The sequence below is a fragment of the Zosterops lateralis genome (assembly GCF_965231275.1).
Source record: "Zosterops lateralis genome assembly, chromosome: 6".
Taxonomy (NCBI): domain Eukaryota; kingdom Metazoa; phylum Chordata; class Aves; order Passeriformes; family Zosteropidae; genus Zosterops; species Zosterops lateralis.
Genome location: NC_139761.1, coordinates 47,340,295 through 47,411,589, shown reverse-complemented (window position 1 = coordinate 47,411,589; position 71,295 = coordinate 47,340,295). Strand labels below are relative to the sequence as shown.

General features: G+C 47.6%; 1 protein-coding gene across 1 annotated transcript; it reads left to right on the top strand.

Moving 5' to 3' along the window:
* The first annotated feature begins 15,146 nt into the window (after positions 1–15,146).
* IGF2 (insulin like growth factor 2) lies at positions 15,147–33,722 on the top strand. The gene is made up of 4 exons (XM_083863945.1): positions 15,147–15,727; positions 23,340–23,502; positions 30,292–30,458; positions 30,912–33,722. The coding sequence occupies exons 1-4, from the start codon at positions 15,626–15,628 to the stop codon at positions 31,152–31,154; spliced, it is 675 nt and encodes a 224-aa protein (XP_083720071.1). The 5' UTR covers positions 15,147–15,625; the 3' UTR covers positions 31,155–33,722.
* The last annotated feature ends 37,573 nt before the right edge of the window (positions 33,723–71,295 follow it).

Below are 71,295 nucleotides of genomic sequence, written 5' to 3'. Positions count from 1 at the left end.
GGTGGACAAACCTCCTGAACTTCTCCAACCTCCTTTCTGTTGCTGAAAAAGACAGCCAAAATACCACCTTATTTATTTGTTTTTTCATGCCTGGTACATGCCAGGATTGCCAGGATCTCCAGAATGCATGTGGTTGCTGACCCTAAAATTTCTCACAAATGTTTTCAGATTTTGGAGGAAAATGGATAACAAAAATAAAATTGGCTTTTGATTTCCAGGTTGTTGTCATTTGGGCCTTGTTATGCTGGATTTTGGCAGTGGAGGGGTTTTACATAACTGCCAACTTCTGAAATGTAACTTTTTGTCAGAAAATAATGCAGCTTCCTCTTTTCTAATCAGAAAACGGAAAATCAAATATAAATGACACCACCCACCCTACACTGACGATAAACCATTCTGTGGAAGTTTCAACGGAAAAAAATCCTACCCTTTTTTCCCCTTATCAGAAACCTCCTCCAGTTTGGAGACTGAGACCCAGCAGGGTCCCAGCTCTGAAGACTTGCCTGCCAGCAGGTCTTGCACACCCAAGTTTCAAAGCTTCTCCTATGTGTTTTGGAAGATTTTTAAAACTTATCCCAAATAAATGCTGTCTTGACCCCTGGGCTTTTACTGATTTCAGTGGCAAGAAAAAGAAATTGCCAAGTAAAAAAGACCAAGACTTAGTCAAAGCATGGCCAGGGTGCCCACCACAGCCTGCTCCTCTTCTGCTTCTGAAATTGTTTTTTCAGTGTGTCTGCAGCCTAAATGTGGCCACATTTTTCCAAAAGCTGGCACCTTGTCCCAAAATAATGAATTTCAACCCCAAATAAGGAAAAAAAACTGCCCTCATAAAATTCTGATGAAACGTGGACAGGTTATTTTTCAGTCCTAGTCCTGCTGCAGATGTTCTGAGGCAGGTGTTCAATGTGCAAACCTGTGCTCCCATGGCATTTTGGCTCACCAAACCACGGGTGCTTCTCTCAGGTGTGACATGGAGGGGACCAGGTCACCCTTCAGCCCCTGCATCCAGGGTGCAGAGGGGTCATCTGGCTCAGCCTGGCTTATGTCTTAAGCCTGTGAAGACCACCAAAGGCTGAAGTCCCTCTTGTCAAGCACTCCTCCAGCAGCAGCTCCTTTGCTCTGCAAGATCCCTGACCTCACCCCAGGAACAGTGAGCAGCACTGAGCACTGACATCATACCCATTTTTCCTTTATGGTTTTGACTACAGAGCCCGGATATCATTCTCAAGATGCTTGCCCTTCCTCACCCTGTGGAGCTGTTGCTTTGACTGCCCCGTTTCTCTGTGCATCCCATTTAAGAACACAGGACTGAGAGCAACTTTCAAGCCAGTTGCCTTGTACCATGCTAACCTCACATCACTGCCTTCTTCATCTCCAAAAAGACTTTAACCTCCCAATTCCTCCCTTTAGCCTGTGTGCAGTTTTAGTTTCTGGAACCTTTCCTGAGGAATTCATCCTCTCCTGTTGGGCTTCACAGTCCTCACAACCTGGAAAAGATCCCGAGGTTTCACATACCTGTTCAGAGCAAAGTAATTATCCATGTCTCTGTCACTGAAATAGGGCAACACAAAAATGTTGGGAATCTGTTAAAGCCAGATTCCTGCGACGGCTTTCCCTTCTCCTGCAGTCCCAGCTGCTGCCAGGGGATGGAGCGCAGGTCAGCCCATAACTGGATCCCACACCCCTGCCTGCAGCTGCCTGGCACCACCGCCTAGGGCAGGGCACGGTGGCACGACCACCGGGGACCCGCAAAAATAGGCGAGAAAAACTGAATAAATACAGACCGTGTTGGAGAAAAAACTCACTGGAGATGTAATGCTGGAGTAAGGCTTTGCACCAAGGCCATGGGGCCAGCAGAGCTGGGGCAGCAAGGAGGTGGCTGCAGCAATGAAAAAAAAAAAAAAAAACTGCCCCTCAACCCATGCACCGCTCCTGGCATGGCCAGAGAGCTGCAGGGATGATGGGTTGGGCTGCCCTTGCTCTTCTCTGTGTTTAAAGGTGGTATTCCTTCAAGGAAGATTTTGGTTGCCTTTCTGAACCTCCTTGGAGCTGGGACTGCCAGCCTGGCTCTCACAGTCCAGGGCACCCTCAGCACCAGCTCATTGTCACCCTGCAGTCCACCTCCTTTCTGTGCACTCTGCCCAATATTTCCCCTGATGCAGCAGGGACCTATGACCCGTTTTGAGTTGCATGGGCCTGTGTTTTCAAGTCACAAATCACCTTTTTGAGCAGAACAAGGCTGAGGTCTGCAATAACCTCCAACTGCAAAGAACACTCTGTGCAACAACACCCTGGGCTCTTGTGGCTCGCCCTGGCACTGAAGGGCTGCCAGAGTATAGATATATATCCTGGATGGAAACATTAAAGTTTCAAACTGGGACATCTCCCCACTCAGCTTTGCCACAGGGCTGGTGCTCAAATCCTCACTCCCACACATCATGTTTTATGGGATCAGGGTCCTCATCCTTGGCCATGACACAACTTTGCCCAGCTATTCTGCTGTTGGGGACAGTCATTACCCCAGCCAGCACCTCCTCACGGGGGATGAGGCACTCATGAGGGTTATGAAATGATGCTACAGCCAGCAGAGGGAGTTCTCAGAGCTCCGGGATGCGCCGGGACAGCTTGGGAAGTGCCGAGAAAATGTACTAAACCCAAGGCGGGAGTGATGGGGTGATGAAACAAAGGTTCTCTCTGGCTCAGCTGCCAGCCTGGTGATACTCAGCTGCGAGAGGATGGGGATATGGATCTGCCATGAACCCTCCTGGAAACCTCGGGTACTGGATGAGCCAGAGATGAGGATCCACAGTGAGAGACATGCCTGAGTCTCTTAGACTTGAGGAATTTTGCAGAGCCTGTTCTAAACTGCCAAGCAAAATTCCCCCATTCTTTCAGTTCTGGCTTTGGGCTCTTAATTTTGGGCTTCGGGTTTTCCAAATGAAGTTATTGCTGCATCTCAATTAGCAAGGAATCACTCCTATAGCATTTTATTTCCAAAGCAATTGTCCTTGTGCCTCACATAGGTGCTGGAATCAGGAGGCAGTCTGTGGGCTGGGAGTGATGGGAAGCTTAGGCCTGGCTCTGCCCACCAAACAAACATTTTAAGCAGATCTTCAATTGATTTTAGGCAAAACAGAGCAACTTGTATCAATTTAGTGAAGACAACATCTGGTATTTAAAGACAACATCTGGCAATATCTGTAACAGTCTCTTATGTTAGGGAAAGGGTCTAAATTATTCTCCATTAAATGCCTCACTGGCGATGGGGGCTCTCCACTCACACACAATATTAGAAATATAATTAGTTTCCCAAATGCACACCATCAAAGACTCATGCCTCGTCCCTTCCTAGCCCTGTGGACTCTCCAGATTTTTAAATGAAGGCAATGGGCAATTTTGAACTCATATCAATAACTAAAAGCAGTGTAAGGAAGTCAGGTGTCTCTGGATTGTGTTAGGACAAGCCCATGAGCAGATTCTGATGTGGATGAGATAACTTCCATTAAATCATTTGCAGGGTGAGGTTTAAGTGGAGAAAGCCTAGCACTGAGTGTTAGGAAGGTGTGCATGGTGAGCACCACCGCGGGCTGATTAACACTGCATGGGAACCCTATTGCAAGCCTGATAAAAGACAATGGGACGCATTTTCACCACTAAATACATCAGGGATGAAAGGGAGCTGCGGGAAGAAGCAGAAAAGAGCAGCAGGAATGACCTGATCTGCCTGAAATCTGCTTTTCTACTGGAGAGCAAGGAAGCTTGCTCCACATATCTGAAAAAAAAAAAATTGAAAAAGACTTGGTGGCAACCAAGATGGTGGTTCTGAAAAGAGTCCTAATGGTGCACAGTGGCCAAATACCTTCTGAGATTTAATGTCTAGAAGGTGAAGTTAAGCCCATCTGGACTGGTGTTTGGTGAGCAAGAGGCAACTACTCAGAGGAATAGTCCAACTGTCAACAGAGAAGATCTGTAGGGTTTGAATCAATAGAAGATGACATGTTCTGTGGAACAGAGCCAAGGCCAGAGAAGGTCTCTGCTTGAGAGAGAAACCCCTCCCTTTTGCAGCCATACCCCATTACAGCTGAGATGTGGCAGTGAACCCTGCCACCAGCCCAGGCAGCCTGTTGATCTTACCCTTCTCAATGCCAGGATCAAATGAGGAGAATAAATCCATAGGAATGAAATATTCCCTTCTACCTGCAGTTGCTTTCCAATTCAATCTTCCTCCCTGGTCAGGAGAAATCTCATGCAGCTCTGCAGCAGAAGACACTATCTGTCCCACCAACTCTGTCATGTGCTGTGAGTTGGTCCCAGATTGTAGGTGGAGGTGCCTTGACCCAAGACAGCCTGGTATTTCCAGCTTACAGTTACTCAAAATAATTCTGAGAGGAAAGGCAGCACTTGCTTGTGATGTGGATGACTCCTTCAAAAGCTGACCCTGTCTCATTCACAGCAAACGAGGACTAGGAAGCCTTCATGAAGATGGAAGGGCCAATCCTGTGATAGGTTCAGTGAAGGAATAGGGAAAAAAGGCAATGCAAAATGGCTCAAGCAGTGATTAATTTGGACTTTTATTATTATTAACTCGAAATCAGAAGAACAACCAAGCTGTCAGTAAATCCATTTTAGGTATGAGCAGCCTGCTAAAACCAGTTGGTAATATCTTCCACATGTGCTACTGCAAATCCCCTTTTTGACAACACCTGATGGCTGGTGCAGAAACAGGAGAAAACTCCATCCTGGAGGGTGGGGGGAGCTCTGGTGTGGTGTCTTTCCCCTTGACTGCCACATCCTGCCCCTCAACCTGTGCTGCAAACCATTTTATTCAACTAAACCTGAATGCCAAAGAGTGCATCCTCTGGGCAGCCCAACAGAAATGTGGGCTCCAACTTGGGCACTCACTGGGGCACAGTGAAGTTCAACACACTAGGGGTTTCCTGACAGAAACTTCTTGTCAGGGCTGCAGGTCTCCCAGCTTCACAGCAGAGCTGTTCTTCTCCACTCCATCTGCGATCCTGGCTTGCATGCTTTTCTTTACCTTCCTGACAAAGTCACAAATGGCAGCAGGGTGGCAGAGTTCAGGAACAGCCCGTGGGGGAGAGGGCTGTCTGTCAGAGAGCCCTGGAGCAGCTTGTATCATGAAAAAAGGCTGTATCTGGTAGGCTGGCTCCCCACAGCCTCTGCTGTGGCCATGCCAGAGAAGAGGCAGGTGGGAAAGCTGATGCTGTTTGGGTAAATGTGTGTCAGCCGTGTCTTCTCAGGCAGGTGTTGAACATTGGAGCCAGGTAGAGCACAGCTAAGTGGAACCAAGTGAAGTGCCCACACTACATGGCCCACTGTGCTTGGTCTGAGTGGCTCTTGCAGCCTCCTGTGCCTCCACCTCCCACGCCACAGCTAGCTCTGTGCCTAGAGCAGCTGGATTTGGGATGCAGAGATGCTGCCGCCTGCAAGGGAGCTCCATCCACCATCTAGGCTTAAGACCTCAGGAGGTTCTTGCCCCATCAGATGGTCTTGCAAGAGCACCACAGGATCAATCCTGATGCTGGAAACCAGTGGGCAGATAGAGGTAGGACGTAGAAGCTGGCATATTGGTAACCTATGGCCAGGTGCTAGTGGCAGGGATAAGAGCAGCCCAGAAGATGGGGACCACCACCAAAACCCTCCAAGCATGGTGGAAGTGGCTTCTTCAGCCCCAGCTTTCTCAGTGCAGGTCATGTAGCCCACTTGCAAACTATCACCATTCCCTAGATCTTACCCCCCATGAGTTACCCATCAGCCAGTACAGACCCTTCAAAGCGGTTACTGAAGCCCAAGGGCTGTTTTCCATTTTATTGCAGGGATCTGGGGCTGTTTCCACTCTGACGACCAGAACCTGACTCCAGCCATTGCTATCCTGGCAGAATCATGCCCAGAAAAGCATGCTTAATTTAAAAGCCAAGTGCCAACATCCCAAGCTGGTTGTTTAGGCTAAATGAAAGGTTTTCAGGAAAAAAAAATCAGTCTGACTTAAATTCCACCCCCCTTCCCCAGGAGATTACTCCCTATCTGGTTGCCTCCCGAAGGTGGGAGCAAAGGCTTAGCAGTGAGTCATCTTTTACTTTGTATACCCCGACAGTGCTATTACTGCTCTCATGTGGGTCTCTGGGAACAGCGGGGGTGGCAGTGGGTGGGAGAGAGCGGCCACGAAGCATCAGCCACCCGAGTGGGTTTGCACCCCAACTACACTGCTGCATGTGGGGGGATCAGGGAGGCATCCCCAGAGATGTTGCCCTCCCCAAGACAGTTCTGGCTTAGGGCAGGCAGGACCTGCTGCCCTACACGAGTGGGGTCTCAAGGGATTGGCATGGGAGCTGTTGAGACACCCCAGTGATTCAGGCAAATATGAGATGATGCTCATGTAAGTCAATTAGTGAGCGAGGGTAGTACTCAGCCTGCCCAAATGAGCCCAAGCCCCATGGCTGACTCACTGGAAATAGTGAGGTTCCCCCAGAAAGGGATACTGAAACAGCTCACAGGAATCAGCAGTTGCAGGCACTCATCATCTCCGATGACAGGAGCCCTGAGTGGGACCCAAAAGGTCTGGCCTGAAATAATTCTCCACCTTGGACACTGAGGTTTCTTGGAGGGAGAGCAACTTTCCTCTAAAAGGAAAGGGGATGCCTGCTATCCATTGCAGGATTTTTTAGAGACAAAGGAATTCATTCTATCTCTGGAAAGCATCTTTTTATTTTTTTTCCGCTTTGGATTAGGTTCGTGGAGAAGAGATTGTTCCAGTCTGGCACCTCTTGTGGTTACTGTGCTTGTTTTGACTAAAAAACACCCGTGTGATCTCTACATATTTGAGATGGTTGCCTTTAATGCAAAAAAAAAAAAAAAAAAAAATCTAAACAAAAATCTCTACAACTTACTTTCAGGCAAAACAAAAATTTCTTTGGCAGGAAGATCTACCTGGTGGACTGAGATGGCTCAACAAAGCACCCACCTGGAGAAATGAAGGGAGGAGAGGTGGGGAGATTTGGAACAGGGACATGATTTCCATCACTGTCATTACACTTGCTGATCATTAGACATGTCCAGGTATTTGCATGGCTACAATGGCTCACTACAGCCACCTCTCATAATTAGGGATGCCCTAAACTGCGACCAGCTGAAGTCAAAAGTCTTATTTCCAATAAGTTTTGTGTTGTCTCATTCAACATTTGCTCATGCAGATGTTTTAATTACTTTCTGCTACCACTGTCTCAGCAGCACATCCTTGCAACCGGCTCAGATAAAGGTAGAGGGGCCGTCACAGGGTTAGAGAGGGCCTTGCACAGGAGCAGTGTTACAGGCAGGCAGGGAGTCACCTCCAGCTCAAGACACTGAGGGTGTGCATCCCATGAACTCTGCCAGGAACACACTACCGAGGTTAGAATCCCAGTGCCACAGGAGGTGGCTGATGGAGCCTACATCCACACATGGATTATGCAGGGAAACGATCGTGGGGGGTCTCTCTCGGCTGTGGTGATATCTTTCACTGCAGTTTTCTTTAAACTGTGGGGAAGTTGGATTAGGTGAGGAATTCCACAATTTCTTAGCTTTTCAAATAACATGTCTGCGATATCACCCAGTCTGACTCGAGCTCCCACCTGCCTTGGGAATTCAGTTAACCCTTTGCACATTGGCTTCACAGAGGGCGTCTCTGGAGCCCGTTATCTCTGGCTGATGAAGAGACAGGGGGACTCGAGTGACAACACTGGAGTGGTGCCGGAAATAGGAGGTAGCATCTGATTCACCTGCCATTTGGCTCTACCTACTCAGACAGGCACTCTCTTCCCCCTCAGCCCAAAAATACATTTGGACACACACACACACGCCTGCACGTGCTACGCAAGCATACCACCTGCTGTTTTGAAAAGCTTACATGCACGGGTTTTTGGGGAGGGTTACCTTCCAAGCAATTAGTAATTAGTTTAGCAGCCTCAAGGGTCCTACCCTGTGTGAGGTCTCCTGCTCCAAAAGGGCTGGGATCTTAGGGAAAATCCTTGCTTCTCTCACCAGAACCTTTCTGAAACACAGCTGGCACTATGAAAAGCCTTCCTCTCCATTACACAGGATTGTGTTATACCTACTTGCCCTGTGACACTACTCAGAGATGCCAACCCCAGCTATACACTTGTCCCTAAAGGTGAAATAGCTATGAGCTGGTGACATGCCCAAGCCCACCCTGGCTGGGACCTGGCTCAGGGCACAAAATCCAGCTTGTCTCTGCCAGCACCACGCCACACTATTGCCATGCTCAGTGAATTTTTCAGCAGCAGAATATAAACATTTCTAGTGAAGTGCACTTAGTGTGAGTTGCCTTGCCAAGAGCTGTTGCCTCCCCTCCTTCACTATGATTATGAGAGTGAGTTCTGTTTAAGCAAGAAAACAAATTTTTCACACCTCCTCCCTCCCCACTGGGCATCCATCACCCAGGGCAAGGGCAGTGTGGTCCGGAGGGGACGCTGGCAGCGTGGGTGGGCACAAGGTGTCCCTGTGTCACCTGCATCAGGAATGGGAATGAGGTGAAAGTGTGAGTTATTGCAAACTCCTCTACAGCCCTTGCCAGCTGTATGTGCTGGAAGTCCCAGCTGAAAAGGCAACCAGGCAACAGGGGACAGACTTATCCCTGTCATGAAGTGGTGCATGGAGATGAAAACTAGAAAGAAATTAAGTGTCTTGCCCAAGGTGATGTGTGGATGCAGTGGCAGAGGAAGGCTCTGTATGACCCCCATGCTGGCCCTTGTCCCCATGGCCACAGCCACCTGCCCCTGGGACTCCAGCCCCATATCCTGCTCCGGGGTCTTCACTGCTCAGCTCAGACATGAGGGCATCATTTTCTAGGCCTGACAGTACCTTTATCTTGCCCAAAAAGCCCTGGCCTGGAGAAGTGACCCCTGATAAGGTGTGCAGCCTTGGCCTGGAGGAGATGCTGCCTCCCAACCCTCCAGCTGAAGACAATGAGAGCTGCAAACAAAGACCAGCACTGAAGCACAGCAGCAATGCAAAAAGAAAAGAAAAAAAAAGAGAAAAAAAAAATAGGAAGAAACGCCTGAAAGATACATAGCTGGGATTCCTCAGAGGTATTTGGGCTTAGCCAACAGGCTCGGGGATTTTTTTCAAAGCCATTAATTACACAACAGAGACATATCTGCACCACTCCACCTCTCTGCAGCAAATAAGGGCCCCACATTTATTGTCTGAAATGCATCACCCTCTGTCCCCATGCCATCAGCTCCCTTGGGCACTTGGAAAAATAACCCATCCCAGGGTGGTGTTTGCAGCTGACTCTTGCGTCTGATTTTCTGCAGACAGAGTATTGAAAGGGTGGTCAAACCACGCACCTCCCAAGGGTGCATCTGAAATGCATGAGATACATCCACAGGGGCAAAGGGCTGGAAATCCCACCCTGATCACCTGGGCAGCTTTTCTGAGCTGATTGCACGACAAGGCCAATGGAAACGTCTTCAAGAAGCTGCACCAAGGGAATACTGGTGCATATAAGGACTGCAATCACCTCTAGCATAGCCCATCACTGGCATTGCCACTGGCAAGTGATGGCTGTTCTGTTGGAGCTGCTGGAGAGGACCTCAGAAAAATGAGCTGCTATCTCATTTTTTGGGAAAGACCTTACCAAAAGCTCACTTGTTTTCTCTCATGAATCCAGTAATAAGCAGCCAGACTGATCAGTTTATACTGATATTTCTGTGAGCGGGATAAAACATTTTTAAGGATGATCCCTAAGTTTTCCAAATGCAGAGGAAAGAGGTGTGGATGATGGTGCCTTGCTGGAAGATGAGACACAGACACCCTGAGAGGACATGGTGTGCTCCTGCTCAGAGGCAAGTGGCATCCCTGCACACCACCTTCCCACTGCTCAGCTCCTCCCTAGGAAATACAGGGATGCTTCCTACTAGTGCTGCCTTCCCAGAACATTCTCATTGGGCCATCCCTGCAGGGACACAGCAATGCGTCACAGTATTCACCCCCAAAAAACTCCTAGTCCAAAGGGTTTCCTGCCATCTTCTGTAACATGTTTCATCTGCTGGATGTTTTGACTCTGAGCTTGCTCTGTAGACAGACCCATATTTGTACAATGCTGTAAAGAGCCAGCTTCATCCCCTGGTGCTTGGAAGAACTAATTGTACCTGCTGGAACTTTTATTGGCCATTAAACATTCTCAGACCACTTCTTCCCCATGGCATTCCAATGGATATTTTGATGGCAATGCTTAAAAAAAAAAGGAAAACAGGAAATGGTGATGTGCTTAGCTGTTAATGTAGGCACAGACACATCTTACTTCTCTGCTACTCTGTTTGTTGCACATTTTTGACACAAATAATCAGACAAAACTTGGAGCCTTCTTCACTCCCTCTGCAATGAAAAAAAGCTGGGGAGAGGGCAGGAATTTCTCCTTTCTTACCCTATTCTACCCTTCTTGGAAATTCCTTTTGGGAAGCTGTTAACTGACCAGGAGATGTTTGCTGTTCTAAAGATGATGGGGAGAAAAGAGACACTTTTCTCCCTTTCTGGGATCATCTGACCTGGGGTCCCTTGTCCTCCTTTTGGGCCTTGCTGCAGATAGCGTCCCTACAAACTGACCCACTGAGCCTCACTTGCTGAACATCATTTGTGCTTTTTCAATTCCTCCCTCACACTTGGCCACAAGGACACCTCTCTACCCCACATGCCCCTTCCTGCTGCCTCTTGAGCCATGTGAGGCTGCTCACACTGGAGCTTTTCTCTAGTTACTGGGGACACTGAATTTTAAAAGACATTACAGGAATATCAAGTCTGTCCAGCCCATAAAAAAATGCATAGTTTGTCCTCCATATAAACAGGGGTGAAAACACTACCCTGTTTTCACTGACAGTGCCTTTTACCACTGTCACAAATTCCTCTGGCACAGTGCAATAACTTACGGTGGAATAACTTCATTTTTGCTTTGCTCAGCAACCTCCAGGTCCTTAGGAAGCAAATGCCAACACCTCTCCTGAACACCTTAGTCCAGTAAGTGCTCCAAGACATCAGTAGATCTGGGCAGGAGTTGATATAAGAGTCCCTCTTTCTCTCTGAACATGCCAAAAAAGGTGCCCTGCTGATGCCTAAGGGCAACTGGCTTTTTCACTACCCATAAAACAATCCTACAGCAGAAACCCTCTGGGCTGGGAGCATGGCCTCAGAATGTTTTTGCTGCCCAGGGGTGCCAGGAATCCTAAAACAGATGTGCCCAGCTTCGGTTTTTGTTTGTTCCTTGTTGACCAGGGGCCCGAGGTGAATTATTTCTCTCACTCTTAGTTCTTTGACTTCAATTTTTTTGCAGGGACCTTCCATATATCACATCCCCCTTTGCCAGTGAATCTTTCCTGTTCCAACAGTTTAGTGTGCCCCAGGATCAATATATCTCAGCATGCAAGGACACGGTGTTATTGTCAGGTTCCTGGGTTGTACAAAGCAAAAGGTATCACTTTCTTAAAGCCACTGAAAGATGCTCTGGGCCAAGCACTCCTCAGCCAGTAAACAGCTGCATACAAGACTCTGGCTAATTCCCCTCCTGCCTCACTAGGGATGACTTCTTCTAGTCCTCAGTGATCCACAGCCCACCCTCACCTTCCTTTCAGCTCATCTTGGACACCTCAACCCAGACCTGTGGGGCATGTCAGTAAAGCAGTCTGGTTCCTCCTGGTTGTCTTCACTGTTGACATAGGAGAATTTAGGGGGACAAATGAGAATAAAACTGGGGTACCTTTGTAGCGCTGCAGGCACAGCACCTGAACCACGCACCCCAAATCCCTGCTCTGCTCACCCTGTCATTTGGGCTGTAATTGTAATAAACAAAACGAGCATCACAGGATGTCTTGGCTGGGCTGGGATTAGGTGACCTCTTCTCTCTTTGGATTCTAGGTTAGAGAGGAAGAGAAAAGTCATGCAAATGTTCCCTTCCCTGAAGGTATCTGCTTGGCTCACCTCCCTAGCAGCATCTCTAACATCCATCTTGGCCCAGGACCACTGCATTTCTGCAGTTATTTACATTCCTCTGCCTTTGCTGAAGTTCACATCCCTGTCTGCAAGGTCCAGGCTGGCCCAAGCTTTCCGCTTCTTCCCCCTTTCCCTGGAAAGCTTTCCGGCCCAACGCCACATGTTGGTGGCCACCCACGAGACGCTTTGATCAGCTCAGACGGGCACTGCCGCCAGGAGGCTTTGCAGTCTGCCCCAGTGCTTCCGAGCTGCTGCAGCAGCAGAGGCTTTCCTTCTGAGCCCCTGACATCCCCTGCTCGTTCCAGTGCACCTTTCAGATATTGCTTTCATTTCAGCTCCCACTTTAGCTTCACTTAGCTTGCTTAGGTTGACTTTGCTCTGTGAACACTGTCCTCACTCCTTGAAAATTTAATGGGAACCCACAGCTGTAATTTCTCTCCTGAACTGCACCTACGACCACGGAGGTCAGACAAATGCAGGAGGCAGTGGTTTATTTTCACTGTATTTTCAACGTTTTCAGGTGATGCTTTGCTGCAGCCCCATCCACTTTCAAACCAAAATTCTTCTGGGATTTTGCAAGACCCTTGGTGGTCAGTGCTGTGCTCTAAAGGCCTTCCTATCCCTCTCTTTCTGCCTCCCTGTCTACAGGTTTGCTGCGTCCTTGGCTTTATTGGTCCTTCTCCTGCTCCCCCTTGCCGGCCCTCCTCACAGGCAAAGCCAAGGGCTGGAGTTTGGGGTGGAGGCAGCTATTGTTCCAGCTATCTGCAGTGTAATGTTCCTTATGACTGTATTAAATGAAGGGCGGAGGTCACACATCCCTAGTTTAAATTAGGTTTCGGCTGACCTTTAACAATATTACACTCGTGGATCCTCTCATAACTCACCGAATAAACTCCCGAAGGGTTTTACCACCTCACTCTTTTCTTCCTACTGTAAGGATGCCCGAGGCTTAATGTGCTTCTCTCCAATTTCGCTTTGATTTCTAATCCTATCCCCTTCCTCCCCCCCCCCCCCCCCCCCTAATACAGATATATTCACTCCTTTAAAGGTGGGGGGAAAGAACCTGTTCCTTTTCTCTTCTGGGCGACAGCTCTTTCTTTTGTGTCTCTTTCTTCCCTTCCCCGCCCCCCTCCTCTTTCTTGACACAATGCACTATTTATTTGCACTGAAGGATAACTAAGAAGCAATTAAAAGATCAAAAGGCACAAACACAAGTAGATCCAGTGGCAACTTGTGGGGTTTATTTTGCTGCGGCTGCTGCTTCTGCTGCTTCTGAATCTTCATCAAACTGCTGCCGTGTTTTTCCCCCAGCCAAAGGACACCTCTCTTACTGGGTAGCTTCTTCCTCCAAATCGACTTTTTTATGATCGCTATTTTTCACCCCCATTGTTTGCTATTGCAGTTGTTTACTGGAAAATCACTTGTTTTTCTCAGAGAGATTAACCCTCCAAGCTTTCTTTTGTCTACTCTCAGGAGGTCCTTGTGGCGAGCTGGGGGAAGGGAGCTGGGCTCCTTCATCTATTAACAGTAGCTTACAGCCCTGCTGACCCCCCTGCCAAGGTTGGGTCCTTTCCTTTGATGGGGTTCCGCTTTTGCAGGGAGGAAAGGTGGCTTGCTCTTTGTTAAGACCACCTCTGCTGAGCAGCTTGTGAGGACCCACAACTCGGATTTACTAAGTCCTGAGCATCTAAGAGAAACTCCAAAAGCCGAAGGTAAGGAGCAATCTGGAGCTCTGGGACATGCCGGCAGATGCTCAGTCTCGTTGACGGCCAGGTCACTTCTTTACATGTTTAAATATCAGTGTAGGAGCTGAGGATTGATGCCTGTGGCTGAGTCTGTGATGTGCACGGAACTGCTCCCTCAGCATCCCCCAGATGTGCCGATGTTTCTGTTGCAGCCCACAGCCCTGACACCAGGATTGCTGGGTGTGATGTGCCGCGACACATCCCAGAGGACAGCACAGCAAACAGAAGGATGCTAGGGAGGGAAGGACAGGATGCCCAAAGCCTAGTGAGAACGGATAATCCTGCCCCACGTTTACTTGGGGACGTTTAGGGCAATTCCGACTGCTGAGAGATGCACCAAACCTCCTTTGGGAGAAAAATAAAGTACAAACTTTAAAGGTTTTTTTTATTATTATTATTGCGTGGTGGGGTGAGGACTGCTGCATCCTTGCCCTTTCACACCACTAGCTATGGCGAGCGGTACCTGAGGTGGGCCAACCTGCCGCTCAGGTCTCAGGCAGCCCTGCTCCCCTCTGCCCCAACAAGGGCGCCCTCCGGGGCAGGGCTGAGGCTGCGGGCACCGGAGCCTGCCTGGGGACTGCCTTTGGAACCCGGCGGTGTTCCTTCCCCGGGCCAGACTCGGGAGGCAGATCCCGGGGAGCGGTGCAGCCCGGAGTGCCTGCCCTGCAGCAGCGGCGGGAGCGCGGTCTGCCCGCGCCGCTGCACACGCACGGCAAAGCCTGGGAAAAGTCCCTTTGCCTTACAGGCGGCAGGGCTCGCCCGCAGGAGCCGGCGGGAAGCAGAGGAGACCCCGGCAGCAGGAAGGGCGGCGGGAAGGTGCTGTGCGAGGGGCAGGAGCCGGGTGCGGAGGGGCAGCGCCCATGTTGTCCGCACGGACACCGGGGGTGGCGGCGGGGGCTCGCTGCCCGAGCGGGGCAGGCACGGAGCCGGGACGGGAATGAATGCCCGTGCCTTTGCCGGGAGCTCCCCCGAGCTGTCGGGCGGCCGGCGGGACACCTGTGCCCGTGTGCGCCTAGAGGGGGACCCGGGAGAGGACGGACAGGGCGATCTCCCCTCTCCCACCCCGCCGGGATAATCGGGGCTCGGCACCGCGCAGCGAGAGGCGCTCAAGGGGTGCTCGGCGGTGTTTTGGGCAGGGGCTCGGGGCGCGGATCCGCAGCTCTTCCCCTCACCTGCGGGGCGGCCGCGGATGCGCGTAGCCCCCCTCTTACCCCGGGCCGGCCGAAGGGGGTAAAGCCCCCACCTCGGGCAGCAGCACGCAAAGAAACCGTGCGGCACAAACTTTCTGTCCCCTCTTCCCTCCCGAACTGGACTCCGGAGGGTTACGAGGGAGAAGGAGGGAAGAAAGGGAGGGAGGGAGGGAAGAGAGGGGGTTAGACCGCTCTGCAACATTATTGGCTGCGTGGCCGGGCTGGTGCTCGCCGGGAGAGCATGCCCATTGGGGGGGTATAAAAGGTATAAAAGCCGGAGCGCCCTGCCTGTCTCCTCGCTCGTGGGGCAGCAGCCAGGAGCAGCGGGCACTGAGGCAGCCGGCCCCTTCGCCCCCACCAAAGGGACGCACTCAGTAAACACAAAAGTGAGAGCCACCCAAGGGGCAGCCAAAGCAGGAGAGAAAGAGAAGGGAAGAAAAACAAAAAAAGGCGAAAAACAACCCTGAAAAAAAAAAAAAAAGAAAGAAAGAAAAAGGAAAAGGAGAGGAAAGGAAAGCGTTCGCTCGCTCTTTTTCTAGAATAACAAAATACCTGATCGTAACAAAATAACATCCTTCAGACAAAATCCAGCAGGGACTTGACATACCAAAAAGGCAAGGCGAGGAGAAGGTGCCAGGGCTCGGGGAAGGCAAGCCAAAGCCGCGATCGCTGCCAGGGCAGGAGAGCAGCATGTCAAGCGCCGGGGCACACACGGATGAGCGCTGCCGGCAGCCCGCCTTTCTCCCCGGCCCGCCGCCGCCGCCGCAAGAAGTTGAGAGTAGCAGCGCCAAGGTAAGCGCCGCTCCGCGCTGCTCCTCGGCGGGCAGAGCACGGTGGGATTCCTGAGCCGAGCCCAGCCGAGCCGAGCCGAGCCGTGCCGCCCCGGGCACCGCCGAGCCATCCCGGGCAGAGCCGCGCTGCCCGCCGTCCCCACGCGTGTCACTAGAGGGACCCCGAGCGCCGGGCCAGCCGCGGGCGGCGGGGCGGCCCCGCTGCGGTGGGGGGTGCGGGGTATCCCCGCCGGGCCGGGCCGGGCCGGGCCGTGCCGCCCGCCGGGGATGCTGCCGGGCCGGGGACGGGGATGCTGCAGGCGGGACGGGGACGGGGATGCTGCCGGCGGGGCGGAGGCGCGGTCCCGCGTGGGCAGCACCGTGCGGGGGCCGGGCCGGGGCTATGCGAGGTCACGCAGGGCTGAGCGGCCCCCGGGTGCCCCCCGCGCTCCCTCCGCGCCCCGGCGGCTGCGGGAGAGCAGAGAGACGCGCGGGGAGGGGAGCGGAGCGGAGCGGCGGTTCTCCGGCTCCGGAGAGCGGGGAGATTATTAAACTCTCTTCTGCAAAACACTGCGGTGTGTTTGGTCTCGGGAGGGATAAAAATACAGGGAGGAAAAACAAGAAAGCGGAGCCAAAATGGAGTGAGAGTTAATGGTTGGCGTGCAGCCTTCGACTTTCTGTGATTTTTTTGTAAATTTGTTTTTTTCTTCTTCTTCTTCCTTCCCAATTGCTTTTCCCTATAGTAATTGTTTTAAGAGCGCAACTTGGAAAGGTTTTAGCACTCAGTTGAGCAGTAGGGAATTGGGGCACATGAGGGAACTCGGATTTAGCGTAACTGTACCAGCAGATGTGGCTGCCTCGCCTCCAGCCAGGGGGACTTCAGCAGGGTTGCTGATACGCCAGGTCTCGCTAGGGTGGTGTGGAGCAATCAAGTGTAAAAACAAGGTTTGTGTGGGTGGTTTTAAACAGACACCTCGGGAGAGCCTCTGCTTTCAACCCAGGCTTCCTATACAAAATCTGTAGTTTTCTTCCAAATGCTGGGAATGTGCTTGGGAGACTGAGGCCTGTTTTTCTTTGGGTTTGTTTATTGTCAGGTTGTGTGTGTATGTGGGTGGCTTTTTTTTTTTTTTTTTCCCCTTTTACTTTGCAGGGTTCAACGTGTTGGGATTTTTTATTCCTCCTCTTGCCTTGATTTAGAGTGGAGTTGAGGAGCCTGGGTCGTGGGGTTTTGTTAAGGATGACTTTGTGCTAAGGACATCTGGAGGTATAAAACTGACTGACACTTCTGATTTGAGTTCCACTGTGCTGTTTTGGACCCAACTTGACAGTTTTGGTGGGGGTGAATGGGTCAGGGCTGTAAATCTTGCTCCGTGTTGTTGACACCCACACAAGTTCACTCAGCCTTTCAAAGGGGCTATCCCAGCTCCTGTGAAAATTCATTAAGGGATAAAAGATTTGACACCGCGGGTCCCCTCCCACCGCTGCATGAAATTCGAGAGCCAAAATGTGTCTGCGTGTGTGTCCCAGCGCTCTTTCTGACAGGTGATCTTTTTTTCAGCCTGGCTGCAGGGCTGCTGCTTTGACCAGTCAACCCAGAGTTGTCAGTGCGTGTCTTCCCCTTGATTCCTATAGGCTTCAGCACGAGTCCAGCTTGCCTCACAGAGCACCAGAGAAAAGCGTTTCTGTACTTTTCTTTTTTTAAATAAAGCAAACACAGCAGGTGAGGTCTTATTTTTAGAGGGACCCGAGGAGTTGGTGTGTTTCCAGCAGTGCATACGAGCACTGTAAGTGGCCCACCCTCTCCCAGCTTGTGTCCTGGGGCTGACCTCTCCGATCCTTCTTTGGATTGTCTTTGCTTTTAAAAGCTGATGAGTGTCTTAGAGGGGAAAGCGATATCAGCCTCCCTCGGCGTGGTTGTGTGAGGGGTCAGGAGAGGTGGGGGGCACCAAGAGAGGAAGTCTGCCTTGGTGTTACAGCCTGGCTCTGAAAGGGTTAAAGTTGCTCTGCCAAGACATAAAGCAAGTTCAACGTGTTGTGGGAATATCACTTGCCAGTAGACTCCAGTCACTACAGTTCCTGATTTAACAGCTTAACTTGCTGTTAACTTTCCCTGATATACTCCAGGTTTTGGAAGGGAATGCAGAAAGGAGAGAGGAACAATAAAGAAAGGAGTTAACTGAGGCTACTAAAACGGACTTAAATCCCTTCTCTGGGTCCTGCCAGCTGTCTTTAGAAGGGTTAAGCAAGATTGCATTTCCTTTTTTTTTTAATACAATAAATCAAATATTTCTGGGCTGCATACCAAAATTTATGCAATACACTCTTACTCCCCAGTGGGGTGAGTAAATGGTACTGAATACCCCATTCACCTCTTTCAGCTTGATTTTTCCACAGGCACAGTAGTTCTCCTGCAGCACGTATAGACATGGGGTGCCCGCAGTGCTTCCCTGCCTGCCCTGGCTCCTGTCCCACAGGCAGAGGAGGCAGGTACCTCTCTGGGCTCATGGGATGGAAGGCAGAAAGGTGACCCCCACACTGGGGCAGAGTGGGCTGCTGATGGGGACGAGCAGTGAAGACAAAAAAAGTGAGGTCTAAAAATAGCAGCAGTATTGCCAGCCTCAGCCATATGAATGTCATGCGAGCCAGGTGCCAAGAAGCAGAAAGTATTTTATTTTTTTCAAGCCTGAGCTAAACAGCAAAACCCCTGGTCCTCCTGAGTTGTTTTTATTTGCCTGACAACTCAGTGGTCAAAAGTTTAGTGTTATGAAGCTTGCGTCTTCCAAGCTGTGGGTGGTTGGAAATCTCCTTTCTCTTTCAGATGAAAAGAGAGTCTTTTCTGTGGCATAGTATGAGGTGATTCCTCTGCCTTCAGGTACTGCTGGGCACCTCATCCCCGTGCCTCTGCCCAAGATGTGGCTCCTGGGTGGTTTTCAGCTGCCAAGGCACCTGCCTCTCACACTGGCTTCCATTATCCCTTTGCTCCTTGGCACCTTGGGGCATCGTGGCCCAGTGCCCTGGGTGAGGTTGGGTTGTCCTGTGGGCAGGGGTGGCGTTCACTTGGCACTTGTGAGGTTGGCACACACCCACATCCTGCTCCTTTGGGACAGCCACGCTCAGAATCGGGTCAACTCCCCACTCTCCTGGGGCTGTCCATGGGGAGGAGTAATGCAGAGAGGCAGATGTTCAGCATCTCTCACAGGCAATCATCAGAGTAGCAAAACATCAGTCTGCCTTTTTTTTTTTTTTTTTTTTTTTTTTTTTTTTTTTTTTTTTTGAAGAGGTGGAGTGTGAGGGCTGCTGGGATGTATAAACTGGGGGTTTCCCCCTCTGGCATGTGCCACTGGGTTTGGGCTGATGACTTTTCTTTTGCCATGGTCCCTTTTAAATGTTGCACTGCTCCACAAAGAAGCAAGATTTTTTTTTTTCTTTTTGCTTTCCAAATCCAAATTTTACAGACTGGGCCATCTGTCAATTCCCTCCTACGTTGTTCTGTTCATATTAAATTGCAATGAAGGCCAGACAGAAGAAGGAATTAGGTCAGACAGGAGGTTTTGTCTCTGTTTTTGGGGAGATATTTGTTGCCCAAGAGGCATCGTGGTTTGGTTTGCTCAGCACAAGCCTGGATGCAAGGGATGCCTGAGCTGTACTCTGAGACTTGGCAACTGGGCCTTTTAGCACATTGTGGCCTCTTGGCCCCCAACTCTCCAGCAGCTGGACAGAAACTGTCAATCCAGCTGATTCAGCAGCAGATCCTGAAAAAATCCTTTAACAGTCTCGGGTGGGAGGGTGACTCCACTGCAGACCTGCCCTCAGGCTCACTCCCAGCACACCACAGCTACTCCAAGGAACCCTCTCTGTTGGACCTTTCTGCTGGCTGGGGCCTGCCTAGAGGTGTTTGGGGGTCCCTGGCCATGGGTGCAGTGATGTGTGCTGCAAGGCAGGACCATCCTGCACATGGCAGCTTGTGGTTGAGCTGGTTCCAGTGGCAGCCTGGCTTTGTGTGGGGTGCTGGGGATGCTGGGAAAGGCATGAGAAGGCCATAAAGAATAGAGAGCAAAGAAGACCCTCTCCAGGGAGGGAGAGGCCAGCAGTGTGTGCTGGCACCTTGTCTGAGACTGTTCTGCTCTGATAATGCTGCTTCAGATGTGCGTTTTTCAGAGGAGCTTCAGATATGATTCCCAGGATGGTACAGGTCACCTGTGCAACCAAGAAATTTCTCCTGCATCACCCTCTTGCACACCATGTGGGATCCAAGCCCTCCTTAGGAGGAATTTGGTGCTCAGGTTGTTGGGCATATGGCATGTCTTGCTCTGCCATTCCCACTGCATCCTAAAGCCTTTGAGCCCTACCTGGACGCATGAGGAAAAACAGCAGTCAGCATGGTTGGTTGAACCTGCTTTGGCAAGAATGGGACAGTGATAGCTGTAGCCTCTCTTCTAGTAGAGAGAGGACCCTGTCCTTTAGGGAAGTGGCCCACTTCCCTTGTGCTGCCTTATTCCTGTTTCATTTGATGTAAGAGAGGCTTTCCAATAAAATATGAATGTTCTTCCAACCATTGGTATGAACTTGCTCCTTCCTGTTCAACAGCTGAGGAGACCATGCCTGTCGTAATGCTTGGGACTAGAAACTGAAAGCTGCGCTATCCCAGGTTTCCAGTGGAAGATGAAGTCTTGGAGGTATTCACAGGGCTTAGATTCATCATGGTGAGCAGCCATTCAGTTCTGCAACCTGTGCAGCTGGCATGGTGCTTGCACCAACCAGGTCATGGGCTGCAGGTACCCAGCTGTGCCATGACACCCTGTTTTGGGGAGCAGCACCTGCTCCGGCAGCCATGGCAATGCGGGTGCAAGCTGTCCTGCATGGCTCTGCTCATCCCTGCTTGTGAGGGAGGGAAGGACCAATTGAAATGTTATTGAGATGGCACCCTGGGAGCCCTTGTAGCCTTTGTGGAAAGTCTGGGAGCTTTTCATTAGCAGAGTCAGTAGGGCCATAGGGAGAGCGAAGGGCTTACGGGGATGGGTAGGGTTGCAGCTCCATCAAGCTGGAGAGAAACTGCAGCACTGGGTAGTAAATAAAGATGCTCTTTGCTTTGCTGCCTGGTTTCTCATTACACAGCTACTGGAAGGAGCATGGAGAAGACAAGGTGACAGCAGAGGGAAGGGCTGGTGGCTGGTGTGTGGGCTAAGGTGGACTTAGTTGCATTTCACACCTCCACGTTAGCCATGCTCTGGATGGCTCTGGGGCTCTCCCTGTTACTGCCGCTTCAGGGGTGTTTCCTGGCCGGAGTTACAGGGTGTGTGGGCACCTGGAAGGAGCTTGCAGTGGAGACAGGGAAGGCTGCCAGGGGCTTGCAGTATGGCTTGTGCAAGAGCAGGTATTTTCTGAGGAGCACAAGTGTTTTTCCACAGAAGGTATCAGATCTCCCCAGCATCAAATATCACCTGCTGACAAAATCTTGCTCTCCCCTTGCTTCAGAGCATCTCACCCTTTTCTTTAGATTGAATGTGGAAGAAAAATGGTGTTTGTCACCTGTGCCACCAATCAACCCCTTTGTGTCAGAGCTGGCTCTGAGCTGGGGAGGCCAGCATGCAGCCTGCTTATTAGCCACAGTGCCCACAGCCAGCATGAACCTAGCTGGGGACATGGGATCATGTAGGTGTCCTGAAGTCTCATATGAGTGCCTTCAATGGCAACACTGGCTGGTGGCAGATCCGTCACCCTGGCAGTGAGTGCTGGCACTACCTGAGACCTGGGGACACCAGAAATTGGGATTTGCTTGTAAAAACAAAAGGCTGGAAAAGAGACAGGAGCAAGGGGGTTGGTCTGTTGTCAGCTGGAGATCTGGCTCCTGATGCTGTAGCACCAGGGGCATGAATCCAGTGGTGAAAGTGATGCTGCATTCATGTTGGAGAGGCCCACTAAACACCTGTGGGCCACTTGATTAAACAAACAGAGGTGAGAAGGTGGTAAAACACTGCAACTTGGCAGCATGGAGTCAGAGCCTGGTGCCATCCCTCTGCTCCTACTGTGATACAGAACAAAGCCCCTGCAGTGTGCTGAAGGGATCATTGCTACTGGAAAAGCTGGTCCTGGTCCCATCACTTGCTGAGACCAGTTTATTCCCAAGGCTGCTGCCTCTCTTGTCCAGAGCTTTGAAGTGCTCCTGCCAGTCTTGCTGATCTCTGTTAGGACAGGCACAATGCTAAGGCCATCAAAACTTGAGCAGGGGGAATGTCCCCCAGAGCCCACCCAGATCTTGAAACCTCTGTTTTGGCTTTTCGTGCTGCTGATCCCTGTCCTCCTGCTGCTCGGTAGAGCTCATGGCTTGTAAGCATGATGCATTTCTAGCGGTGACAATTTGAGCTACGTGCTACTAAAAATTCGGGAGCAAGGGTGTCTTTATTGCTGGCAGGACCGTATCGGGGCCTCGGGGGACCTGGGCTAATTTCCTGGCTGCGCTGCAGACTTCCCCTGTGACCTTGGGCGAGTCATTTAATCTATCCTGGGCTTCGGCTCCATCTCCGAGCATCCCGGGGGGGTGAGGTAATATTCATTAACTGATATTATTCTCGAGTTGCTCAGACACTATGATGATGAAAGCTGGATGTGAAACCCGGCGTCTTGGTTGAATATTAGGAAGGAGAGGGGATGCTCTGCTTGAGATTAGGGTTGCCACCCACTATCTGCTGTTTTGATATGCTTTTCTTCATTTTGAGCTTACCTGTCTGGTGAAAACCCAGCGTTATTTGGCTGTATGTATATCATGGGGCTCATCCCTGAGGGACTATAATGCCTTGAGCTATTTATGGGTTTTGCCCCATCAGTGGGGCAATAGCATCCTTGCTTTACCACCTGCAGAAGCTGACACAGAGGTAGAGCTGTTTGCTGGAGCCGAGTCTTTGGGCTAGTTAGCAAATGTCCAGGGAGTTTCTTTTTTAATGTTCTGCACTGTCTGACACTGCCTTGCTCCTCCCTAGTGATGCCTCAGGTGTGTTTCCCATGGGACCACATAATTCCTGAGGGATGTCTTCTCAGTCCCAACTCTTGTCAGCAAACACAGCTTGTGCAATCAGCTTCTTGATTGCCTGAGCCTCATCTCTCTCACATGCCCAGGACAAAAGCTGCTCTTCCCAGCTTTCCTCAAAAGCAGCTCTAGAACAGGTTGAAGCTTCATTTGATCTTGCTTCGCATGGACATGTTTTCAGACAGGGCATGAAAACCTGTCATCAGAAGAGGGAAAAAAACCCAAACAAACACCTACTGATAATAATTTGAACAAATTCCCTTTTAAAAAGAGGGAAAATTAAAAAAAAAATCACACGTTGAAAGAGCAGGAGAAATAAAAACCTTTTAGAGGTAGGCTGAAGTGGGATTTTCCAATGGAAAAACAGCTTCAATGCAAACCTTGTCTGCCCAGCGGGCTGAGTGCAGGGAGCAGGGAGCTGGCCTCACCCCAGTGGCTGTTTGTCGCAGCGCTGCCCGTCCTTCCTGCAGCAGCAGCAGCATCCAGACATGTCTGGGCATCAGCAACCCCCCGGCGTGCTGTGGGCAGGGGGGCAGGGGCTGGGGAGGAGGTGGCAGAGAGGGGTCTGTCCCGTGGTCGATGCTAACGCTGTGCCTCTGTCTGTCCCCAGGTGCCGAGGATGTGCGCGGCCAGGCGGATGCTGCTGCTGCTCCTGGCTTTCCTGGCCTACGCGCTGGACTCGGCCGCCGCCTACGGCACAGCGGAGACCCTCTGCGGCGGGGAGCTGGTGGACACGCTGCAGTTCGTCTGCGGGGACAGAGGCTTCTACTTCAGTAAGTGCTGGGCAGCCGCCAGCAGCGGGCAGGGTGCTGCCCCCCACCCCACACCTTGCCTCAGCAGAGCTGGGCTGGGAGGGAAAGGAGAGATTTCCCAACCTGGAGCTTTTCATGATTTCCTTGTATGTGGCAGTAGGCCAGGAGAAGAGCAAGAAAATGGACATGGTCAGGGTGACATGCATCAACTTGGCATTGGTTTTGGGGACTGTCTGGTACCATGGGAAATCTGGGTCCTGCACATGGTTCTCGGGAAAGTTGAATGTCGCTGGGGAACCTTATGTGGCTGGTTCACCAGTGATAAGGGCAAGTCATTACAATAATGAGGATGTCTGCAGCCAGTGCTCTGCTGAGCTTGGGTCCTGGTTTATTTTGAAACTTTGCTGCCTAAGCGTTGCATCCTGACAGCAGGCAGGAAGCTGAGCACTCTCCCCTCCCGGGTAGGCTTTGCTTGGGTATAGCAGCACCTTCTAAGCTGTTCCCTAAACTTTGTGACGTAGCTTTGTGACCTCCCAGCTACTGCTGGTGAGCTTGTTGCTGAAGAGTGATGTCTTACCCCTTTGCAGTGCAGCTAATGCGAAAAAATGCAGGACTGCTGTGTGCAGCATGCAGATGGCTTCAGACCAGCTGGCTGCAGCGGGCTTTCCACCAGGATGCTTTGGGTCTTTGGGCCATTGGCAGTACAATGGATTAGCTGGTATAAACAGGGAGGATGAGGAGTAAAGCAGTGACAATGGATGATCAGTAATCTATGGGCAAAGGTGCCTCAAGTGTGATACCTTTTTTTGGTGTTTCAGTCCCCTGCTCTGCTTGGGAGTGGGAAGACACTGTGTCTTGCTCCCCACTGAGGACTGAGCCCCAGGATGACTGACTACAGGAAAGATGCAAAGCCAAATGGGGAAGAGGATGGAGATACCAGCTGCACATGGTGCATTTGGCAGTCTTGCCTCTGCCTTGGGAAAAGGAATTAAAAAGTCATTTTCAAGTAAACAGGGTGTATTTTTGAGGAGTGGGGTTGAGAACCAGCCTCCCTCTTCTTCCAGTCTGCCTGTGCAGGGAACAACAGGGTCCTGCAAAGTTAGGAAGTGACTTTGGATGTCCCTTCCCAACCTGGATGTCCCTTCCCAACCTGAATGCTTTACCAGACTTGTATCCTGCTGCCTGGTGATGTTGGGGAGAGAGATGCACGGGGTCCCTACACCCAGCCACAGTAGGGCTCAAGTTGGGAAGGGCTTCAGGTTCAGTTTTGGGCAGGTGGTTGGACTGCAGGTGGCTTTGCAGCTCTCTGGGGGCAATCCCCCTGCCCCATCCCAGCTGAGCAGTGGGATCTTCTCATGGCTCCCTGGGCACTGTGGGAAGGTGGCGCTTTTGGGGTGCTCTGGGTGCACTTCCTTGCTGTGATGGAGCCAAGCAGTGAGGGTTTGCGTGTCAGCTGCCCTTCCTCTTTTCATCTCCCCCTTCCCTTACCAGCATGGCAAGGAGGCAAGTGCCTCTCCTGCTCTCACAGCTCTTCCTCTCCCTCTATATGTAGAGGAGCATCTGTCTCTCTCCCTGCTTTCTCTTCCCTCCTCCCTCTCTCTGGGGATGGAAGGGAATGGGGCTTTTGTTTTAAGGTCAAACTGACCTCCTTTCACCTCAAATAACCCAGCTGCCCAGGCCAAAATAAAAACACTTTTGAAGGCAGACAAGTCCCTCGGTGCCAAGTGGCCAGTCGGGTACTCACAAGAGGGTTCTTACTTTATTTCTTTTTGTCCTCTCCTGTCCCCCTTCCCCGCTTCACCTTTTTGAATGTTTCTGGTGAGCCCAAGTACTGGGGATGAAGTACAGTCCAATAATTTAATCCTTTCAGGGTCTGATCTGCCTCTGCCGTGCAGGGCTGAAGACATTTGGGCAATGCCTCCACTTGATGAAGGTTTTGGACATCCCCATTTCACTTAATTTTTCCCTCTCTACCTCCATCAGTTGGCCTCATAGGTGATTATTTCTGACCATGTTCATCTTCACTCCTAAACCCACATGGCTACACTGTTGTCAGCATGTAGATGCAATAGGGCACAATTTTGTTGCACCATTGTGGTTTTACATCTTAAAACCAGGCCTGGATTTGTATTGAGCACCTCACAGCGCAGGATGTGTGACCTGATGAGCAGCCTGTGCTAAAGCAGCTGTTCACATGGGAAATAAATGACTTGGGGAGCCTTGTCCTGTGCATACTTGAAGGCCCACTTGCTAGACAATGGTTTTTGAAGCATCTGACTGATAATATTGGAAAAAAAACCAAAAATGGTATGAAAATCCTTTTTTTTTTTTTTCTGAAGCAATTACTTAAGAACCTGTGATGCTCTGCATTCTCACAACATTCTCACAAGAGAGCACTTTGCTAGTAAAGCTGGCTGTGAGATAGAGCAATCTTTGCATCAGTGCAAGGGGGATGCATGTAGTGATGGTGTCCTGGGAGGCACCATGGCTGGCAGGTGTTTGGGGCTGAGACTGTTGAAGCTGCCTCCAAGAGCTGGGGTTGTAGAAGATCTGCACTAACAGGGGCAGGGCTGGCAGTGCTGAGGTTACCTAGCCACAGAACATGGTAGACATGGTTATGCCAGCTCTGTATCTATCCCAGGCAAGCATGGGCAAGATACAGCTGAATCTGAGCTCGCTTTGCTCTGCACTGGTGATGCCTCCTCTCTGTGACTTTTAAGTCTTTTGGGTTGGCCAGCAGCTGCTGTCAAGGTGGTGGTTTCCTGCCATGGCACTGTGGCAGGATTGGTACCTCTGCTCCCCAGCACCCACCCAGGGACAGTGTCACAGCCCACGGAGGGATGCTGAGTCCAGCCTGGAGTGAAAAGCAGGGCAGGTCGAGAGGAAGCCTCAGCCCTGAAGTTGCTGTCATGCAGCGCTGGCAGGGAGGGAGAAGGGGCTGCAGGGGGAGAGGCGGCCGACTTCTCTGTAAACAACAGCTCCTGTTTCCTCCTTTCCAACAGCTGATAAGAATTTAGCTCTTTGCAGCCGCTTGTGCTGACGGGGCACATTCTTGCGCACCCGCCGCTCCCGAATAATACTAGGAAAAAGCAGGGGGGAAAGTGCGGTGCCGGGGTGGGGGAGGGCCAGGCCGGGGGCACTGGGACGGGGCCCGGTGCTGCACAAAGGCCCCCTTGTTGCTCCCAACATTCCTGCGACAGGGGCACGGGGACTGTTTACACCCAAAGTCCCCTTCCACTCGGCTGACCGCCTGATTGACCGGAGGAGAGGGGACCCAGCCAGGGTGGCACCAGCACCGTGAACCCCTCCCCGCAGCATCTATTTGGCCCCAGTGAGAGTGGGGAGCCAGGAGCAGTGGGGTGCTTATGATAGGGAAGGGACCCTCCTGTTCCCCATGGCGGTGGCACTGCCACTGCCTTTGGCACAGTGGCATAGCTGAGCTGCGGGTACCTGGCCTCTGGGTTCTCCCAGGAACAGGTTTGCCTTTGTGTTGCTTCTGGGATGCGCTGTCAGGATAGCCCATACCTAGGTAGGAATAACCCCAGCCACCTGGAGGGCTTCACACTGCTGGGCTTTGCATCACTGCACTTTGCATCTCAGGGCTTGTCCCCTCAGCAACGCCGTAGAAGGTTTTGGTGAAGCACAGTTTTGGGAAGAAGGGAGCCTAGCCATTCATTGAAGGCTGAGAGGAAGCGTGTTTCCTCAGGAGGAAGCGGTGGCTGCTGTGATGGGAAGTGGCTCGCGTGCCCCGGCGATGCCGCAGCCTGCTGCCCACGCAGTTCTCCCCTGCGGGCAAGGGACAGAGCAGCAAAACCCTCTCTGGGCTTGGCAGTGGTGGTACAGTGAGATGCCACCCATGGGCAAAAGCTAGGAAATTCAGCCTTTAGTCGCTGCGTAAATTGTGTTACAGAACAAACGCTCTTCCCAATCCAGGTCAGCAGCAGTATTGCTGTTAGCCAGCAATGTCCTGTTGTATCCAGGTACTTTCTGAGACTAAATCCCTGTTCGTTATGTTTGCTTATTTTTTTCCTAAAGTAACTCCCCCCCAGAGGATTGTAGTGGCATTTGGCAAGGTCTGTACGGACAATTATGTAATGGGAAACGTGCCCTATTGGAGAGTCACGGTGGAGCTGGCAGTGGTGCTGGCAAGGGGGATGGCTTGCAGCAGCCTTATGCAGGAGACAAAGGGCAGTACATTGGGGCTGGGGGCCATACATGTGCCTGATTGCCAGTCAGGGGCAGCAATCAGGGAGGAAGAGGCTGTGTCACTGTGGTGGTCCCTGCTGGGAGCTCACCCTGGTGGTGCAGCACCTGGGCATTTGCAAACACGTGCTGACGTGATTTTCCTGTGCGTACCCACACAGAAATTGCCCTTGAAGGCACAGCAGTGAATATAGTCCTGTTTTCCTCATTGTTTTTCTCCTCCCCTCTTCTTTCCAAACAAACACATAACTGCAAGTGGGAAACTTCTGTTTTTGAGAGGAGATATGTAACCTTTGAAAACCTCAACTTCTCCTCAAACCATGTGTGTCATCACTTGTGCAACCTTCTGTTCAGCGGGAGTGTGAATGTAGCCCTTAGGGGATGTGCTAGCAAGAGGGGGAGACTCGAATTTTTTCTCTTTCCTTTCTAAACACTCCTTCTGTCCATATCAGGATGCCTTTGTGGAGCAGCTTAATGCTTCAGCAGCCATGGATTGAATTGGGCGCTGGGATTGATAGGAGCTAAGCAGAGGCCATGTGCAATGCAAGGGTGTTGGTGGAGTGCACCTCTCCCACAGATCTCACTGGGCATTGCATGCACAGAGAAGAATACATGCAGCTGGCCCTGAGCTGGCTGCTGGCCCTGTCTCCTTTGGTTATCACCACCCAGGCTGCCTACTCTGGCAGATGTGGGCACCCAACACATCTGCCCTTCCTTTCAGCAGGGAGGGCCCAATCCACTGTGTTTATTGACCACAAGACAGAAAATTAAACTCCTAACAGAGTTCTCTTTGATGAACCTTTGCCAAGGAGGAAGCATCCTTCTCATCTCCCTGTGGGGCTGGTTAAAGGTCATGCCTGAAATTTTTCTAGAGGAAAAGAGAAGGAAGGTGGTGGCACAAGGGGGATGAATGCGGAAAACAAAGCATTTGGAATGACTCCCAAAGGCAGGTCTCATGGTATGGGTCAGCTGCCCCATCAACCAGCACACTGATGCTGTGTTTGTGTGACCTCTGAGCATGGTGGAAGTGCACCAGCATGGACCAGAGGGCTCCTGGCCTATGTGAACATGACTGATTTTAACAGAGAGCAGGTGCCCTCCTGCAGCGCTCTTAGAGAGGCAGCAGTGAGGCATTTTCGTGGTGTTTTACATGTCAGCATTGTGCATGTGGTGCTCCATTGTGCATGGATGTCTGCATTGAATATGGATGTCTGCATTGCACAGGACTGCATCCCACATGCACACCTGTATTACACATCTGGGGCTGCTTCTCAAATGTGGGGTTGCCCTGTATGGATAGAGAATTGTGCTTTGCACTTTGTCCCAAGGCACTTTGGGTGGGCATCCCGGATGGGATACCCTCCAGGGAAAGTGGTCATGTATGCTCCATGTAAACCAACCTTAGGTCTTCACCAAGGCCTATGACTTGAGTGCCTGCTTCATCAGGAGTGCAAGGGGTGAGGATCATGGGTCATGAAAAGGGCTAATGTGGACAGTCATGTGTGGTCCTGCAGGCCAGCTGGGAGGCGAGGGCTCAGCATGCCACAGTGAGCAGTATTAGGCATTGTGCTTACACCGCTTGCTCTCAGTCTTCTCTATGCCAAAAATCTCCTGGCTGGGATGTGGTACCGGCACCTGTTTGCAAGCTCCACTGTTGCCGGCCTCTGTTTCCCTCCTTCAGAGCACTTTGCTCATGGAAGAGGTGCTCATGGCAGTGTGCAGAAGTCTGGCTGCAAACCCCACAACAGCAAAAGAGCATAACATGCTACGTGCAAAAGCATGGAGAAAATCCTTTTGTTTTGGGTCAGTTTACATCCTGGAAGGTACAATTCCCGAGCAAATTTGCTTTGCATCAGAAATTCAACTTTACCCATCTCTTTTATTTCGAGATGGGGAGGAAACGCAGTAACTGGTGTAAGCTTTTCCTCTGCAGCACTTTGGCCATCATTAAGCCCTGTCATATCATGCACTTGGTCATTGCTGCACCAGACATGGGCTTTTGCATCTTTCTGCAGTCAGAAATGGGAGAGGAACCCTCATTAAAAGATTAAGTTTAATAGCTATTCTTGGCGGGCATGGGAGTCTGTATTCTTTCTGCAGCTGTCTCAGAGCTGTCCCATCTGGTAAAATTTAGCCGCCTTGGTTCACTTCACCTGCCTGAGTGTTGATCCGGCGGAGGGAGGTTGGCAGCCACAACGCTGTGCTGCTTCTTTCTAATAAAATTCACTTGCCAGGATCAACATCAGAGACGGTCGCAGCAATCGGTGCAGTGCTGGCGGTCAGGCTGGGCTTGAGCTTCCTCGCCTCAGCTATGCCCGAGAAGGCTACCCGTGCCAGAGATACAGGAGGGAGATAAACCCCCATCATTTAATAGTGCCTTTAAACTGCTGCTGGAGGCACGTGTTGGCATCAGTAGCATTTGTCTGGGAAGGTCTTAACGTGAGACTTGGCTGGTTTGCGGGTGTGTGTCAGCTGGTCTGGGAGAAGCGCTGCTGTGTTTGGAGGATGTAGAGCCCACCAGTCTCTGGTGGCGGGGATGCCTACAAGGAGCTTGGAAGAGGGTCCATTCCAGGTTGGTGGCTAATGCCAGGGTCTCTGCTGTTGCAGGTAGACCGGTGGGACGAAATAACCGGCGGATCAACCGGGGCATCGTGGAGGAGTGCTGCTTCCGGAGCTGCGACCTGGCTCTGCTGGAAACATACTGCGCCAAATCCGTCAAGTCAGAGCGTGACCTCTCTGCCACTTCCCTGTCAGGCCTGCCAGCACTCAGCAAGGTGAGGAGGCTGCACAGGGATGGTGGTGGCCCTCCTCTGAAATAAACAGGGAGAGAAAAGACAGGAAGGCCGTGGGTGGAGAGAACAAACCCCAGCTGCAAGGTCTGATATTTCTGCAGAACTTTTGAGAGACAGCCACCATTGGCAAGTTGTGCCCAATAGCTTGCCAAAAAGTCAGCTCTTAGTAAGGTGGAGAACCAAAGGTGGGCTGGGTCACAGAGTCATAGCATGGTTTGGATTGGAAGTGACCTTTAAAGGTCATCTAGTGCAACCGCCCTGCAATAAGCATCAACTGGATCAGGTTGCTCAGAGCTCTGTCCAACCTTTCTGTGACTGTTCCCAGGGATGAGGCAATATTTCCATGGGAGGGATGGAGGTCCAAGAAGGGAATCCCCATCTGGAGAGCGAGCAGGCTTGAGCAGAGGCTAGTATTACTATCCCCTCTCCTTGCAGGAGAGCTTCCAGAAGCCCTCGCATGGCAAATACTCCAAGTACGACGTGTGGCAGAAGAAGAGCTCCCAGCGGCGGCAGCGGGACGCACCCAACATCCTGCGGGCCCGCCAGTACCGGTGGCAGGCGGAGGGGCTGCAGGCGGCCGAGGAAGCCAAGGCACTGCACCGTCCCCTCATCTCCCTGCCCAGCCAGAGGCCCTCAGCAGCACAAGCCTCCCCGGAAACAGCTGGCCCCCAGAAATGAACCCTGACCAGCTGTCTCGATTTTTGATCTCCTGGGGGAGGGCGGGAGGACTGGTGATTCCCGCCCCCCCAAGCCCCTCCATCCCCGGGGCCGCTAAGCCGAGGAGCGGGGCGATGGGGCACCCTCACGCTGCTCCGGCCCCAACCAAACAACTGACACAGCAAGGAGGGGATGGCGGCGGCGGCGGTGGCGAGTGGCACCGCTCCCACGGCATCTTCCTTTTGGGGTGGGGGGGAGGGTTGTTTTGTTTCCCACACCTGTTTCGTTCCCCCGCGCCCCCAGTATTTCCAAACCTGTACTTGCAAAGGGACAGTTTGGCACTTGAACTTTTCTGCTGCCGGGTGCTGCGTGACATCCCCGGTGCCAACGCCAGAAGACAAAAGATAGAGCAAGAGGAAAAAAGGATATGAGGTTAAATTCTTTTTTTAATCTTTTTTTTCTCGAGAAGCGTCCATTCCGTGTCTTTCTTGACAGTAAAGTGAAAAATACCCAATAGAACGGGGAGAAACATTGAGGGATAAAATTTTTTTGCCTCATTCCCACCCCACTTTTTTTCTTCTTTTTTTTTGTTTTCTTTTGGTTTTTCTTATTTTTATAACTTTCTTTTGCACCTTTAAAAGAAAAACGTACCTGAGAAGAAGTTCTGAGGAGCCCCCATCTGCGTTTTTGTGTGTGTGCTTCATTACAAGATTCCAAATCGACTTGCACCTTTTTTGAAATCACCGATGACGGGAGAAAGAGAGGAAGAGGAGAAAGAAAGCAAGAAAGAGAGAAGGAAAAGGAAAGGGGAAAGAAGAAAATAGAAAAAAGTGAGCTGATGCTCACTTTAAATGGAGGAGGCGTCTGCATTGCACATTTGCCACGGATTTAGTTGATTTATATATATAATATATTATATAACTTTTTTGGCAAAAAAGCACTATTTTTATGGGACATTTTGTGTAGTATCTGAAGAGGGATTGTAATGTTTAAAATGTGTTATGGTGCTAAAGTAAGTTGGAAGGGAAAAAACCCAGAAATAGCAAGGGAGGGTGGGGAGGGAAGGACAAGATAGCGAATACTGAACTTGAAATTTTAGCTTTTCGTTTTAGGAAAAGTGTGATAAATGTGTTTCTTTTCTCTTCTGAAATATAGCTTGGTCATGACCATATGAGCTAGTTGGCTGTTACTCATGTACACAGATGCACGCACACACAGAATACATCGACACGCATCCTTTTTTTTTTTTGTATAAAAAAAAACCAACAAAAACAACACAACCACCGCAACTTAGACTGAAAGGGAACTGTTCTGGAGACAAACTATTTTGAATGGTGAAGGTGTTGCCGGTTAGAACTCAAGGCCCTGCTTCCACACGGACCCCACTGGACCCCCTGGAGCTTGGCTTCCTGAGCCACAGGGAATCTCGCTCTTCCCTGTCCTCGCTCGAGTGCCGACGGTCCAGCACGCAGGTGGGCAGGCAGCCCTCACACCGAGCCCCTGCAGAATCAGCAGTTCCATGCCCTGCCATCTCCTTTTCCTTCTCTTGCCCTTTGTGTCCTTCTCGCTGGCCCCTGGTGTCCCTGCTCTCCTTCCCTGGCTGCCCTCCCGGGAGCCTGCGGGAGAAGGGGCTGCACCTGCCTGGGGGCTGCCGCAGGGCTGGGAATGCTGCATGGGATGGGGGGAGAGGCAAGTCTCTGGCCTGAGGCTCGGGACTCGGTGAGCAGATGGGTTTGAGAGGTGGGCAGAGGGCTGTAAAATAGGTTGGGTTTAAAATAATATATATTATCTGTCTAGGAACCGTAAAAGGGGGGGAATCAATTACATCTCCCTAATATACTCTCACTTGCTAATAAAATGGGGACACTCTGTTAACCAGTTCTGTACTTGCTTTGTCTTATATATCCATACATTTAAAACATAAAAAAAAAAAAGACTACTTGAATTGTATTCTATTTCGTGGTTTGGAGGGGAGGGTTAGGGGGAGTCTTGAGAGGGGGAGGATTTTAATGTATAATCCTTTTGTTTGTTATTACCTTGCAATGTTGAGCCATGAAGCCTTTGTTTAAAAAAATGGCACTGCAATACACGACAAAGAAAATCCTTTATTTATTTTATTAAATATATATGGAAAAGAATGAAAATCAGTCCAAATTAGGGAGGGGGGATGGGAAGTGGGTGGGGTGGGAAGGCAGAATATAAACAGAGAAATTGCAAATAATTGACTTTTTTTTTTCCTTTTCATGTGTCTTTTTTTAAAAAAACTTAGTTTTTATTTTTTAAAAAGAGAAGTAAAAGCTTTCCTGGATGCTTTGTACCAAAAAAGAAAAAATTAAAAAAAAAAAAAAAAAAAAAAAGAAGAAAACCTGTTAAGCAAATAAATATCCATCCAGAATATGAAGCCTGACTTTTTCTTTTACTTTATTTTTGCCTCTGGGGTGAGAGTTGGGTGGGAAGAAGGCCACACCAAGAGCCACTCCCTATGGAGCAACAGAGTGCACTGCAGCTCCTCTTTTGGAGCTCAAAACTGCAAGAGAGCGTGTGGTACCCTTAAACACAACCATGAAACCTCAGTCCTGTGGCAGATGCCCCCCTGAAACCCCCAATCATCTGCCCAGTGATTCTTGGTGAGAACTGGGGTTGTTTCCCAGCAGCTGTTGGGATTTACCTAACTTTACCAGTTTGGGCTGTTCCCAGGGACCTGAAAGCTGGATGAGACCTGAAGATGGCTGGCAAAAAGAACAAAAAAAGGTTGTGTCTAGGTTAGGTTTCCTGATAGATGGAGTTTCTCTGGTTTCTTGGGGTACATACAGCTTCTCTTTTCATTTTTAGGAATCCCAAAGATCTGCTTTTCATCACATACAAACAACTATCATGCACCACTGCAAATAGGAGGTAAAACACTGCAGTTCCAGTTTAGTAGTAGAGCGGCTGTGGGTAAAACAGTGTCCAAGCATCCCTAATCTGGTAAATGAGTCTGACACCACACTGACTATGCAGCCCCACTGGCATGGCCAAGGCCTCTCTCATGGTGTGGGGCAAGGACCTTGCCAAGCCCAACCTCCTTCCCTAGATGGCTTGGACTGGAAAAGATTTTCCATCTCAAAATTGGAGTTGCTCATTTTGACCCTTGGAAATACATGTTTTAAACCAGTTTCTTTTAAAAATTTGCAATAAACAAAACCAACAAATTTTCACACAGTTTTTCCTTTTGGGATTTTTGTGGTTGGTCAGGGAGGGTTTTGTACAGATGCAGGGCTGACTGCTTCCTCTGGACATGTACTTTATTGCAGATGGAGAAAGGATGTGTCTGCCTTTCTGACCATGTTCCAAGACCTGGCACAGGTTTCCCTTACATTAAAATGTGCCCCTATGAAGAGTGAGGACTGATTTTATTGTGGCTTCTCTTCTGCTCTTTGTTGTGTAAGCCACTGTTATGGATGGTGTTTAGAGCTGATTAAAAAGCAAGAAAATCTTCAGATATCTTGCTGCCTTCCCCAGGAAGAAAAGCAGCAAAGCTGGAAGCACCATAAGGGTGATGACGATGTTTCTAAACAGCTCTTCAAAACCCCTCTCTTTTGCCTTACCCTGTCAGGAGTCACCCTGTCAGGGGCCAGACCAGAGCAGCTCATTTCTTTGGATATCAAGAGACTTCAAAATGTGCCATCTTGCCTTTTGGCTTGTCAAGGGCTGCCTTTACTGGCAAGCATCATCCTGGACAGAGGGTGGGAGTCTGGATGAAACTGGACCTTTGCTTTGTCTCGAGTATCTTCTGCTGCCTACAAAAGCTCTTTGCAAGGTGGCAGGTAAGTCATGGGCTTAGCCTGGGAATCTCAGACAGCAGGCTTGAGAACAAACCTAAGCCTGCCGTGTTGTCTCAGATGGATGGGCAGAACTGGCTCTGATTTTTGTGATGATGCCTCTATGTGCAGGCACAGCTCTGGGTGCTCAGCTGCTGGATTGCAGGAGCATGGGAGGGAGGCTGCAGCAGTGACAGGCAGGGATCTCTGGGGAGGCACAGCTGGCATGTCTGAGCTTTAATGCACCTCCATGTCCAGCCCAGCTGGTCCAGAGACCTCCACCCACTGCTCTGATGACACGCAAGAGGGTGGGGAGGCAAAGGATAGTTTCAGCAGAGAAGTCCTAAATGCTGCTTAGAGACTCAGGAACAACTGGGAAAGCTAACACTACATCCTAGCCCAGCCCTAGCTCTGGCCCCTGGGTCTCAGCATTATCATGTAGCTCTGCAGGCAGCAAAGGGCAATTTTTTTTTGCATAAAACATCTCTTTGGAGGGAATTTTCCCAGTTGATACACAGAGGGATGCTGGGAAAGAGAGAAAGTCCAATTTGCTGCGTGGAAGCGGCCACAGTATTTTCAAGGTATAAAAATCAGTGTCTGGATTTGTCTGGATACAAGGAGACACAGAAGAAAAAAACATCACTAACCAACTTTTCCCTTTTCTTCCACATTTTACATTATTTCTTAGCCTTTTTTTATTATTATTATTTTTTTAATCCAGAATGCAGTTGAGCTGTTACCTAGCTTTCAATGAGTTGTACTAGTGCCATCACAATAGACTGAGCCTCCAAACTGGTTCCTCTGTATCTTAGAGCAGCTTCATCCCTTCAATCCTGCCTGTTCTCAGAAGTCTTTCAGTGATGTACCTCGCTGCACTAAATGAAGGGCTTAACTTCAGCAGGTGAAGGGGAAAACCCACGTTTGTTGTTTTTTAAAATCGCCTGATTTCTTTGTTGCATCTATAATTGTCCACTGATTGTTTATGTGGCTGTGACCTGAAAAAGGGACTGTTATACCATGGATTATTTCACTCATGTGCTCAGCAGTAGGCAAGACTCAGGTGCTTTCCATTGATAAAATAATGAAAATAAATCATCAATAAAGCAAAGGACTTCTAACAATCTCCTTGCAGCTGATAGCTTTCCCCCTTCCACTTTATTTTCTAAAGAGCAGGTGAGTCATAAACTACCCCAAGGCTGGGGTAGCACAGCAATTCCACCGCTCCCAGTGCAGACAAAGGTGGAAGTCTGGTTTTCAAATATAAATAGACCCCATGTCCTAGGAGGGGTCTGTCATTGCCACCAAGGTGCCAGAATTGGCTCTCCCTCCCTCAGATTGCTGAAGGATGCTCTGACTGTCAGCAAGCAGTGTGCAGTGGCAGACATAACTTCGACCTGCTGGAAAAGCACAAGTCCTCACAGGAATCTTGGCCTGCATTGCTGCTGAGCTCCCAGCTGTGCACGACCCAAGGAATGCACTTGCTCATTAAAATCATGTCAGGGTTTGCAGAGAGCCCTGTGAGAGCCTCTTTCCCTGCCTTCATCTTGTACCTGCCAACAGCAGACTGAAAGCTGAGGTTTTCAACCTGCCAGGGTCTGGCTCAGGGACCAGCAATAGTCTGAAGGTAGGGAATTTCTGAACTAGAGTGTTTTTTGACTTGGGCAGCATGGGGAGTGAAACTTGACATGCAAAATGGGCTGTTCTGGTCTTCATCTGGCTGCTTGCAGCTCTGGGTTGGGGTTTCCAGGACAGGCACAGCATGCAACAGTGATCAGAGGAGAGCCCCACGGCAAAACATTCCGTCTTCGTGTGTTCTGCAAAGGGTGACATGACACACAGCCTTCATCAGAAAGTATTTAGCATATCACAGTTCTAGAAGGAAAAAGACACTATTCAAATACCTGAGTAACTCACAGGTAGAGCAACTGAGGTAAGTGCAGAACCTGCACCCTGTCACCAGCAGTAAAATGCCTGTTTCATTTTTCAAAATTACTAGGAATTAATTCAGCTTATGCTAACTTTTCAATGCTATCACATCTTGTTTTTAAACATGCTTTTGCTTCTTTGTTGGCCAGCTTTAGCAAGATCATAGTTCACAATTTTAAGCTCGTGAAGTGAAATGATATCTATGATTACAATGTAAAACAGTGTATTTGTATGCCTTTCCATGGGAGAAGTACTGGCACAGTCTCTGTGTCTCCCTGTCCCCCCAGCAGCTTGTTTAAATGAAGGTCGTGCTCCTTCTGTACAAGACCATATCCTTCAGCTGTGTTAAACTTGAAAGGAACTGATTTAGAAAGACGGTCATGAGCCAGGGAGATTATTTCAAAGCTTGTCACTGCAAATAAATATTATTTAAAAAGTAATTTATTAATAGACATCTTGCCCCAAAACATCCAAGTTTCTTGTCTCTTTGCCTCTACTGGCAGGCCCATGGTGACTTATTACTTCTGGTTGGTAGAAACCACTTCCTAAATACCAGATGAAGCCACTTATGATCACATCTATTCCAATGGCAACCCTGTCTTTGTCTTCTGTCCCTGGATGGAGGAACCAACTCCTTCATTTCACCAAGGTGACAGCATTTTGGGCACACTTTTCTTAAGCTCCATGTGAGGAGCACAGAAACCTATGGTGTTTACCCCTCCAGTCTCTAGGACAGATTTCTCCCCGTTTTTCCCCTCACTAAAACAACAACAAAAAAAAGTAACCAGGAACAGGAATTTTGAATACTTGATCGTCTTGTCTTGAGCCAGAAGGGCACACTGATAATGGTAATCTTTGTTTACTTCGCAGCTGGGGCATGGCTGAGGAGGGAGGAAGGCAATTAAGAGAATATTAAGACTTCATCTTCCAAGACGTTGTTGCCTCTGTTCCTCCTCCCTGTCCCCTCTGTTCCCTGTGCATGGCAGAGAAAGCGGCAGGAGTATTATTTCTCAAGGCCTAGACTGACGTCAATACGCAGGGTATTTATTTATGAAATGGAATCAAACAGTGGGGGAGAGAGGAGTGGAGGAAGATGGACGTGCAGAGCGAGTAGCTGCCAAGTTATAATAGAGCAGCAGTCTCCCAGTTTTTTTCTATCCTCTTTCTGGGGGAGGGATGTGATGATCAGAGCCTTGGAGGCCCCAGGAAAGTGAGGCACAAGAGAGAAACAGTAGAGACATCCTGAGCATCGAGAGCAGAGGAAAGGTGTGACAAGGAGGAATCACTACAAGGCATATAGCCCATTTCTGGTGCTGGGGTACTCAGGTGCAGTCCTCATGCAGACACCTGCTTTCAGGCAGGCTCTGACCAGGCTCTAGCAGTCCTTTCCTCTCAGCCTTTTTAGTCTTTACACAGAAAATTCAGAGTTTCCGGCCTAATAAATAATGACGCCCCATCCTTGTTCCCTGTTTCAGGCTCAGTCAGCAAAATGGCTGTTTGGGGAGCCCAGCACTGAAGTTAACTTGAAGATTAATTTGCTTCCTGCAGTCAGTTATTCAGGGTATAAATTTTGTCCACTAATATTACCATGTGCAGAATTACAGAAATATGAAACTCAGAAAGGGAGAGCTGTTTCTTTTCTTTCCCAAAGAGTATACAGGCACAGAGCAACCAGAATGGGGAGGGAAAAACGAGCCTAAGGAGCACAAGTGATCATGACAACACGATGCCCTTCAGCTTCAACTCTGGCAATCACTGGGAAAAGATGCCTTTGGGCATCTCTCACCATCCTGGAAGTCATATATGGAAATACAAATGAAAGTAGGTGAGGATGGCTTTTGTCTTTCTCTCACCTGCTTATGGCAGGTTAGCATAGGATAGAGCTGTGCAGGGGGAGGAGGGAAAGTGAGCGTGGAAATCAAATTCCTCCTCTTTAGCTCTCTGGGCTCCTCCGGGTTTATTATTATGGAAAGCCTTCCTGCACAGCTCCTCTCCCAGCCGGAGGACAGCCTGCTGCATTGCATGAGGTGCAGTTGGAGGAGCCCTGCAGATCCCCAGGTTTATTTTTAAAGCTCCTGCCTTTCCTGGGATTCCCCTGCTGACTTCCCTCGGATAAGAGGAGGTGATACTCTGGACGAATTTCTTCCTTTAAGGGAGAGACCTTGCAAGCAGCATCAAGGTGTCAGCCAGCCCCGAGTTTATTGTTTTTCCAAAATAAGGGAAGAGAGACATGTTCTGGAGATCCGTTTACAAGTCGGACTATCTCCCGTTATATAATGACACAAGTCTGGCTGCCAGCAAATTGTTGCTCCGAGCAGGGAAAGACAATTAGCTCGCCTCTCTCAGGGCGGCGAGCGTGCACAATGCCGGCTTTGTGCCACCCTGCCACCGGCCCCGGCATGTGCGGGAGAGCCTGGCTGCTCACCCGTCATCCTCAGAGGTGGCAGAGGGAAGAGGGACAGGAAAAACCCCCGAGCTCCGAGAGGCTGCCCCCGCGCCAGGGCGGGGATCCTGCCAGGGCTGGGGGCGCCGGGGATGGAGCGCGTCTGCGGGCGCTTTCCTGTCCCGGCACTGCAGGGATGACGGTAAATCGGCCGTCGCGCCACAGGGCAGACACAGCTCTGACCCCTCTGCTGAAAATGGGATGAGAAGCTTCAGTGTTTGGCTTCCTGCACTTCCTGGTGCGCTGATGGATTTTAGGCTTTCGCTGAAACTCCTGGCTCTGCCTGCGGAGTCAGTGGAAAAAATGTGACATCTAGAGATGGGAAATACCTAACCGGCTCAAAAATGTGCTCACTTAAAAGGGAGAGGAGGTTTCCAGGTGAACTTGCATTCCCGTCCTCAGTGGTGTGGAGGGAAGCAAGGCTTTGGAAAATTCAAACTCTGGTCTGTTTCAAGGCAGCCGGCAATTAGCTATAGCTGGGTCCTGCTCAGACACGCACCTGGGCCAAAACAGGCTTCCAGAACTGCATACCTGGCCAGGGAGGAAGGACCTGGCCCTGCTGTCCCCTTGGCGTAGTGGGGCAGGGACATGCCATGGAGCTGCACATGAAGAACATCTCTCAGCTCTCCTACATGCAACAGCAACCCTGGTTTCAGCAGGCAGTGACGCATGGGGAGGAAAGATGGTCTGAAATAAAATACCCAATGTCGTCAACAGCCACAGATTAATTCAGTGAAATCGCTCGTTGCTGCAAGGAGTTAGTGAAAGAAAAACACTGGGAAGAGAATGCTGCCTGTGTGACAAATAAGGGTACACAGAGCTGTGTTTCGCAGGGGAAGTGTTGATAAACAACACTAAACCCTCATGCTTCGGAGGAGCTAAGTGATGATAACTTGAGGGGCAGAGGAGACTTTTGCTAGCAGCTTGTTAGTCTCTGAACACGTTTACCTCATTCTCTACAGTGTTTAATTAAATACAGCACTGCTCTGAACCATTCAGGCGGTTTCTGCTTGCCTAGAAAAAGGTGCTTCACAGAATTTTTTCTGTCAAGAGCATGACAAGAATCCTTATGTTAGTATACCACTGGTCGGAAATATTATGTGTAAATCTGCACTGCAGATAAACAAGTGCATCCTCTGCTTGCAGAGCTCCCTCACGTTCATGTTGATGAAGCACACCTGATCTGCACACCCATCACAGAGTTTCCTGGATGTCCAATCCATCCCTGTGGATGTCAGTAAAGACCCAACAGCAGCCATGTACATGCCTAAGACACAATGCTACTCTCAGTCCAGCCCAGCAAAAACAGTTCCTTCTGGAAGTGAGTCATATTTCTTCATCTTTCGAACCACTTCAAGCAATTTGTCTTGCAGACTTTCTGACTACATTTACATAAAATGCATCCGTCCTTTCTTTCTATTCTTGTTCCATGCATGGGGTTATTTTAGATGGTGTGTTCAGAGGTCACTGTGACACACACAGAGGGGAGAGAACGCTATGCTTTTGGTAGGTGCTCTGTAATGTTTATGCAGGTGGCAGGCTCTTGGTTTCCCTGGGCACTCACCATGGATTTACGTGCCAGCACAGTGACAGAAAAGGGTAAGTTGCTGGTCACTGCCAGAAATGCCACAATTTTGTCTACAAAGTGCAGCTTGTAGACATGAATAACCTCACAAGACCCCTGGAAGAGAAGCTGGGAGTATGGGTTGCTGGCAAGACTGGGGAGGTGTAAGGGAGGATGGGATCATGGAAAGCTTCCAGGAATGGCTTGTGCATGGTTAGGAACTGTTCCTGCCTGGAATTTGAGTGCAGGCTATTATTTATATTCTCAAAGCTCTGCCAATGCATGGTGCTTGAAGCATTAGAGCTAGAACTCAAACCCTGAGCAAGTTGAAGGCTTTCATTCACATCTGCAAGATGCAACAAGACTCTTTGGAGTCTGAAGGCAAACGAGGCTGGACAATAAAATAGCCCAAGCCCTTCACAAGTTCTATCTTACGGTTTAGCATCCTTCCCAACTCAGGCAGGTATATTTAGGTTGGAACAGGAATGACTGGGAGGTATATGAGAGAGGTTTTTGTGAGTGGCCTGGGAGCCGGGATGGGTCAAGCTTTGCTGTCTCTTCCTGTACAAGAGCAGGCAGAATTACATGAAGTTAGTAGGAGACAGTCTGAAAAGCAAACAGAAGGAGATGGCTCTTCATGCAACAGGGAGTAGGTCTGTCAATCTTCTTACCAAAGGGTGTTGTGGATATGAGAAGCTTGCATGGATTCAAGGAGAGTTCATGGAAGAGAAATCCTCTGAGAATTACTGAATACACACAAACTCTCTCTGGCTGAGGAAGGTTCTGAGCTGAAAATAGTTGGAGTCTGGGAGAGCACCGAGGGGAAGTATTGTATTGCTCACCTTTGTTCTTACTCTCCCTAAGCTTCTACTCACGGGCTCTGTTGGGGTCTGGATGTTAGGTTAGACAGTCCTTAGTCTGACCCAGTGGAGCTGGTTTTATCCTTATATAACTTCATATACAGAAAAGATGGGTTCTTGCATGGTTCCTTCCCAAAGCTCACCACCCTTGAGCACCCTCACCCACTGTTCACCACAGCTCAAGGTGCACACCTTTTTTCAGGCTGCACTTGACTGAGCAGCTGAAGATCCTGACTGTTGGCAGAGAGACTTTTTTAACAGCTTAAGGCTTATATGCCTGAAATACGCTCGCTCTTGGGGTTTGATGCTATCAAGTGTTTGGCAATAATATTAATGTCAGTCACCACTACCTCTCTCACCTCCTTGATGCCCTATTTGTTCCCATCTTAGCAAAGAGTGTCAAAACTATTCTGAACCCAACTGTTTGTTTGCAGTGAATTATAATTCTGCTCTGGTCAACACTTGGTACCAGGCTTGGCTATGGAAATTGAGTCCTTATTGACATCTGTGTTAAAAATTGCTGAAGCTGCCAAGACGTGTAAATCTGCACATATCTCAGATGAACTGCTTTGGGACTTTATTCATCCTACTTGGGATATGTTGTAAAGGCTTTATTTGTAGCGATAACATTCAGAGCCTTTCTCACCCCTCTCTTCCCTGAAAAACAGTATTTGAAAGATGAGTCTTTGAATAACAACCAAGTGGCCTTGTTAGTCTTCCCTTCACCTCTTCTCAGCTGCTCTCCTGTCCAGGGTCTCTCACTATGGCTTTGAGAAACTGCTGTTTTTAAAAGCAAGAAGAACGGCAGTGACCTCTGAAGGGGAATTAGGAAAAAATGGTCTGGAGAAAAAGAAAGAACATGAGAAAATACATATACCTGTAGCTTACTGGCCCTCTTCTCTCTCCCAGACAGTTAGAGGGAGAAGCATGCATGGCTACAGCAAGAACTATCTTCTGAGATGAATATATGAAGATTTTTGGGATTTCATAGCAAGCCATCTGTTGTGGAAACAAAAACCCTAGCTCTCTTGCAGTTCAAAACTTGCTGGAGCTGATGATGTCCAAGTATCAGTGTGTTTGCAGCACTGCAGGGATTACTTGATGCAGAATTGTGGTCCTAACTTTACCATCATTTTTGTCATACCAGCTGTGGACCCCCACTGAGGAAGTTTCAAAATTAGCTAAGCACCACTGGGAGATCTCCAGAAGTAGACTACTGTCACAATGGGTGCAGTGGGATTCTTGACTCAGGTGACATTCACATTATTGATACTCCTATTACTTTTTTTGAGCTGCTGCTCAAATTATAGCAGAAGCTATTCTTAGCAGCTTGGACCCTAATGCTTAAGGAAAAAAAAAAAAAAAAAAAAAAAAAAAAAAAAAAGACAAAAAACCTACCCATTTGTGTGCCATTTCCACAACAATAACTTGTAGCAGGGAGGAAAGAGAGTAGGCCAAAATATGTAGCCCTCTTCACCAAAAAAGGACCCTTGTAAGGGCAGGCGCCAAGAACTGCAAGGCTTAGGAAGGACAGGGAGGGCTTTAGAGTGGAAGAGTGAATCAGCATGGCCATCAGGTCACACCCACATGAATAATACCTCTCACTTCCCTTGAATTGTACATTGTAATAAAGACCTAGCTGCCTTTTTTGGTATTCCAGCGTCTGCCTGAGAAGAGTCAGATGTGAAATTAGGTTTCCTGTACCTTAATAGATTAATTTAGTTTAAACTGAAAATGAGGGCACATGTACTGTCAGGAGTCAAGAGGCCTCAAATGACATATGTCTCCCTTTTATTACTATTCTTTTTTGTGTTTGCTTCGTAAATCTAAATATTGATTAAAATGCCTTTCCTTGAAAATTTCTCCCAAGTTTTAGAAGTTTACCACTGCTAGGAACCTCACCTGTGCAAGTGCCATCTGCAAGCATCTGCAAAACCAAAGGTGATCATGTTGCCAGCTGTTCAGTTTCTTGGGACCCTGTGGAGGCACTTCCACACCAATACAGAAATGTTAAGTCCTTCTTTTGTTGTCCTTGAAGTTTTCTGTCTTAACAGCTGTGCCTGCCCATAACACATGAGCTCACCTGCCCTCCTACTGAGCATCTGAAGGACAGTCCCTGGCTTGTGTTATTCTTCCAGTGTGCCTCATGGCAGGAAAGATGCAGAGTCTGTATCTTAACTACTATGGGTTATTACAGCAGGGACAGGACTGTACTTCCATTAGAGAATGCAAAAACCTCATGCTGAAATGTGATGTTTTCCTTCAGAGGCCCATAACAGGTTTCCCTTCTCACAGAGGGAACATCGATGGGAATTTCCCTGGTCACTGTGAGTACACCATCTTTATCTGAAAGTAACTCAAGATAAATTTTTCCATGGAAAAGTTTTTCCTGTGACCTAGTGAAGGCTGTTAAGTGTCTCGGACAGTCCTGGCTAAACTTTCTTACACTTTAAATTCTGTGCTACTAAAAGAAGCATTTGCAGTTTTGCCCCAAGATTAGCCCTTAGTGTTAAAGACATGTGAATGGCAGGAGACTGCTGTGCCCAGTTAAAAATGAACATATATTACTGCTCACTTCACTCAGGGAATACCAGCTTTTCGGACAAAACACGATGAGAAAAAGATGGAAGAAAAGTTGTATAGATATTAGGGTTGCTGAGTGCAGAGTAAACAGACCACATCAAAATCCTATTCAGGTCCAGATGCCTTATTGCCCTCCCATTTACAAGCAAACAGTTTTTAAAAAATTTAAGTCAAAATTAATGCCAACTCTGATTCATGGACAAAAGCCTCTGGCATGAGGCCTTTCTGGAGTTTCCATGCCTCTAAAGATCTAAGATAATCTGATGATAACCTCAAATATCAGAAGGAGTCATAAGGCATGTCACTCTTTTTTCTGCCATTCTCTTTTTCACCTGTAAATCCATGCCACATCCAGCAACCCCCTGATATGTTTGCGAGTGGACAGAAAGCTCTTTTTGTGAAATCTTATAAATAAATCTTAAGCCTTGTTTATTCCACCCACTCTGTATTTTGGGAGGTGGCACTGGCTAACTCACTGGGTTTATGGCACAGATTTTTCTGCATTGGTTCTCTGATTGCAGTCATAAAAGCTGACATTAAGCCACTCCTTTTACAGCCAGTGCCACTTGTCAACCAGCCCCACATACTCAAGCAAATGGCAGAACACCAACTGCAGGTGCACCCCAAGTCATTTCTTGGGGCCATGTCATATGGTTACACACTGAACATTATTTCCTGAGATGGAGCAAACTCAAACCTAATTTTAAGTAAATTGTGATTTCACCTTGTTAGGAAATGCACCTTCCCCAACACTGCCATGATGTATCAATGTACTGCTTCACCCAGTGGTGATGACAGATAAAAAGTGGCAGCTCGTGTGCTGCTTGTGGCTTTTGCTGGCCGTAGTTTTCTCCCATGGTTTCCTTGCCCCTGGCCAATATGTTTCTGCGGTCACCCACAGGCTCAGCTGCAAAGCCCGCAGGGGCAAGAGCCCTCCACATCTGGAAGCCCTGACCAGACCAAGTTCTGGGGCCACAGCAGGAGCCACCACACTCTTTGCCACCACCTCCTCCTCCCAGCCAGCTGGAAGGAGATGAGAATTTCCATCTCTCTTGTCCTTCTTCCTTCTTAAAATGGAATTTCAAGGAACTGTGTCAAGTCAATAGTCTGGGACAAAGACAAGAAAAACAACAAAAAAACCAAAACAACAAAAAAAGCACATCCAGGAACACCCTGGAATTTCCTAGTGATTGCTGATAGCAGATGAAAGCCGCTGAAGAACAGCATCGATGATTACGATGATTAATGTTTCTTTCCATGTGAATACTACCGAAAGAGGACAAACTGTGTGCCTTGGGAGAGCAACATTCCTTTGTCTTGCTCATCTGCCCCTTGTGAAGACCTTTATCTGTTTTTCAAATCCAAAAATGGCTCATAAGAAAATAGGTCCTCCCAGCCTCATAGGTTGTGTCATTATTCTAAGCCTGTCCTCTGAAGGTTGGTCAAAATTAAACCAACAATACTTCACGTCTTTCCCCTCCCATTTATTCCTCTCACTGCTAAGGGGACCCCATTTTAATTATTATTTAGGAAAAGACAGCTGCTTCCTGTTTGTATCATTAATTTATTTTGTTTCCTGAAGGGAAGCTTCGGTGAAAAGAATCTTTGGATAGCTGGAACGTCTTACAAAATATCACTGGCTGCATGGGCCAAGGTTAAATACAATAGCTAGGTTTATTTTTAAATGATTATTATTTTTCTAAATCCATGCCAAAGCAGAGACTAAAATTCTAGCACACATAACTAAGCTTTTACAGTAAATTCTGCCTTTCCTACAAAACTCCCCAGAAGGGAGACAGACATTCTTAGTTACAACAAAAGCTAAAACACCAATTTCCCTCCAACTATTATGAAAACCAAGGCCGGAGGGAGATGAGGTGCGGTTCCCTTTCTCCAGTTTCTCAAAACCTCATGCTCTGGTGAATTTGATATGCTGAAATCATTCCTGGCCATCATGACAGCCTTCCACAATGAGATGAGTGGCTCAGTGTGCAGTGAATGTTATTTATGCCAATTTTAACAAGGTTTTCAACGCTGTCTCCTATAACATCCTTACAGACAAACTGATGGAATATGGATGACATGAATGGATAGTGAGGTGGCTTGAAATCTGGCTGAAATGCTGGGATCCAAGAGCTTTGGTCAGTGGCATGTAGCCCATCTCTAGGCCAGTCACTGGTGGTGCACCCCAGGGGCTGATGCTGAGGCTGGTTTAACTTCCTCATTAATAACCTGCAAGATGGGTCTGAGGACACCCTTGGAAAGTTACGGAAACAGCACATGGTTGTGGTGCCATTCAGAGGGACTTCAGGAGGCTGGAGGTATGGGTCAACAGAAATCTCACAATGTTTAAGGGGGAGTGTGATGTCCTGAACATGGAGAAGGATAACCTCAGACAGAAGTATGGACTGGGAGACGATCAGCCAGATGGAAAACAACTCTGCAGAAAAAGACCTTAATGTCCTGGTGCACAACAAACTGACCATCAACCAGCAACCTAGCCTCATGGCAAAGATGCCAAAACCATCCTGGGCTTCATTATGGAGAGCATTGCCAGCAGGTCCAGGGAGGTGATCCAACCCTGTAGAGTTGTGTACCATTCTGGGTGTCCCAGTACAAAACATGGATGTGCTGGAAGAAGTCCAGAAAAGAGCCCTAAAGATGATTAAGGGATTGCAACATCTATCATGTGGGGAGGGACTGGGAGAGCTGTGACTGCTGAGCCCAGAGGAGAGAAAGCTCAGGAGGATCTTATCACTACATATAAATATCTGATGAGGGAGAAAAGATGGAAACAGACTCTTCCCAGTGATGCCCAGTGGTAGGATAAGAGGCCATGGGCACAAGCTCTTCTAGACTGACAGTGAGACACAAGTCATGCCGACAATGCCATCCTTGACTACATGAGGAGCTGTGGGCTCCACATTGCACCAAGTTGGGTCTGTTACAGCATTTTTGGAGGCTGTTAACAATGTCCGTTTCTATGCCCTCCACCCAGCCCCCATTCACCATCTCACTGTTTTGGCCTCATCCCTTCCATTTGTTTTAGCTGAGAGGCGCCCACTGGCCCCAGAAGCCTCTCTGCTGTCCAGTCTTCCTGTTGGGAGGAATTATTTGGCACCAGCACTGTAAATCTTTTTACAAGACCAAAGATTATGAGAGGTTTTATTTAATGCACATGAAGTAACCCCTTGCCCCCCGCCCTGTTTTTTCTGGTTTCTTTCTTATGTTTGGTTCTTTCCTTCACTAGGAGCTTTCACATTCCAAGTCGCTTTGATGGAAACCACTACTTGAAAAAGAAAAATTGTACAAACTCTTTCTTCTAGTCTCTCTTTCTATATGGAGTTCAGCTTAAAATTGAATAATGAGCATTTGTTTTCTTAGAAGAGTATTTAAAACTGCAAATTCAGCCATGAGAGGCAGGATATGATAAGATATACTCCAAGGAATAGTGTTGAAAACATTTAATAACAAAGTGGACAAGGTTTTATATATAGGGAAAGCTACACTTTATTCCTCGCACATCAAGTGACTAAAATGACTGACAATTTACTTCACTCTTCCCTGGCTAAATAACTTCATCTTGAAGTGAACACTTACTTTGGCAAAGGTAAAAGCTACTGAAAAGCAACCTTTCAGGAAAAGTACCAGATAACTTTCGGTGTAAGCTAAGATTGCTGACAACAAGCCAGTGCAGGTTTTCCAGCAGAAAGTGATTGCTGCACATGGGCTTGCTTAGAGGAAGAAAGGTGGAATGAGCAATGTGCTGGAGAAGGCACATCCTCCTACGCCACAGAAACGTGGCACCCTTGGGCTGCACATGACGAGCAGCATGAATGAATGAGTGCCGCAACCACACACAGATTTAACTTCTGTCACATCCCAGGATTTCTTCCCCCAGGAAAGAAATAATATTACAATGTGCATTAATGAGCATTCTGTGCAGGCAAGAACCAGTGTTTACAATTGGGACTGAATTTGAGGTTCATCCCCCCAGGACTAACTGCAACCAGTTGCAATGGTTCCCAGTGTTGTTTGGAAACCAGTTAACACATACAATGCTGCTACAGCATTTCCCAGCTGTGCCCATGTCCAAGGCTGGGCTCCCACTCCACTGCTGCAGCTGGCTGAGGCACAGCCCTGGAATTACAAAAGTCTTGAGCTTTATTTTTTCTCCAGGAGATGGGTGGGAGACTTTTGATGGTACTATTTCCTGCTGGATGGACAGAATTTGGAAGAAAAATAAAACTTTAACCTCTTCACTCAACTATAGTGAGAAGACAATCTCACCATTGGGCAAGGTTTATTCTTCTGGGAAGCTCAGGCTATTCCCATGCTGGGTATAACACAAGGTCAACAGCAGCAGTCTCCAGGAGTATTAATCTTTCACCCCTCAGACTGTGCCACGGGTAATTAATCACATGATTGCATAACTTCTTGTAAGACAGGAAAAATAAGCTGCCTTTGCCAGCTTTTTGGACAAGCTATTTCACATACATTTGAACTTTCTTCCAGTACTTCTTGGGTTTTGATCGCAATGAATGAATTCCATCCAAAGCCTTTCCCAGCCGTGGAAGAGCCAGACAGCATGGAGGCGCACAACGTCTCAGTGCAACACTGGGGAGTGGGTCACTGTGCTGTTTTGAGGGGATCTGTCTGGCCTCCCAATGGGTGGGGAAAGGTACAGCATCCAGCAGAGCAGCTCAGCCCAGGGGGAATAGCAGAGCACCACGTTACCCTGCATTTTACATCTGTATGCAATTGAAAGCAGGATCTGGTCGAGTTGCTGCTGACCCCAGAGAGCTGCAACTTGCTTAAGAGCAAGGAAATCATGGAGCTAAATCCTAGAAAGTGAAGTTGTGTTTTGCTACAATCACCTGGGACAAACCACTATGATAGGTCCAGCTGCAGGAGATGTTCAGGCCCTGGAAATCGTGCAAGGCTGTGAGGGGTGTTGAGCCAAGTGCATTGCTGGAGTGGTTGAATATCGGGTAATCTCATCTCCCCAGCATGCTGCAGGACTCTATCTTCCTTTCTACAGTTTTATTAAATGGCTGTGAGAAACCAAGGTTTTCTTTAAAAACCTTTTATATGAGGTAGTAATGAAATGGGAAACAGTGATCCAAGGCTATCTCGTGCCTCATGCTCACAAGGACCACTCCCATAAACCAGCTTGCTTCTAACCCTGAGCCTCTAATATTGGGTGAAGGGGAAGGCATTTCTGACTGCCTCAATACTGGTGCACCCTTCAGCAGCTCTGAGCAGTTCACCACCCCACTGCTGCCTCCCAAAGCAGGGGTGGCCATCCTTTGGCTATTTGTATTGCCCCCTTTAAATATTTGGTGAAGCTTCCTACCTACATTTTCAGAACATTTTCTTCCTCTGCTGCCTTGTCTTAATGGTGATACATGGTGACATGGAACAAGTCATGAGTTAAGTGTTCTCCTGAGTCCTGAAGTGGAGGGTTCTCAGTCACACACTGAAAAAATATTTAGTGGCCACAAGAACCAGAACTAGATGAGACTGATGGATACAAGCACTATGCCTTACCAGGTCCTGGAAAAGCATTCAGGAAGCTTGGTTTGAAAGTGCTCCTGTAAAGATCACTTTGTCCTTTGGCTCTAGGCAGCCCTTTGGCAAAACCTGAGAAAATTTCCCTGTATTAAGTGTTTTGAGATCCTTTCAGGAAAGATGCTAATGAAGTGGGTGCCTTAGATATGGCTGTATAAAGCTACTTCTTGCTCTAAGTGCTCTGGGTGACACATGGGGAACCAGCACAGTGAAATGCAGTTTTCCCAAGCCACAGTGACTGGAGACAAGAGAGTGGAGCAGAAATCCCATGCACGTGCAATCACACTACAGATGCTGCCATAGAGGGTCATGCTTGCAGCTCATCTGCTTAACCTAAGCCTCCCCAAACACCTCTGGAAGAAAGTAGCCAGAGAGCAGCTCCTTACTTGATCAGGGTGCCAGAGATCTCCAAGGAACATCCTACAGCTTTTTAGCTGGTTCCTCTGCCTTATGCTTCATGGAAAAACCCCATCTATGAAGCAAGCTGTGATGAGAGTTCTGATATATCCCCGGCCACGCACAGTAACTTCTGCTCCTCACTGTGCAATGTGTGGCCACCAGCGGGTCACGCTCCATCTGGCCACACTTAAAGGGCTATCAAGAATAGGTCACCCACATGAATTTCCTCCAACTCTGATGTTGCACCAATGTAATGACATGACACTGCTGAAATACAGACAAATTAAAATCAAGGCCAGGCGCAGCTATTCCCCAGGTACCTTTCACATGAATAAACAAGATAAAGTCTGGGAAGAAAAGCACAGGAAATGATTCTATTTACAGCATGATCACACATCTTCCAAAAGCAACTGAGCCAGCTGGACAACTTACTATCTTGAACCACTCTCCTGCTGCAGGATGCTGCCCCTTCAGATTGGTTGGCAAGGAACTGAAAGTAGCTCAGAAGGCAACCGCCCAGGCAGTTCAGACATCAAAAAGGATAATAACTTCCAACAGGCAACGGTGAGATGCAGGTGAGGACAGAATAGAGGGGCTGATGCCTTCAGCCACATGGTGAGTAACACTGCAGGCAACTAGATGATTTTGAGACAGCAGCAAAAGAACCAGTAGGAACCAGTTCACCCAAATATCTTATGGCTCATGGACCATGAAGCATTCCAGTTTCCATCTGTGAAAACCTTACTGCCAGCTCAGTTTCCTGGAAGGAGAATCTTCTTTAACCAAGGTTTAGCTACTCCCATGACAGGCAATGCAGAACCAGCTTAGGCCAGAACTTAGGAGGTCCAAAATAACTGCAAAATATCTCAAGAAATAATATCTCATATTCACTTGATAAGTGCAAGAAAGCCTTACCTATAATCTTCCTCACTTTCTCCACAACTAATAGAGGAGAAGAAAAGAACACCACAGTTCTGATCACTTGGGAGGGGATCACCTTATCATGACCAGTTACAGAGGCTTTGGGATAATATGCCATAGATGGGTACATACCAGCTAATTTACATTAAAAGTAATGGACCTTCTAAGCTGAGACAGGGAAGGATTTTGTTTTCTTAAGCAAAATTCAAGTAGATAGCTGAAGGTGAGGTCGGTCACTGCTCACTGCTAAGTGGCATTCTTACACTGAGTCTTGACCAGCGGTGGACAAAGTTGGTTTTCAGCAAGGTGTCCACCAACACCAGGCCCCTCTGCCTCTTCTCCAAGAGGCTGAATATCAGAGTCCCATGACCTGGGTTTGAAGTAATTGTTACTGTCAGGAGCAACTACTTTTTTTCTAGCTGATTGCAAATCAAACAATCCATTTTGATCACCCCAGATTTTGCACATGTGTGCAACAGTGTTTGGATGTGTGAGTGTAGGCAGGAATTATTGAGGGCAGCAAGGAAAGCTTCAGGTTGTATAATATCTGAAATCTGCAAGTTAACATGAGACTGCTGCTGCCTCTTCCATTTCAAATTTTCCTGAGCAACTTTGTAAAGCTTTGGTAGGGTAAAGGAAAATTTTGCTTTTCTCATTTACAGGACAGCTCAGTCAACGAGGCAACTGAATCAGTGGCTTTGGTGGGACAGTTGCTGCCCATAGAAGTGTCCCAGACACAAAAATATCTGTGGAGTCCATTTCAGATGTGAGAATAGAGACCTGTGAGCATAATGCTTTGTAGCTAAAGTAGATGATGCAGTGCTGACTTAACTGATTTTTTTTCCTTCACTCACCCCTCCCCCACAAGATGGTTGCAAAGAAATTCCAAACTCCTTGCTGAAAATGTTGAGGCACATGGGGAACAGGGAGGTGATCCAAGACAGCCAGTACAGCTATTCCAAGGGGAAGCCCTGCCTGACCAACATAATGGCTTCTATGATGGAGTGCAAAGGACAAGGGAAGGGATACAGGTGTCATTTATCTGGACTTCTCTAAAGCCTTTGACACTGTTCCCCACAACATCCTTCTTCTATTTAAACTGGAGAGAGACAGATTTGATGGATTTGAGAGATGGATTTGGACTGTTAGAGGGATAAGAAGGTGATTGTATAGTCACATCAATAGGTCAGAGTCCCAGTGCACATAGTGCCAAGTAATGTCCCTCACGGGGATAAGTGTTATTTAATATCTTCATTAATGACACAGGTGAAAGGATAGTGTTCTGGGATTCATCAAGAAAATCGTGGCCAGGAGGTTGAGGCAGGTGATTCTTCCCCTCCACTCTGGTGATATCCCACCTGTGGTGCTGCATCCAGCTCTGGGGTCCCCAGCACGGGAAAGACATGGACTTATTGGAACAAGTCAAAAGGAGGGCCACCAAGTTAATTAGAGGGATGGAGCACCTCTCCTATGGGGAAAGGCTGAGAAAATTTGGGTTGTTCAACCTGAAAAAGAGAAGGCTTTGGGTTGAACTAATTTCAGCCTTCCAGTACCTGAAGGGAACCTACAGGAGAGATGGAAAGGAACTTTTCTAGAAGAGAATGTAGAGACAGGACAAGGAGCAATGGCTTCAAACTTAAAGAGGGTAGGTTTACATTAGATATTAGAAAAAATTGCTTACTTGGAGGATGGTGAGACACTGGAAGGTTGCACAGAGAAGTTGAGGAGAAGTTGTTGATGGTGCTTCACTTCCAGCCCCATCTCTGGAAGTGTTTAAGGCCAGGTTGGATGGACTCTGAGCAATCTGCTCTAGTGGAAGGAGTCCCTCTCCACAGCAGGGGAGTTTGGAACTAGATGATCTTCAAGGTCTCTTCCAACCCAAACCATTTACAATTCTATTATTCCCCAGGTTATTAATGTCTAAATAGCTGCAAAACATTTTCATTGCTACCTGTTTACTAAGAAATAGAGAAGAAACATCTCAATATTATTTCCAACTCAGACAAGATGAAGATGGGTAACCCCTTTTCAGGACAGTGTTTTAGCTGGGTCTTCAGATGGTATTTACTTTCTATGCTAATTTGCTTGCTTTGTTTCACCTTCTAACAGGTACTTTTCCCTTTCCTCCTAGAATTCTGGCATTTTTGTGAAGGATTTGATACAAAAAACTAAGGAGGATATGAAGACTCATCAGCTACCTGCAATAACTAGACTGCGTGGCATCATAAAAGTTTTCCTCTCTCATGGATTGCATGTGGAGAACTGTGTTATGAGGCTGGACAGCAAAACTTTCAAGAAAGTTAATGTCTCCATGAAACAGACATGTAGATAATTTAAAAGACCTAAATAAATTGTTCCTTCAGCAAGACCTTCAAGGCATTACTATACCATCAAAGAGGTGTCCAGGTCATGATTGTCACTGCTAGATTCCTTTTTTAGGCAAAGCTTACAACTAGCAGTGGAATTTATGAAGGTAGAAGAGGATTTCCACAAACAAATACATGTTTCCAGAGATCAAATAATTTTTACCACCTATATATTCTAGGCCAGACAGTTGAAAATAATAATAATAAAAAAGCCCCTCAAGGAATTTTGCTGAAAATGAGCCAGTTGCTGTGAAGACATCAATTTACTGGGCTGGATGGCTGAGCAGTGAATTTGGCTGCAGAAATTCAATAACCAAGAAGAACCAATATTTTGCTTGGGAAATACTGAAGTCACACACTTTGTTGGAAACACTATCCCCCCAGTTTTTCTGCTAGGTACCATTAACTCTGTCACTCTTCACACCCTAGTCCATATCCATTTGAACTGGAGGCCAAGTCTGCAAGTTGAATGGAGCATAGATGTACAGCAGCATGAGGGATTGGGCAGGATGCAGTGTCCTCTGCTAGCTTGGCGATGTGGTCCCAGTTTACACATCTCACGGTCTTTAAGTGACTCCACTGGCTTTAGCAACACAATCTTCTGAAAAAGAAAATGCTTTTAGCCCACCAACATCACATTTACAGTGCAGCTGCTTCCAATCTCCACTGCTTTCTGCTCACTAAAGGGCTCCAGAATGAAAAGAAACCAACACCTGTTTCTTGGCCCAGAGCTTTGGATGTTCATAAGATAAAGTTTGTCAAAAAATTGTTGTGATGCCAATCAAGTGAAACCTAGAATATGACTGTAACCTTGGCATGTGTTCCCACTGTAATATCCCTCACCACACCAGGGTGCAGTGCCTTTGCTTTCAGCCATTCATGTGCCAGGAAAAATTGAGGCAAGAAGAGTAAAAATAAGCATTAAACATAGGACAATTATTGTCATTGCACGTTAGCAACTGCACTTCCCTGCTGCTGTGGAGATGGCACATGGAGGAGACTTGGACTGTCCCACAGCCAGTTTTGAATCACTTTGGAGATGGATGTATTTTCACTAGATTGACACCCATGTTTTTTCAAGGAGAGAGTTTCTGTTTGCCAAAATGCTTCTGGAGCCTGTGCAGACCATCCTGTCTGCCCCAGTGCTCACATATGTGCTCACATTCCTACTCAAAACACCTTGCAGACAGCACAGCTCCTGTAGCACCAGGGAGAACTTGGTGTGACAGGCTCCCAAAACATGAAACTCAATCTGAGCAGCCTGCCTGCCAGCAATTAGTCTTTGACACAAATGACTATGGGTTGTCCAATTCAGTCAGCCATCCTACCATTCTCTGGCTATCAGTGCACAATCAGTGTATCTGCAGCCACTGAAAAAAAAGAAGCTCTGAATTCTTTTCGGCAGCTGCAAGGAGCTGGAGTGGCCAGCAAAAGATGAGATCTTCACTAGGTCAGTCTTTTTTCTTTCTTTCTTTTTTTTTCTTTTTCTTTTTGCAAACCATGTGTTAAAAATGCTTTCCCGCCCAAGGAGACTTCATACTAGGGAAAAGTAAAGCTAAGTTACAACTTCTTAAAAATAGGACACAGCGTTTTATATTTTCTTCACTCCCCAATACTGTGCAGAGCCACCCCACCCACATGAAACTGTTGTCTGATTCACTCCCGTGTCTCACTTGGAGAGAGGCTTTCCACCAATAGGGGCACCTGGTCAAGAACATGACATTCAGGGTGGTGCTGCCTCTTTACACTTCAAGTCATTTCGAACAGCTTTATATCTATGACTACAGGGACCTTTGCATACACATAAGCATTTCCAGTGGGAGAGACATGTTGTCACGTCCTTGCAGTAAGTGAAGAGATCAGATCTACTGGAAAATTAGTCGTCTTGGGCCAAGCTGACTCAGTGGCCCAAACAATCAGACTTCTCTTCTGTATCGGTTCGTTTGCAGTGTGACGCTCCTCAGGCAGCAAGTTACACTCTGCTATTCTGGGAACACACATTTGACCTCTGTTACAGGGGTTTATTGTCAACATATGTCCACTGGGAGCCTCCGCAACTTCTCCCATTGTCTATTGTCTTATAAACAGGCTTATAAAAGCACTGCAGCAAAGTCAATAATCCACCAAAGTGGAAATTGCTGGTAACTCAAAAGCTTAACTTTCAACTTTGGTGTCTTGCAGTGCTAGGAGAGGCAAGCTAAGGGGAAGGAACATGCAGCTTGCTTTCCTCGATGTCCCTATGGCTTCACAGTTGATTGTGTCAGGATGCAGAGCTGCCATGCTGCTGCAGGGTTGCTCGAGGTGTGGCAAGAAGGAGTCCACTGATGCCAAAAGCATTCCATGAACTGGGGTTCCTAGTCTTCAATGGCTTCAAGGTGAAAAACTAGAAAAAGAAAAAGAAAGCTGGTGGCAAAGAAGCTTTTCTGGCTGACCATAAAGTGAAGTGTAATTTCTTCTTTAACAAAACTCCCAGTCTGTGGCTGAGCTATTGTAGTAAGCACAGAAAAAATTGTATTTTTGCAGTTAACAAGGGTGAAGTCACTCAATTTAATGCATGAATGAAACAAACCCTTGGGAGCATGTTCACCCAAGGGAAGGCAATATCCCATGAGATCAGTTTAGTCATCTGCAGTTTCATAACCCTCAACCCCCAAACTTTGATTTGCAAAGGCAAAATCCCCTCTGATTTTTGAGATGGCCCCACTGCTTTCGATTTGGTGCTGTGGCCAAGCAAACAAAGGGCATGCACAGTCATTTTGGGAAAAAGACCCAAGTTCTTCCCCAAGCAGAGCAGCATCTGGTGTCTGAGCAAGACACAGCTTACTTCTTTTCCTGGGCCACCAGACCTGATAGAGGGAGCAGGAAAGGACAAAATGGGAAAACCAAAGACTTTTGTGTTAATGTTGCTGCCAGAGGCATCCTATCCACTCTGGTGACAGCCAAGGGGACACTACATCCCTCAAAAGCATCAGCTCCAGGGCCAACCATACACCAGCTGGTGGGACATGCTGTGCTGTTAACCACTAATGCTCAACCATGGGCAAAGGGAAGCTAACAGTATAACCAGGGCTACACAAGCACGAGAAGAGCAGAATAATAATTAAGAAAAAAACCCAACTTAACAAAGTGGAGAATAGAGTGGGAAGATGAAAGAGACAGACAAGACATTGTGGGCTCCACTAGACACCCTTGTTGCTCCTCTTCCCACATGCCACCAAAAGTGAGGTCAAGGAAGAGTTTTGAGTCTCTCTTTATATCTTTATATTTTAATGCACTTTCACTGTGTTCTTTCCACTGCCCCAGAGGTGTTTATTCCCCATGGTCATGCCTCTTTCACCAGGAAAGCAAAGGCTCCCATCCCAACTTAGAACATTCAAAAGTTGCTCAAGTGTCTGCAAAGGTTATGTTGCCCTGTTTCTGAAGGCAAAGCAGTTTTATCTGGAAAAGGAAGAAAAACATTTAACAGCAGCAGCAACAACAACAAAAACTGAACAACCCATGGTGTTTGTTTACAAGAGCTCATTCACTGGTGTCTGGGGGGTTGACTCAGTCCAAAATGAAAAGGGGTGGCACCAGGCAAGCTCTGCTCATAAACAAGTCCACCTCCCACCATGAGGTGGTCTGAGAGCTGATTTTCTTCACCTTGCCAGGCAGACCTAGCCTTCTCCCTCAAGGGACCCTTCCCTTCCTTGAAACCCTGTGAAGGATGGCTTTGGGGTACTAACAGGTGAGCAGCTGCCACTCTTCACTATGCAGCCCCTGCAAGGTAGAGAAGGATCTTGGCATGAAAATCTGGGGTCCATGTCTGCTTGGGCATCCCTATGGAGGAAATGGGAAGGTCTCACACCCACATCCCCTTTGCTCTGCAGACCCTCCTTAGGTCCTTGCCTGCCTGACTACATGAAGGAGACCTTAGCTTTTCTTACTTGGCACACAGGGAAGAGCAGAAACTCCCACAAAGAATGCCAGATATCATCCAGCTCAATCTGCAGCCATCTCACCAACCACAACTGTGTAGGCAAGACAGAAAGGCTGTGCTTGAGCTGCTCCTGGTGCATAACACATCATCAGATCATGCAGCCTGATTCAGTGATCAAAAGGACACAGCAAAGCCACCAGGATATGTGATAAGATGGGTGCAACATATGTATAAGGGCTAAGTCTAAGTAAGGCTAAGTAAAAGTCTCAGAAATAGCATCTGTGAGTCACTGGCCATCCCAACTCAAGTTGTAAAGTACAACTCACCCAGCAGATGAACACTCAAAACACCTCCAAAAGATTAACAGTCACACACTTTCTCAAGTGTCATTTTTAGCTGTGATTAATACCTGAATTTTTGAGTTACTAATACTATATTGCTTCTCAACAGCAGGGTCAACTTCCTTAAATTGAGCAAATTTGAGATTTGCTCTGAGCTCTGAAAAGAAATACTTTTAATGGTGCAGAATCTCAGTGTTGTAAAAAAGACCAAAAAGCCAAATAAAAGGATCGAATCTTTAGAGCCATCAGCATCTTCACATCTCACTGTACCTACAAAGAGAGGAGTCCATTTTCTCCCTAAGCCCAAAGAGTGGGAGTGTACTTTTCTTTCTCCACATCCACCCCAACAGAATCTGAGTCTATGTCATGACACAGGTGAGGAGAAGGACTTTTGGAGGGGAGATATTTCTTTGTTTTGGGACTACCCCACTCTGCATGACCACCATATCACCCTTCAGTAAATGGGTATCCAGCTTTGGTTCTACAACTGCATTACTCAGCTGATCCTCTTTCAGCTCTGATTTCACTCTTTCTTAAAAGTGCTTTACTATTAAACATGGAAGTAAAGCAGCTGTTTGGATCCTAAAGCTTAAAAACCTCAGGAGTCACAAATCTTCCATGTATGCCTTTCTTATGTGGTCCAGACACATTTTTCAGGCTTGTAGCATCGTCTGAACCCTATTTTTCCTTCATTTTGCCTCTGAAATTGGCACTGAAGTCTGTTTGCACTATGTAATCAAAAGGTATATTTGTCGCCGCAGCGCTACATCTCGCATGGAAAATGGTCTCTCTCATTTCTTCCCCCTGTAATTCTCAGAGTGGCTTGGCACTGTCAGGGACAGGTGCTTAGGAAATGCTGATATATGGCAATTTTATGTTATTGCATGAAGCTGGAACTTGTTCGCAATACTGATATAACAGAGAACTACTACCCTGCTTCAACTAAATTTTGAATTTATTAACAGTATGTAGGCTGGGAACGTGAATAGCTGGCAAACTTGCATCCTCTAGCATCTGTAGGAAGACATTATGCATTGGAAACCCCTTATTCCATTAAGAAATTATTTCAGAAATCCAGAGCACAAATGGCAAGTGCTGATTGGCTATTGGTGATGTCAGACACATGTCAATAATATTACTTAATGGGTTTTCCTTGTCTTTATTCATAAGTTCCATTTCATGCAGCCATTGCCCCAAAGGGTAATTATGACACTTTTTGGGTGGCTTTGCTCTTTTGGCCTTTGGCCTCATGCCTCAGAAAACCACCCAGGGTATCCAATCTCATAGAAAGTCTTTGTGGCCAGTTGTGCTTTCTGGAGTAAGTACCTTTTCCTTTTTTTTCCCCCCTCCTAACTTAAATAAGCCATGTAAATGTTTCAAAATATCCTTACTTTCCATCAGTCCCATGACATCATTGCCCACCCCAAAGGAAGAGCTACACCCCACACCTCTGGCCAGCTGACGAAAACACCACTGGTAGGATGCTCATTTTTCTTGGAGCAGAATAACACATACGAGAGCATGTTCTATGTGAAAGGACATTTTGGAGCAACTGTTTTACTTAACGTTGTATATTTACACAGTTCTCGTGTAAATACGTCTTCAAACATATGACGCAGTTGGGAGCCTCAGAGCTGATATTTACCTGTTTTAATATATCTTGGGATATATTTGGGTTTGGATATTTTTTGAAGATGAGTGACAAGACTCTTTACCCATGCACTTTCAGTTTGCTTCAAATTTGAAGTTGATTTTTATACCATATTATAACCATATTTATTTAAGTTTCCCACATTCTGTCAAAATCTGTTTACACAAAGAACATTTGTTTTCACTACTGCTTGTGAGGAATGAACATAATAAGTGCCAAGGGATTTTAAGAAGTTGAGAGAATTAGTGTTTGGAAACAATACATTCAGATATTTCTTAGGGGAAGATTCATGGAGCACAGACATATTCTCCACTAAATCTATCAGAATGAAGTAGTTCTCATGGAGACAAAGCATATCCAGTCTCTTCTCAAGTTTCAAACATGTTATAAAATAGAGAGTTTCTGGAAAAAAAATGAACAGAACTCTTTTATTTTTTTTTTTTCAGGGAAAAAAAAAAAAAGAAAAAGAATAAAGTAGGTTAAGATCATTTTGCTTGTTGAAGTTGCAATCTGGAGTCTGGCACTGAAAGCTGGTGTCCACTGCTACCCAACAGCATCCTTTTCCACTTACACCAAAATGTGTACTGAAATAAGAGTTATGACCAAATTATTTGTCTGAGATTGTTTGTCATAGCTTTAATGCACCACTGTAAATTTCAGCATGTACTGGACTGGTAATTCTGATTTTAAGACTATCATAAAGAATATCTTAGCCCATCAAATGCTGCTTGCATGTAGGGATTTGCTTCAGCATTTCTGTATTTCAGAGGCTGATGTTGAAAAATATCAGGGATAATTCTGAAGCTTTGATTTGCAAATAAGGAAAGGTAAAAATGAGGGATCAGTCTATACCATATTTTTTAGTAGTATTTAGAAAATGAACAGAGCAGCCGCTTATAGGGCAATTCTCCTCTCATTTGCTACTGAGATGCAGATTTAGTAATGGCTCCCCAAAAATCAGCATTAGCATTACCAGTTGCAAATGCTGACACTTTATCAAAATTCATGTAATTTGATTTTAGATATTATACTACCCTTTGTATTTCAAATATTCCTAGGAGATTTCCTCTGCTATCTAGAAAATAATGAAGGGTGTGATGGGTTATTCCCTTCTTGACTGTGTCCTAACAAGCTAGAAACATGGAGGTATTTCCATTAAGCATTAAAAAAGCCCCCCAAACACCAAAACCAACCAACCAACCAAACAAAAAAAACCCCCAAAACAAAACAACAAAAAAACAAAACACCAAACGCCCCCACCCCCCCAAAACCTAAAAAAAAAAAAACAAAAACAAAAACAAAAAAACCCAAAAAAACGAACAAACAAAAAAAAAACCAGAAAGAAGACAAGCCCTTTTTACCAGGCCTTTGATTACAGATTTACTTAGATGCAAATATACAGCTGAACTGATGTATTTAAGGTATGCATGAATACCAGACAATATCCCCTTTTCTGTATTCTCTATGGAGGTCTTTCAACACAACTGTAAAACAGTTTGATTCATTTGCATGCCTCCTGTAGGAGACATCTCGGTTATTTTGTCTTTTAAAGTCCCTAAGCACCAACCACCCAAAAGCTGTTTCTGGAGGTTTGTTGTTAGAGGGTAAGTTAGGATATATTTATGACCCACTTAGTTTCCCTGTTGCCTTAAACCTGGCCGTCCATCATGAGCTGACAACGTTTTCCTGCAGAAAAAGCTTTGTGGCAATTATAATTTTCTTTACTGCTCAATAACAAATGGTTTACTAACTTACCAAAAGCCCTGCAGCCCTCTCCTGCCTTGCAGAACACTCATTCCTACCACCCCATCCAGTGCCATGTTCTCCAACCAAAAAAGCTTCCAGCTTGGACTGCACTGACCATGAAGCACAAGAACTTGCAGGAGACAAGCAGTGCCTCCCAAAGAAAGCACTTGCAGAAAAGTAAATTGTTATCTTTTATCCATGGCTTTTCTTGGTTAGAGAAGCAATGTGACTTTTGTCCTCTTTTTCCCAGAGCAGCCTCCAAACACCTATTCTTGCTGTCAGCCTTAAACCCATGGAAAAATAAAAGTCATCCCCGCTGGGTAGCCTCCAGGAACACAGGTATTTCCAGCGAACTTCACAACATAAGATGGCAACAAGAGTCCTCAGCTGTCCAGAAAAAGTCACCAGAGAGAGGGCCAAGTCCACAGATCTTCCCATCTGAGATATGCTATGATGGTGGCCATCATATTAAATATTCAGTGATCATTGCTATTGGTGGAGGACTGTTCCTCTCTGTGCTCAAGACTTGGCCTCTCTCATAACCAACTTTCCTGAGGCAATAAATTGGCAACAGTGCATGTGTTTCGTATTTTTCATAGAGAAGAACATGGAAATTTGAAGGGTTCCTCCCTTGAGTTGCAGGGTGAGACGCCAAGTAGATCCTGCTAATGCCTTCACCAGGATGTCTTACAAAGTTTGGCAATGAGCTCACTCCATGTTGTCCTTATCCTGGCATAACATATGCAGCTTATTTGCTTTTTGTTTCTGGAAACCATTTCCTAAGAGGCCTGGGCAGGTATCTTTGATACTTTTTCCACCACATATTCTGCACAAGACCCATGAGGGAGGAAGCCTTTTGAGACTACAGATGGTGCACAGAAAAATAGTGCAACTTGTGTGAAGTGTCAACTGAATTGGAACTTGCTGAGTCCCAAAAGCGACCTCCAACCCTCAGAAAGCCAGTGGAGAGCCCCATTGCTTTAGCCAAGTCACACAACATATTTGTCTCATGACTAGATTGACATGATCCAAATTCAGTGATGTTTTTTTCCAGGTCACAAGCTGGTGAAAAGCAAATATAATTGTTCTATGAATGGTCTCCTGCATTTGTTTAGGATTTGTCATTTCCACGGGTCTCTCATTAATAAATGAGTACACAGGAATATTCACGTAACGTTAATGGCCAGGGGGCATTTCACGGAAGATTTGAAGTGACTGGTCACAGAAAAATCATGTGAAGTCTTTCCATGGGTTAAGCAATGAGCCTGCTGGCTCCATGAGGTGGCTCTGGTTTGTTTTGCTACCTTGGGCTTGAAACGAACAGCTGTGCCTAACCACAACAGCCACAGGAATAAAGCTGGGCAGATGCTGCATACCCTGGCTCCAGGACCATACTCCATGAGGTAGCATTAAAGAAGGCTCCTACCACCCTTTCCAAGCTCCATGCACACATCCCTGCCCTCCCTGATAGCCACAGCCCCCTCTCATCTGCTGTTTATTTTTCCTAGATTTTATAGTGTAAAAGCTATAGAATAAATAGCTCATGGCGGGGGAAAGCAAAGCACCAAGCTAAAATAGGAAAAGTAGTCTCAACGAGGAGAGGAGAGAGGCAGACTCCTGCAGCTAATAATTCTCTGCGTGGCCTAGAATAAGCTAAATCAGGTCTGTTGGGAGGCGTCCCCAGGGATCTGCGCTGCCTGGCTCTCCAGATGAAGAGCTTGTCTGTCTGGGCAGAACCCATCCATCACTTCATTAAAGGACAAGGCCCTACACTGCCACAGATCCTACATTAAAAAAAGGGAAATAAATTTGGGGAATCTTCTGGTGATCTGTGAACCCTTCAGCACCTGTTTCACTGAAGACTTCAGGATCTTTGGCAACCTGAACTAAGGCAGCCACAGCAGAAATGTACATTTGCGCATTTCCCTGGACTCAGCACCCCCAGCCCTACCTGCCACTTTTCATCCACTCTGTCCCCCAAGATGCCTGTTTCTGCAGGGCCAGCCCTGGTTGTAATCCCTTGGGTTACTCAGGTAGTAAGTGAAACAACAGTGCTGGAGGCAGCAAGGCGAGTGCTGAGGAGAGAGCACACTGTGATTGGGGCAGGTCATGACACTGCTGTTCCTCGAAATTGGAGGCAGCCACACCTCTTCCCGCATGCGGCTGGTCCACGGGGCAGGCAGCGTGCCGCTTCCTGTTATTAGAAAACCTCAGGATGCTCTTGCAAGAGGAGAGCTCATTAGCCACTGAGTCAGGAGAAAAGGAAAGAGCACTGCCCCGTGCAGCCCTGGCAGTGGGCAGCGAGCTGGAGCTGCCCAACTCATCCCACTGGTGGGGTCGTGCCCAAGGAGCAGAGAGAAAGAGCGAGCATGGGCAAACAACACTGGAACCACCACGGCTGAGCGTGGCAAGGATCTATCTTCATGAATCCATCTAAAACTCCCAAGAATAACAGGAAATACAGCCGTTAATTTTCTGTTTCGCTTGCTTTGGGGCGAGCCCACATCCCACAAGGCCCGGAGCCAAGGAGCCCCACAGAGTCTTGGGGCGGGGGACATTCAGATGAGATAATCATCCACTCTTGAGTCGTGAGAGAAGAAAATAAAAATGATAATTACAAAAGCAAGCAGCCACCATGGCAAACAAAAGCAGGGAGGACGAGCACACACTCAGCAGCCACAGGGAGGGACAGATGCAGCCTTGTCCTCACTGGAAGGGACCGGGCAGGCAGGAAGCACCTCGGCTGCTGCCATGCTCATCGTGCACTCGCTGTGCTCGCTTCTCCCCGCGGCCACGCATTATCATCATTTATTCATTCCGTGACCTTGAAATCCCTCTCCCCTACCAGAAAAACAACGAATCCCCATCAGAAAAGTGGGCTCTACAAAAAGGAGGGAAAAAAAAAAAAAAAAAGACTAAAAAAAATATAAAAATCACGCAACCTCCCATGTTGCTTGTATTAGGTCAGATGGGAGAACTTATTTAATTAGTGACTTTTATAGGGCTTTATTTTTCGATGCCCAGTGGAATAGTCAAGATTGGTAATAAGAAAGAAGTCTGGTCCTGTGCCAGCCCTCCTAAGACAATGGTGCAGGGAGGAAAGAGCTGAGCAATATATTTGAATGTTTTCAATGCCTTGGGTATTTGGTGGTTTTTTTTAAACTTTATTTTTCAGTGCCATATTCTAAAACCATTTGAAGGGTGTACATGGAGGGGAGGGGAAGGAAATTGTTCAGGGTGGCCTGAGGGGAGGATAACAATGAATAATGGAACAAACCCAGGGAAACTGCTTCTCCCTCTGGTTTCTCCAGGGCAAGGGAATTTTCCCCTGAATGAGACCAGCTCCAGCACAGAAAGAGGATGGCTGGCAGGTAGCCAAGCACCAAATTTTTGTTGTATATGGAGGTGGATGGGTCAGGTGCAAAATCATGATGGATAACTAGGAGGAAGGAGTAAAAGACAAGTGTAATTTGCTGCTTTGCTCATGCTACCGTCCCTTCTCACAACCTGTTTCTGCTGCCCATCCCCATACCAAGAAAATACTGCAAGTTTTTTCTTCCCATGCTTTCCACTGAAGGAAAGGGAAGGAGGGTTCAGCTTTACAAACATCCCATCAAAGGACTATGCATTTCTCAGCCTGTTGGATGAGCTGACAATGCCAGGGAAAGGGACACTTTCCCCAACAGCCCTGGCCCATGCACCACACATCCCAAGCAGCTCAGGGTCACTCTCCGAGGTTGAAATGCAGCACACAGCGTATAAACCAAAGCAGATGTTGTGTAACAGATTTTATGGTAGTAGTCTTTTGCTCTCTTTGGGCCCAGAAGCTGTGCTACCCACTCACCTCCCACTGATAGGGGAACTTCCAGAGGCTGACGGCAAAGCTCTTCAATGCCAAGTGTTTGAAGGACATTCATAGGCCACCATCTAAGACAGTAGCCTCACCAGTGGCCAAAAAGCCCCATGCAGCCTAGTTGCTCAGTAGCCAAACTTTGGGAGGGCAGTCAGCTTGTTTCCTGACAGCAAGAAGAATAATGTAACAGCATTCAATAAATTCCTAGCAAGCACAACCAAAAAAAAAGCAAAAAAAAAAAAGCAAAAAAAAAAAAAAAAGTCCTGTTGAGCTTTGTCCTTTGCAAAATATGGTTGTTTTTCTCCATGGGAGGAACAGCGGAATCAGCTTTAAAATCGACAGCAGATTTGGCCAGATTCCACAGCCCTTTTGGCTTCAGCTTCCCTCCAATAATCATCTCCCTGCCAATTTGTGTGCTCAGGACACAGCTACACACCTGATGATACGCTGAGTAATGGCATTGGCTTGCAGCTATCTGGTCCATGCAGCAGGGAAGTGGGAGGGTGGATAATTATCAGAGGCCTTCATCTGAGCAGCCCTGGCTTCCACACAGCAGCTCCCTGGTGTGAGGGCCAGTGCTGCATCACGCCAGAAGGGATGTAACTGATGGTACCTGAAGGGTGTGGGGTGGTCCCAAGGGTTCAGCAGGTGACTGGTTGCAGAGAAACAAGCTCAAATTGTTCATGGCTCTACCAACATCGTGCAGCTTCAAAGTAAAGCAAAATAGACATTCTGGCATGTAAAAATTAGGTGAATTCGTGCTGTAGAGATAGTATTTGGAGGACACTCAGGCTGAGTGCCAGCTGAAGTGTCCAGGCTCCCAGCACCCAGCCTGCCTGTTGCTGGTGTTCTGCAAACCCTCATCTTCTCTTACCTACCTCTCACTCCATCCTCACTGACAGCAGCACTGTTGTGAAACAGCACCCTCCATGCCATCTCCTGGTCTATAGGGAAAGGATTTTCTCAGGAGAAACATGGGACTGTCAGGAGCACTGCACTGCAGCAGCAGCTGAGAGGCCAGAAGGGCCCTTGCGCAATGACAGAAACTTTAGGAGCACGTCCTGGTATCTATATGGTTATTTGTATCAGTGCTGACAAGAAGGAGCTTTCAGCACCGCAGCTTGGGTGACAATATTTCTTTCCTCACTGTTCCTGCCTTGACATCAGTGAGAGAGTAGGGGCTCCACAAGGGCATTGTAAGATAGAAAAGACAATTAAAACAAGTTAGAAATGGGAAAGGGTATGTCATAAAAGTCATTATTAAGCCTTCCCTTCAGTCCCTCCACATTTTTCATGGGGATAAATGTTCCCTCTGCAAAAAGAAATTTGGAAAATTTCCACCTATTCTACTGGCTGCATCCATGAGAGTATTTCTGCCTCTGGCAATAGATTCTGCTCAAGTCTCACTATGCCGATGAGACATACGGCTCCGACGTATGGCTCCAGTATATTTCTTGAGTGAGGAGGGCTGGTGTGAGCAATACAGCAGGAGGTGCTACAAATAGGCAGAAAGTTTTGCAAAAACACGGAGTGGGAAGAGTGTGCTGTTGCAGCTAAAACCTGTGCTTTCTACATCTAATGCAAACAGTCCTCTGCTTCCAAAATTGCACAAAGCTGGCAGCTAAAATAACTGCTTTTTGACCTTTTTATCTTCTCGCATCTCTCTGAGCCTTGCCATTCTCCTTTTGCCTTCCCCAGCCACCTGCCTTTGTCATTAGCAATAATCAGCAGCAATAAATAGGAGACATTTCATTGCTGAGGAAGCAGCCTGAGATATTTTGGGCCAAGCCATCCGGGCTTGAGCTCACAAACTACACTGGCCAGCAGGAAAAGACACAGCTAAAGTCACCTTGCTTCCTACTGTGGAGTTAGCTACAAGTTCTGCTGTGAGCAATGTCCCACACATAGCAGCTGGGAGGGTTGGGTCCCAGCTGAAAGCTGGCTGGGCTGGAGAGGAATAACTACCCAGCAGGGGTTTCTGCAAAAGCAAAAGAGAGAAGGGGGGAAAAAACCCCAAGGGGCAGCAGGGCTGGAAGCAAAGCCCAAGTACAATGTATCTCTGGTGGGGCTAGTGGAAGGAAAGAGAGGAGGTCTCTGTTGTGGGACGGAGAGAGAGATCTGTGCAGATCCCTGTAGGACTTGCTGAACAGGCAACCTCCTGTTGGGTGTGAGAGCCTGAAATGATGTGACTGAGAGGGGGTAGGACCCCAGGCTGGGGAGGATGGATCATCAGGGCAGTGGGCTGGAGGTGCTCTTTTAGATGCCCAGCTCTAAAGAGCTATCTGCAGAGGTACCTTTAAGGCTCTGCGTCTCACGTGCTTCAGTCACATTTTAAAAATAGGACAGGAGGCTTCCACGTCACTTAGGTATTTTGGAAAATTTTACTCAGCCTTTCTGCAGCTCCTGTCAATCCTTCTCAGTGTGGTGCTGAGATGCATTCATGGCAGTATACAAATAGAACATTTTCCTGGCCTCTCTCAGCCACGTCTGGAGACACCTTGAAGGACTTGATAGTTGGATTTGATGATCTTAAAGGTCTTTTCCAACCTCAATGGTTCTTTGATTCCATGACTTCCCTAGCTCTCCTTCACACCTCACCAAGAAGTGTTGGACAGAGGTACAATGCCTCTGCCTCTCCTGGCAGCTGTGCCCCCTGTCCTTGTGGTGTCAGTAAAGACACCAAAAAACATGAACACCCCAGTAACCAGAACAAAAGACATCTCAAGCAAGGAGACGCTTTTACCTCCAGGGCAGAGGAGGTGTCTGGGTTCAAATTCCTTCTCATTTCCAGGGACTTTTCCACCATGGGGGGAGCTGACCCAACACAGAGCCTCTGAAATCTCTGCTGCAACCCCATGAAAAGACGACAGCAGATGACATTTGCAGACCCCTTCACTTGCCCTGCAGTCATTGCTCGACAAAAATATCAATAGAGAAGCAGATCAGGGTAAGGACACTGCCCACTATGCTGATAATTACAGGAGTTAGCAGTGGTGAAGGATGTTTCCTATTTGGGCTTTTTCAGATTGGAAAACTCTACAAAGTTCAGCTCAGACAGTCTGATCAAGATTGTAGGGACTGTTTGTTCCCAGTTCTGGCAGGGTCGTGAATGATGCATGAGTAACAGCATCCCTTAATTAGTGTAGTATGCTGTACCAGGTTAGAAAGCATTCTCTAGTTCTGTTATTCCTCTGCATGTGTGTGTATGTGTTTCTCTTTAAAGGAGAAGGGAAAAAAACAGAAAACATTGCAGTTGTGTTTTTGTTGGTTGGGGCACTGATGAACCCTGTTCCGATTGGGCTGGTTATGAATCACTGGAGAGCCATATCCACACCAAACAGTGCTGCAGCCAACCTGATGTCTGCTTGGCAGTTGTTCTGTGCAAAAGCTCCTTAATTGTTGGACTTTTTTGCTGCCTGAATCCTAGTGGAATAAAGAAAAAAGAATGAAATGCCTTTGAATTTAGGAGACCGAATGCATAGGAGGGTGTTTGAGTGTGCACCTGCATATGTACACATGTACTAATACACACACAGTTCGCTTTGACTCTTGGGATAAAGGAGAAATTTCCCTCACTGATTTTATTTGCCTTTGTCTATCTAACTCCCTTTCTTCCCTTCTCTGGCTGATTTTGTTTGGGGCTTTTGCAACATGCCCATCTCATCCCGGCCATCAGGAATGGTGTTTTCCTTACTGTGACCACAAAGGACATCATGTGCCCTCCCACCCTCCTCCTGTGGCACATCCCCCCAGTGCTGCTGTACCCAGGAGCTGCTCTGCCACTCCCCAGCCACCAGCTCTGCCCACTCTTTGGGGAGTGAGTCTTCATTCACATGGCACCAGCACCTGTCCTCTGTCCTGAGCATTTCTTCCACTCCCACAGTAAGAGAAGCTCTGACACCCTCCCTGAAATCCTGGGTTTACCCCCTTCTCCTCTGACTCATGCTTTTTCCAGAAAGGGATGCCTTGAAATCACCCTCCTTTTCCCCTCGTTCCTCCAGGGCTTGTGGGAGCCACCAGAAAGGTGCCCCTGGATGATGCTAAGCCTCAGCTCTGGCTAGCACCACCAGTGCTTTTTCCCAGAGGACCCTCTTGGCAAGGGGGAATTGGCTGGCGTCGAAGGCCGCGGAGCAGAGCGACACCGGGATCTCGGACCGGTGTGGTAAGAGAGAGCTCTATCCCACTGGGTAACCCGGCAGCAACTGCTATTTCAGTAAACATATCATTTTGTGCTCAGTAAACACACATTCCAGAGGAATGCTCTCATTGTTTTTTTGCTCTGTAATGCATTAATGAAGAAATAAAGTTTAGGTTGTGTAATGGTGACAGCTTGAAGTCATTTTGCCTAGTGTTATTTCTCAGCAAAGGCTCAGCTCTCCCTGGAATGGGAGAAAGAAAAGACAACCAGATTTCACTTCAAACTCACCAACATGTGCAAAAAAACAATCAAAAAACGACAGCAATTAACTCGCTTCCACATGCCCAATAAAACTACCTCTCTCACTCACTCCGAGCTTTGTCACGTATGGGGTTGTTTATGGAGGAGACAATACAAAGTGGGTTTATACAAGGCTCTTGTTTTAATTTTTGTTTTATATCCACTGGAACCCTCAAGTAGTGAATTCATTTCCTGATATAGTAAACATTTCTGATGGCCAGGATTCTTTCTCTTTTCCCAAATGAACACAAACCCCTGGTCTAACTCACCAGCAGTGCAGTCTATACAAACAGACCCATCAGCTAAATTTTCAAAGAATGCATCTTAAGCACACAGCTAGGAAAATAAACAAACAGCAACGCCTTCATGAGAGCCCAGCAGACCCTGCTGCAAGCGGGAAGCTTTTCTTCCCCAAAATTGCTTGAGCCCTCAACTACATGTGGAAAAACTATCAGCTTTTCCCCATTACTAGAGAAAACAACCTCGTTCTCATAGCTGTACACCGATGGGTGCTAGCTCACTGCTACATGATCTCCACAGCCCCTCTGATTTGTGACCCTATTTGCACTATGCAAATGTCTTCTGACAGCTCTCTTTTCCGGTCATTAAAACAAACAATGGCCCCTGAAACCAAAAAGGAAATCAGTAACAGGCGAAACTCTTTTTCTCTCTTTTTCTTTGCTTTTTTTTTTTCTTTTTAGTATTTTTTTCTGGGTCTGGGACTAACTGTTAGTAATTATCCTGAAATATTCACAAACCTTTTCTTCTCCCAAACTGTTTTACTCATCTTAGTGGCCAGCCCAGGATGTCTAATCTAATTGCCCTTCCAAAAGACTTATAACATAAAAAACCCCAAAACAATGATCAACCAGGTAGAAAACACCTCCTGTCTTTCTTTGGGTTTACATATCTTTATATTTGTACATATGGAAAATAAAGAATTATATTACTAATTTGAGAAGCATCAAAAACAGGTCCTAGTGAATGAAGTAATGAGAAATAAGAAGGTATTTAGGACTAGGGGAGGAGGTTCTCAGGGAGGAAGACACACTTTTCTCTTTAGTCACCTCTCTATTTTCCACAGCATCCATCCTGTCCTACACTCTACATCCAGCCCCAAAAAGTGCATTGTTGATGGCCATGCCTTGCCAACGGCAGGTAGAGGACACCTGATTCCACTCCTCCCAGTACACAGATGCTCTGCTTTTGATTTCAGTGGGAAAAGGCTACATTCAGAGACTTCAGCATACTTACACACTCCTGGGATTTGTTTCTTTGTCTTTTAAATAATACGATATACATAATCCTAAACTGGGCCAGTTTCCCACCCCATCACACAAGCTTTGTGCCTGTAGGGCTCAGCTGAAGTCAATGGTGTTAATGTTGACATAAAATCATGGTGACCAAGTGGGAAATTAGTCCCGTAACACTTGATTGTCTTTTGCAAAAATTTTCTAAATGGTCTTAATGGTTTTGTTTGTGGTATGTGTTGCTCACTCCTGATTGTACTTCTGCCAAGTTGTACTTTTAACTATAAACACTGGCCTCTCAGAAAAACTGAAGTAAAGCAAACCAGAAAAGATGTTCAAAATAATGCTACGACCTAATTTAATTTATCCATTGGTAATTACATTTGTAGATAATGAACAACGCAAACAAAACAGAGCCCAAGCCCTTCTAGCCTTGCAATTGCTTTCACATGTGGACACACCAGTTACAGCCAGCATACAGTTAAGTCTCCATCTGCATCAAGAGAAGTGTTTGGAATATGGGGGGCAATT

Bases quoted from the DNA above. Each gene is read 5' to 3' on its own strand.
- IGF2 (XM_083863945.1), top strand. From the start codon at position 15,626: ATGTCAAGCGCCGGGGCACACACGGATGAGCGCTGCCGGCAGCCCGCC. The intron at 23,503-30,291 runs GTAAGTGCTGGG...CTGCTGTTGCAG, and splicing joins GGACAGAGGCTTCTACTTCA to GTAGACCGGTGGGACGAAAT. The intron at 30,459-30,911 runs GTGAGGAGGCTG...CTCTCCTTGCAG, and splicing joins GCCTGCCAGCACTCAGCAAG to GAGAGCTTCCAGAAGCCCTC.